General features: G+C 41.7%; 4 protein-coding genes and 1 long non-coding RNA gene across 11 annotated transcripts in view; 4 read left to right on the top strand and 1 right to left on the bottom strand.

The window, feature by feature from the left end:
- The first annotated feature begins 21,133 nt into the window (after positions 1-21,133).
- On the top strand, positions 21,134-24,052 carry LOC133930417 (uncharacterized). Its single transcript, XM_062377060.1, has 2 exons — positions 21,134-23,060; positions 23,686-24,052. The coding sequence occupies exons 1-2, from the start codon at positions 21,240-21,242 to the stop codon at positions 23,782-23,784; spliced, it is 1,920 nt and encodes a 639-aa protein (XP_062233044.1). The 5' UTR covers positions 21,134-21,239; the 3' UTR covers positions 23,785-24,052.
- Positions 24,053-26,856: 2,804 nt separating this feature from the next.
- LOC133930414 (C2 and GRAM domain-containing protein At1g03370-like) lies at positions 26,857-33,832 on the top strand. Its single transcript, XM_062377056.1, has 9 exons — positions 26,857-27,858; positions 28,640-29,911; positions 30,304-30,483; positions 30,715-30,998; positions 31,080-31,196; positions 31,477-31,739; positions 31,907-32,075; positions 32,183-32,455; positions 33,297-33,832. Exons 1-9 carry the CDS (start codon positions 27,513-27,515, stop codon positions 33,495-33,497), a joined length of 3,105 nt encoding a protein of 1,034 aa, XP_062233040.1. The 5' UTR covers positions 26,857-27,512; the 3' UTR covers positions 33,498-33,832.
- Positions 33,833-34,592: 760 nt separating this feature from the next.
- LOC133930415 (zinc finger protein CONSTANS-LIKE 9-like) lies at positions 34,593-40,808 on the bottom strand. 3 transcript variants are annotated; one of them, XM_062377059.1, is made up of 5 exons: positions 40,519-40,808; positions 38,089-38,780; positions 36,872-37,075; positions 35,779-36,080; positions 34,593-35,242 (listed from the first exon to the last, which is right to left on the bottom strand). In XM_062377059.1, the coding sequence occupies exons 2-5, from the start codon at positions 38,677-38,679 to the stop codon at positions 35,113-35,115; spliced, it is 1,227 nt and encodes a 408-aa protein (XP_062233043.1). In that variant the 5' UTR covers positions 38,680-38,780; positions 40,519-40,808; the 3' UTR covers positions 34,593-35,112. The 3 variants fall into 3 exon arrangements, with proteins under 3 accessions (XP_062233043.1, XP_062233041.1, XP_062233042.1); XM_062377057.1 differs by having other exon boundaries at positions 35,779-36,083; positions 40,519-40,807; XM_062377058.1 differs by lacking the exon at positions 40,519-40,808 and adding an exon at positions 40,321-40,473 and having other exon boundaries at positions 35,779-36,083.
- An 8,592-nt stretch (positions 40,809-49,400) lies between these two features.
- On the top strand, positions 49,401-50,903 carry LOC133931442 (uncharacterized). The gene is made up of 2 exons (XR_009911908.1): positions 49,401-49,698; positions 50,632-50,903. It is a non-coding gene; the product is annotated as an uncharacterized LOC133931442 (long non-coding RNA).
- Positions 50,904-65,038: 14,135 nt separating this feature from the next.
- LOC133930412 (uncharacterized) overlaps positions 65,039-71,657 on the top strand; it is a 7,524-nt gene continuing 905 nt past the window's right edge. The window contains exons 1-9 of one of the 5 annotated variants that reach the window (XR_009911759.1): positions 65,039-65,334; positions 67,007-67,087; positions 67,582-67,703; positions 68,073-68,707; positions 68,803-69,995; positions 70,098-70,177; positions 70,562-70,606; positions 70,688-70,783; positions 70,869-70,888. Coding sequence is in view for 4 of the 5 variants with exons in the window: in XM_062377051.1 (XP_062233035.1) it covers positions 65,247-65,334; positions 67,007-67,087; positions 67,582-67,703; positions 68,073-68,707; positions 68,803-69,995; positions 70,098-70,177; positions 70,688-70,783; positions 70,869-70,942 (2,369 nt within the window). In the remaining variant the exon portion in view is untranslated. Of the gene's footprint in view, positions 65,335-67,006; positions 67,364-67,581; positions 67,756-68,072; positions 68,708-68,802; positions 69,996-70,097; positions 70,178-70,561; positions 70,607-70,687; positions 70,784-70,868; positions 70,943-71,657 lie in introns of those variants that run through there. The other 4 variants (XM_062377052.1, XM_062377051.1, XM_062377054.1 and 1 more) reach the window with 4 other exon arrangements.

The raw sequence follows: 71,657 nt of genomic DNA, 5'->3' as shown, positions 1-71,657 counted from the left end.
AGAGGGGGTGCAGCGAGATAAACTGATCTGGGGACCAGGAGCAGCAACAAACACTGGGATTTACCACACATGAGAAATGCAATGAACATTAGATAGCAAGTGGACTTAAGCATTCCAGTTGCTTGTCCTGTGGACCGGCCCACATAACTTAACGAGTTGATTATGTGAGAATGTTTTATTCGTTAAATATGGCTCATGTAATTTATCGGATAATTCTAATATTTAACGTTCTAGTGTGATGGTTGCTACACTAAAAGATTTGGAATTATTGGGTTTAAATACCCTCTTCTATCCCTTTATTCTAAAGCTTATCTACTAAATGATGTATATGTGTACAAAAGGTTGTACGGATATAATGCACAATGGTGCAGTTGCAACCGGACATGGTATTTATTAAGTGATAAAGCACATGGCCAAAAAAAATTAGTAACTGGCAAGCAGTTAATGAGTGTAGAACCGGTGGTTACCATTGCTGAAAGGACGTGTTCATTCCTGAATGGATGCAATGCTTGAACCCAACCCTTAATCAAGCATAAATGGAACCGGCATTAGCATCTCCAAAAGCATGCAAGAAGGTTACTGTCAAATGCAATGCACACACACATACTAGAGTCTTGATCGATGCACAACTCAACTGCATCAGGGCACCGTCAAGAGTGCTGCCCATTAAAAGCATAATATCGGCTTGCACACTTACATGAGAGCAGAACCGATCATGACATCAAGTGCATGATGTGCATGCACGTAAGAGTGTGTGTGTCAATGAGATTAGTTCATGTGTTGCACATATTAGAGTACTCGTTCTCTAATCATCGAGAGAACAATTAAAGATGAAGGAAGAGAAGAGAGAAAACACTCCACAAAGGGTGCACTATGATGCGTATTTCGTGAAGATCAAGATGGATCAAGGTATGTATATCAATGTATTCAAGGGTTGAATCAAATCTGTGCTTAAACGATCCTGTCTAAAAGTTTCCGCATAAAGATTTTTCTTACAGATTACACATTATGTCTGACGGAATCTGGAGAAGATGTTTTGCTGGTACATTCCCACATTGGGTATTAACACGGAACTCCTCCGCCGGAAAACACGCACACAACCAGCCAATCTCAATGTATGGTAACTGTAAAAGGAAGGGCTAAAGCTAATCTCCGCGCCGTAATACCCAGATAGCAGAGGGAGGGAGAGGGCATTAAGAACAATATAATTCACGATGTCGCTCACACCGTGAAGCAACGGCCAAAATGAAGCAGTTCATGCCCTCCCTTCCTCACACGCACCATGCCACTAGCGAAGCTCTCAAAGCTGGGATCTTTATGACTAAGAGAAAGAGGAGTAGGTGAAACAAGAAACCACATCGGCACACTATCGCGGTATCGCCAAGAGCCCAAGAACCATCTACTTTGCATCAATACACGCCATAGGTGCTCCCTTACAACAGACACGAGAGCAAGAAGTGTGGGTTGGGGGTGGGGGATGCGGGGTGTCCTGAGCCCTGACCTAGTGACCTGCCTCGCCGGCGTCCCTGTCCTTGCGCTTGATGAAGCGCCAGCGGCCGCCGCGCAGGATAGAATCCCACACGCCCATTGCCGCCGCCGCATCAGCCGGATCCCCACACTCGCCGTTTCTTCCGCCGCCTCCGGTGGAGCATGGGGCGGTCCTTGGGCCGGGGTTCTTCGAGCTCGAGCTCGAGCTCCTTGAAGATAGATGGGCAGAGCAGACTGCAGAGTAGCAGATGGCGAGGGTTGAGGAGATGGATATCGCGGTTTTGCGAGGGGCTCTCTCTGTTGATTACTTTGCACAATAGCCCCTGTTTTATTAGGATATTCACGCTTAGCCCCTACATCGTTTCTTGTAAGACCAAACAACTAGAATGTTTTTTAGACCAAATTTTTTTCTCGAGGGTATGCACCTGCTTACAAAAAGGAGAACTAGAGATATTTAGGGGCTAGAAGCATAATTATGTACAATTCAATTTTCGATTTTAAAGCCTTGTCATAAAGTAGATCGGCAATTTTGTGATGTGGGGTACAAAAGTTATCGGACAGTAAAATAAAAGCTTCAAATGGGCAATTCTTTGTAGTTTAAATCATAATATGATAATTCGCATAATAATATATGCATTTTTCTCATGCATTGTTATGGACAACACAAATCATATTGCTTTGCCCAACATGTCAAACCACCATCACCAGGCTCAATGAAAAAGCGTCCGCTCCAACTCATAGTATGGTTGAGATATGCATACTATATGCATCATGCATAAGTATGTATCAAACTACCCTACCCTCCCCATTGGCGCAACTTTGCCAATATTTATTATGCGTCGCTTAGCAGCCAATTTGACCACACTAACAAAATCGAAAGGATGGGGAGGAATTTATCAAAATGTTTCTCACAAGTGGTGATGTTTTGTTTAGGGAGGCAAAAGGATTGTGCGAGAATTTATGGAGATCATCTGATAAAGTGGTGATTTTTGTCCAGGGAGGCGAAAGGATTGTGTTTGAGTACCAGGGATTGAGAGGAAAAAGTTATGACACAACACCACCTTTTTGGGCCTGCATTGGAAGGGAAAAATGGAGGATTTTCATAGAATTCAAATCCAAAAGAGAAGTTACAATCAAAGTTGTTTGGGTTGAATGATTGGCTCAAAGGAATTTTGTAGGAAACTTTCATATCCTACACATTTGGAGGAAAACAAATAATGAGCTCTAAACTCATGTTCAAATCCTATTCAGTTGTTCAATGCAAGTCTCTCTCTTTCTCACTCTCCCTTCTTAGCTCTTGTACCTTGTCAAAATTCATGTGTTTTTCCTATGGTACATCCAAACGAAACACCTTTAGGATTCAAAATTGTAGGATACTTTCAATTATGTGTTTTTCCTATTCCTATTTTGAGAATTCTATGTTTCAAAAGGATCTTTGTCAGTATTAACTCGTTGCCTAGCTTTGAGCTCGCTGTACACGAACGACCTAATCTATGCACACTCTCACCAAAACCATTGTGTCACCCCTAAAATACACCACCTTGCCTTGATCTTGCCATGAGAAAGGATGAACCGGTGGGGAAGGAGGGAAATTGAGCTATGTATGTCCAATTCAAGATTGAGAAAAGAGGAAAAGTATTAAAAGCAGAATGATCAAATCGTGACACCAATCAAGAAGCCACTCAAATAGATTTAATCATAGCTACTCAAATAGATGAAGCAGAAGTTGTGCTGAAGGGAGCCACACAGCTTTGATGTCAAAGGTTTGAGCTTCTGCCCCAAAACAAGCCCAAAGTTCACCAAACCCACTTTTGTCGGTGCTTATAAGATGTACTCTATCATGCATACAGGATGTATATCTTTGTTTCGGTTCATGTTCGCCTACAAGCATCCAAAATCGGGGGCATGTTTTCAACAAAGGTGGCTAGGGGCTAGCTTTCTGGACAAAGCTCCAAAAGGTTAGTAGTACAAAAGATTCAAAATTATGCAATAAAGAAAAGTCTGGAGATCGCTCCCAGTGCCAAACTGCGAAACAATGTCTAAGGGATGCCATGTCACATAGACATTGGACTAGAAATAATACATCCTAATGCACGTTTTCTATCACTCTATCCCACCACACTACGTCAGGACAGGGACAGGGATGTAGTATATGTTACTATATATATCAATAAATATGTTATAGAGTTTTGTAGTAATATATTTGATATATGTTCTTATTGTCTATGTTACTACGGTAGAGTTTATTGTCGCACATAATAGTTGTTTCTATATATAATAAAAGATATTACAACTAAACTATACTAACATATATGATATATGTTACTATAGTTTACTATAGGCAGTAGTAACATATTTTTTATGTAGCATATATTTTTGAGAGGAAAAAAGCAACTTGTGAGAATCGATCCAGGATACCTCCCTAGCAAGCAAAGTGTACTACCACTGCACTATTATGTCTTATCATTAATAGTTTTTTCTATTTTTTTCATATAGCTTTCCTGCATATTATGTGTTCCTATAGAAATTCTATTGTAACATCTTTTATACAGTTTTCCTACATATTATGTATTTCTATAACGTTTTTTTAACACATTTTCTATAGTTTCCCTACATATTATGTGTTTCTATAGCGCTTCTTTTTGTAACACCTTTTTTATAGCTTTCCTGCATATTATGTATTCCTATAACGCTTCTTTTTGTAACACCTTTTTATGTATTTCCTGCATATTATATGTTCCTATAGTGCTTCTTTTTGTAACACCTTTTCTATAGTTTTTCTGCATATTATGTGTTGTTATAGCGCTTTTTTTAACACATTTTCTATGTTTTCCTATACCCCTTTCATTGCAACACCTTTTTGAATCTCATGATGCATGTGTTACAGCCTACCTTTGTAACATGATGTGTTGCTACAATATTCTTTTGTAACACATTTTTTAATGTGTTGCAGGAATGTGTTGCCAAAGCTATGTTTTCTAGTAGTGCCAAATTCTTTTCCCTTCCATAGGTTGTCTCCTTTCCCCTCTCCGACGCTATCTCCTCTCCCTCCCATGCAGGATTCATCAGTGCCTTTCTCTTTTATCTGTGTTGTTGAGCCTGTGGTGGCGCACAACAACGGTGACCTTGATGAGAGGGCGGCAGGAGGAAGGGGTTGGCAGTGCGGCTTGAGTATGAGGCACGCGGTGGGAGTGAACTCACGAACATCAGCAGGAGACCGAGGCAAGCTAAGCAGGTCAGCACGTGACCAACCCACAGTGGAGCATTAGGACCGGAGGGTCGGTTTGGTTAGACCGATGCTTTTGGCTTTTGAACTAAAAAGTTGGCTTCTGGTTTTTGGCTTCTGGCTAATGGCTTTTTGTTATTAGCTTTTGTAATAAATTTTTAGCTTCTCAGCACATCAAAAACCAGAAAAGCTCATCTCAGCTTGCTTCTCAACTTTTAGTTTATTCCCTCAGAAACCAGCTTTTTAGCTTTTCAAAAACTACCTCAACAGCTAGCTGTTTGGTTGGGCTTCTGGCTTCTAACAAGCAAAAGCCAGCAGAAGCCTAACCAAACATAGCCTTAGGTCTCGTTTGAATACGTTTTTTTTGGCCTTTTTTATGAGCGTTTGCCCGATCTTCTGAAAGGTAATATGATAAGTCGATTGGTGGAGCTTCGACGTTGATGATCCAAAGGCTCCGAACAGAACAGATCAAAAACCCTCGCAACCACTACACCACTACTCTGTGGTTATCAACCGTGCCAAGACGCGGTTGACCTCGCCAACAAGGCTTTTCCTGCAAGCGAATCGAGAACACAAGCAAGAATAGGTAGATGCAATCTGAATATTGCTAATTACTAATGAAGTACTCGAGTTTGGGGTTCAACAAACCGATAAACGGTGAAACTGTCTAAAATAAAATAATCTAAGCTAAACCCGAGCCTAAACTATGACGACTACCGTATATTTATAGGGGGGGCATGAGGAGGACAACCTAGAGTTGTGCAGCCATGGAAAGAAGCGTACACAACCTGGACTCCGACTCCGACACGATTACAAGACCCAACTAGGTCCAAAACGGTGGTACAACACCTTATTCCTTCGACTTTGACTGCACCGTAAGGAATATTTGGTCGATCTTGTATCAATTGGAAATGGCTCGTTGTAAGCTTTTCAGAATATCCAAGATTGCCTAAAACGGACTTCGTATGAAAAAGTTATGCTGTTTTACTGATGTGTTGTCCTAGGACTCGACCACGACCACGACTAGAGCTCAGCCTCGAGTCCGAGTAGACTTGACCTTCGAGGAGTGACATCCGGGTAAGGTTATGCTGCTTCTCCCATGTTCTTAAGCAATAAAATATCATAAGAATTTAGTAGTAATCCATCCAAGGAAGTATGAACAGTAAAGGACGAGTTCACCTAGTGTTCTAATTGTCGTGTAAGTGCTTTTGTAATTGGACCTTGTATGATTTGAGGATTATTGACGATATTGATCATATCCGAAGGAGTCATGGGCTCATCATCCTCCCCCTCTTGAATTGGAGTCGTCTTGACTCAAGCTCATCTTCTTCTCCTAAATATGGCTTCAAATCTGAAATGTTAAACTTGGGACTAACCCCAAAATCTGCAGGTAGGTCTAATTTGTATGCATTGTCATTTATTTTCTCAATTATCTTAAATAGTCCATCAGCTCTAGACATCAACTTTGACTTTCTTAGTTCCGAAAACCTATCTTTCCTCAAATGCAACCAAACTAAATCACCCAATTCAAATTTTATTTCCTTCCTACCTTTACTTCCAGCAATCATATACTTTTTAGTCGTGCTCTCTATATTCTTTTTAGTTGTATGCAACTTAAAAATAAATTTAGCACGTTTCTTAGCATCTAAATCGAGTCTTTCAAAAGTAGACAAAGGTAGTAAATCAATAGGAGCACGGGGATTAAATTCATACACTACCTGGAACGGACTTACCTTGGTGGTAGAGTGTATCGACCTGTTGTAAGCAAATTCAGTATGTGGTAAACACTCTTCCCACATCCTCAAATTCTTCTTTAGAACTACCCGTAACATGGTCGATAATATGCGGTTGACGACCTCTGTTTGACCATCAATTTTTGGATGACGCGTAGTAGAAAACAGCAGCTTCGTCCCCAATTTATTCCAAAGTGATCTCTAAAAGTGACTCAAAAACTTTGTTTCATGACCCGAGACGATACTATAGGCACTCCATGTAGGCAAACAATTTCCCTGAAAAATAAATCAGCTATATTTGTAGCATCATTGCTCTTGTGATAAGGTATAAAATGCGCTATTTTAGATAATCTATCCACAACTACAAATATGCTATCCCTCCCTCTCATTGTCCTAGGCAGTCCTAAAACAAAATCCATAAAAATATCCTCCCATAGTGCACTAGGAACAGGAAGAGACGTATAAAGACCATGTGGATTTAAGCAAGATTTAGCTTTATTTCAAGTGGTACAACGTAAAATGTAGCGCTCGACGTCACGTCTCATCTTTGGTCAAAAGAAGTGGGCGGCCAGCACATCTTCAGTCTTCTTTGCTCCAAAATGTGCCATCAATCATCCTCCATGTGCCTCCTATAACAACAAAAGACAAACGGAGTTAGCTGGAATGCATAGCTTGTTAACACGATAGAACAATCCTTCATTCAATACATATTTATTCCATGTCTTCTTTATAATGTACAAGCACTTCTTTAAAGTTCAAATCAGCAGCATATAAGTCATTAATGGTCTCTAAACCAAAAATCTTATGATCAAGTTGAGATAACATGGTATAACGACTAGAAAGCGCATCAGCAATCACATTGTTCTTTCCTTTCTTATGTTTTATGATATATGGAAAAGACTCAATAAATTTTACCCATTTAGCATGTTGTTTATTCAGTTTAGCTCAAATATATTTTAGCGATTCATGATCAGAATGTATAACGAATTCTTTGTGCCATAGATAATGTTGCCAAGTTTTAAGCACACGAACTAAATCATACAATTCTTTATCATAAGTGGAATAATTCAAACTTAGCCTACTTAATTTCTCACTGAAATAAGCAACATATTTACCTTCTTGAATTAGCACACATCTAATTCCAATCCCACTAGCATCATATTCTAGTTCAAAGGTCTTACCAAAAATAAGTAGTTGGAGCAATGGAACATGGGTGAGCTTCTCTTTCAACAACTTGAATGCTTGTTCTTGTGCAGGTCCCCATTTGAAAACTACTCCTTTCTTTGTCAACTCATTTAATGGAGCAGCAATGGTGCTGAAATCTCGCACAAATCGCTGATAGAAACCCGCAAGACCATGAAAGCTTCTCACTTGAGTAAAAGTCTTAGGGGTTGGCCAGCTATTTATGGCTTCAATTTTTGCCTCATCCACCTCTATTCCCTGTGGAGTAACAACATAGCTAAGAAAAGAAACTCGATCCGTGTAAAAGATGCACTTTTCGAGGTTACCAAATAAACATGCATCTCTCAAAACGTTGAAAATAGCACGTAAGTAATCAAAGTGTAGTTCGTATGACTTGATATAAATCAAGATGTCATCAAAGTAAACCACCACAAATCTCCCAATGAAAGCACGTAAAACTTCGTTCATCAAACGCATAAAAGTACTATGTGCCTTAGTTAACCCAAAAGGCATTAATAACCACTCATACAAACCTGATTTAGTTTTAAATGCAGTCTTCCATTCATCTCTCAATTTCATCCTAATTTGGTGGTATCCACTTCGCAAGTTAATTTTAGTGAAAATTATAAAACCACTAAACTCATCAAGCATATCAACTAACCTAGGGATAGGGTGATAATATCTTATAGTAATATTATTGATGGCTCTACAATCAACACACATACGCCAACTGTGGTCTTTCTTAGGAACCAAAAGAACATGAACAACATAAGGACTAGGACTTTCTCGTACGTACCCGCAATCCAAAAGGTCTTGAACTTGTCGCTAAATTTCCTTAGTCTCTTCTGGGTTGGTCCTATATACAGCACGGTTTGGCAAAGTTGCTCCCGGAATCAAATTAATTTGATATTCTATCCCTCGAATAGATAGTAATCCCAGGGGAACATCAGCTGGAAATACATCCAAAAACTCCTACAAAAGGTTAGCAACAACAGGAGGAAAAGAGCTAGATATATTCTTGAGTGAAACTAGAGCATCTTTGTATATCAAAGCGTAGCATGGAACCTTATTATCACAAATTTCAGTAAGATCAGATTTAGTAGCAAGCATAACACACCTTTTTATTCTAATTCCATCGGACTTAGAAGTTGTTGTTACTTTCTCCTTTTTGGATGGAAATTTTTTTTCTGCTACTTGCTGATTTTCAGATTCATTCTCAAACTCTTTTCTCTTATTTTCAGCTATCTCTTATTCATATTTCACAATTTCAGTAGGGGTTAAAGGCAGAAAAGTTATATTCTTTCCTTTATGCATAAGGGTGTACTTATTACTTCTACCATGATGTGTTGCATCAGTATCAAACTCTCATGGTCGTCCTAACAAAAGAGAGCATACTTGCATAGGAACTACATTGAAATCAGCACAATCATGATATGAACCAATAGAAAAATGTACCTTAGCTGTTTGTATTACCTTCAACTTACCACTATTGTTAAACCATTGAATATGATATGGGTGAGGATGGTTTCTTCTCGGCAAGGCAAGCTTCTTGATCATATCTAAACTTACCAAGTTGTTGGAGCTTCCTCTATCAATAATGACTCGAACACGATAATCCTTGACTATGAGGAACATCTAAAACAAATTGTGACGTTATAGCTGTTCTTCTTGCTCCATTTGAGTGCTTAACACTTGCAACACAACGAGGTTCCGATAATCCTCCATGGCAGTGGCATCAAACAATTCCTCATGGTCGATATCCGTCTCACGTCCATCCTCGTCACCTACATAGTTAGCTGCAGGAGTATATTCATCCTCAACATCACTAGCACTTACATATCCACCATCTTTTGTTACAATGTACGCTCGCTGACTTGGGTAATCCTTCATGATATGGCCCATTCCCTTACATCAGTGGCAAATAATCCCAATTTGCTTACCTCAGAAGCGTGCGACGGTGTCGAAGGTACTGTTGAATGCGCCCTACTCGAGAAGGGGGTAGCAGACCATGTAGCCGAACGTGGGACTGTTTTGACTTGTTCTGGTGTTGATTTGAAAGTAGTCGTGCTTCCAAAATTGCTCATTGGCCTCTGTTGTCGTTCCTGCAATTCTTGTTCTGCCAAACACGCAAGTTGGAACAATCTAAGAATACTATCATATTATTTGTAATCAACTATGTCCTGAATTTCACGCCTTAACCCTCCATAAAAGCGTGCCATTACAGCCTCTTCATCCTCAATAATATCACAACGCAACATACTAATTTGAAGCTCCTGATCATATTCTTCTACGGATCTATCACCTTGATTTAAGCGCTGTAATTTCTTACGCAAATCACGTTTCAAAAAGAGTGGAACAAATCTATTATGCATAGCAACCTTTAAAGCATTCCAAGTAGTAGGAGCTAATCCGTCGATGCATACCCTATTCCACCAAATGATTGCAAAAATTTTAAATTCACTAGTGGCTTACCTAACTCTATGCACTTCAGGAACTAAATGAGCATTAAACTTCTATTCTACCGTCATCTCCCAATCTAAATATCTTTCAGCATCATAAGCACCCTCAAAAGATGGCATAGTAAACTTAACCTTAGCAAATGGATCATCATTAATACGTAGATTATGTTGCTGAAAATTATTATCTCTCATAACTTGACGGTTGAAGTTCAATCAGTTCCTTTGTCATTCATCAAAGGTGTCACGTTCTTATCTCAAAATTTCATCATCCGCGACAGACTCCTCTTGTTCATAGGCTGCACCATGAGGATCCACTCAACCATTATTCGGTGGCGGATTAACCAATCGATCAAAGCGTGTATTGAGCATTGCAATGCTTTCATTGAGTCGCTGTAATGCGGTATTGATTCCCGCAAGCTTCTTGTCAATGTCGTCATTAATAGTTTGTCGATGATCATCCAACAATATTGTGAGTTCTTCCCTCAAAACACACTCTTTCGCATCCGATGCTTCTCCTGCCATAGTTAGTCAAAGATAGAAAACAACAAAAGATAAATTGTCCCTATTGATTACTAGGTGGTGGAGGTGGAGTCACACACGCTCAAGCGTTTCCACGCTCTTGGAAGTGTTCTTACCAATCACTGTAGTTGGTACAACTGGTGGCTGGTTCGTGATACCTTATCGGGTGTGAGTGAGGTAGTTGCAAGGGAGGCAACCGTTCTGATCGAGAAAAGGTGTAGCTTGGACAGGCAATATTTAGTAGCAAGGAATGATAATAATTAAAATCAGATTAGCAAAGCTGAATAAAAGTCCATAATATTCGTCACAGTTGCTGGCCCGATCACATTCCTAGAACTAGCTCAAGTAAGCCGAAGACTATATCAGACACAAGCACAATGAAACAAAATTTGCAAAGCAAACTGATTCTCTCTTTTTTTTCAATTCTCTCTTTTTTCTCTCTTTTTGCACGCTTTGCTTTCTTTTTTTTGTGAATGTGACACAAACTCAAAACTCTTCTACTGACTTTTCTAAGTCGAAAGAGGTATATGGGTCACAAACTTTTTTTGGAGAGCAGGGGTATAAAGGTAATAAAAAGATACTCTCTCTCTCTCTCTCTCTCTCTGAACTTTGTCTACCTCTGTTTCGGCTATGGTGGTCGGATCCGAGAAGGTGGGCGAATCCGACTAGGTGGTCGGACCCGAGTGGGTGGTCAGAGTACCTAGTCGGACCTCGAGTGTGTGGTCGGAATGACTAATGGTCGAACCCGAGTAGATGGTCGACTCGACTAGTGGTCGAACCAGAGTAGATTGTCGAATTCGAGTAGGTGATCGAACACAACTAGTGGTCGAACACGACTAGTGATCGAAGCGGAGTAGGTGGTCGAACACAACTAGTAGTTGAACGCGAATTGATGGTTGAACTTGACTAGTGGTCGACATGGCCTATGACATAATCTCAACTAAAGCAGACAAGGGAAAATCGAGATACACGATGACTAAGACAGCAAAGACTCAACACTAGAAACTAAGCACGATGACTCGACCGGCAACAAAGACACCGACGATGGACTCAAACTCAACAACGCGAAAACTGAAAACAAAATTGTAAAAAGCTCAAAGTGGTTTGGACAGCGGAAAAACTATGATCTAAATATTTTCGTGGGGCAATTTTTTCTGAACTCTAGGTAATGAAACAAAACTAAACAAAGGGGATAACTGAGATTACCTAACCGGCAACCGAGGCTCGATACCACTTGATGCACGTTTGCCCAATCTTCCAAAAGGTAATATGATAAGTCGATTGGTGAAGCTTCGACGTTGATGATCCAAAGGCTCCGAACAGAACAGATTGAGAACCCTCACAACCACTACACCACTACTCCGTGGTTATCAACCGTGCCAAGATGCAGTTGACCTCGCCAAGAAGGCTTTTCCAACAAGCAAATCGAGAACACAATCAAGAACAGGTAGATGCAATCTGAATATTACTAATTACTAATGAAGTACTCGAGTTTGGGGTTCAACAAACCGATAAACGGCGAAACTGTCTAAAACGGAATAATCTAAGCTAAACATGAGTCTAAACTATGACGGCTATGTATATTTATAGGGGGACATGAAGAGGACAACCTAAGGTTGTGCAGCCATGGAAAGAGGCGTACACAACCTGGACTCCGACTCCGACACGATTACAAGACCCAACTAGGTCCAAAATGGTGTCATGGCACCTTATTCCTTCGACTCTGACTACACTATAAGGAATATTTGTCGATCTCATATCCATTGGAAAGGGCTCGTCGTAAGTTTTACAGAATGTCAAAGATTGCCTAAAACGAACTTCGTGTGAGAGAGTTATGCTCGTTTTACTGACATGTTGTCCTGAGACTCGACCACAACCTCAACCACGACCACGACTAGAGCTTAGCCTCGAGTCCGAGTAGATTTGGCCTTCGAGGGATGACGTCCGGGTAAGGTTCTGCTGCTTCTCCCACGTTCCTAAGCAATAAAACATCATAAGAATTTAGTAGTAATCCATCCAAGGATGCATGAACAGCAAGGGACGAGTTCACCTGGTGGTCTAATTGTCGTGCACGTGCTCTTGTAATAGAAACTTGTATGATTTGAGGATTATTGATGGTATTGATCATATCCAAAGGAGCCATGGGCTCATCATTTTTCCTCAAAAAAGCTGTAAGCCTATCCAAACATGTGGCTTCTCAAACATAATTCTCCAAATGCAGCCGGCTTTTTTTCATGTAACGGAGAAGCCACCCGAAACCTGTTTCCTGAGCTTCTACCGATTGCGTTTACCAAAATGCCCTCAAAGTTGCATGGTATTTATCCACCCTTTGCCATCATATAAATGCGCTTCCCCCATCCTCCCATTCGGCTTCATCCTCATTTCTCCCCAACTCGCCTGACTGCTCTAACTCACCTGGCTCACCTGCAACACCATCGCTCGCCCCGTCTGCCCTCACTATCGTCTTCCCCACTGGCCCCATTGCAGCATCCTAACTGCTCGCCACCCCGTCGCTCCTGCTCACCCGGCGCACCACTTGGGCCGGCCCATCGCCCTTCCTCGGTTAGATTTGGCAGCATGACCAATCATCTGTCATCGTACTGCACCGACATGAGTTGTCTCCGTACCGTCGGTCTACCACCCCGTCAACCTACAACAGTCGCCACCCGACGTGCTTAGCAGGTGGAGCCAGCCTTGCCGCCCTCGCCACCCGACACGCCTGAGGTACGAATAGTGCGCTTGAGTCTTATCTGCTACTGGATTCGATCTGATTTGCTGGCATTGTGTTATCTGCAGCAGTGAGGGAGCATGTGTGTTGCTGCCGGTGGGGGTGGGTGGCCACGTCGGGTGCAACGTGTGCTCTATACAGCTTTTCATTCGAACTTGTATTGTATCTACAGGTGCGCTGAACTCTGATTTCATATGCAGGGTAAGGTGGATTTGCATAGCACGTGGCCTACAAGTCCGGGCAGTAACACAGCAAGATTTTAACACACATTTCTTCACTGCGCTTTAAGTGGTTAGCGATGCTTCAGAATCCATACACAACCAACAATTCAATTGGTCATTGCTCTGAGAGGAACCAAAGCAATCAACTCATTAGATTTGATTTTAGTAACTTCAGTTCGTACTTTATTAGGACTAGTGTAGTTTTTTCCACTTAGGACGTATTGATCTTAGATATGAGTTGGAAGCAGGGAGGAGTATGGAAGCTGCAATATTCTAAAACAAAGGGATGTTTAAGTATAGCTTGGGTTTGGTTGTGTTAAAGTTTGCTTCTTTCTAGCATAAACCTTGCGTTATGACAGAATGAGTATGTGATAATATTTTTAGAGCAAGTAACTTGATTGTGTGAATGTTTGTGTGCTCTTGATTCCTTTTTCCATATTGGTGTGTATTTTGAGTAGACAGGAGTACTTGAACACCGGCCATGGTAATTATTAGGAACATTAATTCAGTATAAATAAGCTTGATTTTATTATATTAGGGTATGGATGGATTAGAGATGCATGCACTGATCGATGGGATGCAGTTGCAACCTGAGTATTCTGTGAGGAGTGCAAGGTTGAGGTGCTAGCCGAAATAAACCATTGGGAGCACTAAGCAAGCATGGATATGCAAACTTGGGGCAGAAGTTCCTCATCAGAACAAGTTAGCATTATACACAGAAGCAATTTAAGAATAAGTGGGACTCCTTGAAAAAAGAGTATGGGTATTGGTTGGCGCTGAAGCACGCAACTACTGGTCTTGGGTGGGATGACAACAAGGAAATGGTCATTGCTGACGATGAATGGTGGATTCTATACATATAGGTAAATGCTTCTGTGTGGATGACATTGTTTCCTTACAATATTGCAGTACTATTATGTGATGATTACACAATCTTGTTTCCATTACATGCCCATCCAGAAGCAGCAAAGTTTAGGTATGGTCATCCTGCCCATCTAGAGGACATGGACGTGATGTTCAGCAAGGCCCATGTCACAAGTGTATCCTCTGCAATACCTAGGCAGCATGTACAGGAGCATGGGATTGATGCAATTGGTGACGAGGAGTCCTCCATAGATAAGGATGTGGTGAAGAGCCCGAAGAAAGGGAAGAGGCAGGCATCCTCTAGTGGTCCTACTAAAGTGAAGAAGCACAAGGACAAGAGTCCTATGGTCAGGGAATTTGCGAAGAAGGTATCCATGTTGAGCAATGCCACATCTAATCGATTGACCAACACCTCACCAGTTGCAGCTCCTCCCGCCATCAAAGATTCTTTGAGGTTGGTTGTTAGATGTGATTCGAATGAAGGGATTGATCTACACTTCACAACTATAAAGATTCTTATGCAGACGGACTACAGAGAGTTGTTTGATTCTTTCGAGATAGATCCATGGCGACTTGATTGGCTTTAAAGGATGCACAATGAGTTGAGTAAGAAGTGATGATTTGTACCATCTATTGTACCACTGTTTGAACAATTACCATTTGTGTCAAACTAGTATTTATTGCTATGTTACTTGGACTTTGTTGTAATAATTGAGTTGTGTTGAACTTATGTGTTGTTCAATTAGATGCTAAATTAAGATGTTGTCGTGTGTAGATGGATTATTCGCATGAAGTTTCATAGCCTAACTTCGAAGGTCATGTGGATGACTCTCAAACTATGTTTAACTTATCTTGGGAGGAATTTGAAGTTGAAGAGGAAAATGAGGAAGAGGTTGTGGATCTAACAAGACAGTATCTTCCATATGTCATAATGGATGGTTTTGTAGGTAACTCTTACTAGAAACATATGAGAACAAAAGATCATATAGGACACCACAACAAATTAGTTATGAGTGGATAATGGAACAACTAGTTGATGATAGGGATTGTTACTCAATGTTCAGGATGGCTTCGGAAGTATTTTATGCATTGCATGACTCTTTAGTTGCAAACTATAACCTTAAATCAAGTAGGTTATGTACCTCAGTTGAGAGTTTGGCTATATTCTTATGGATGGTAGGAGTAGAAGAATCAATTAGTCAAACAAAGAATAAGTTAAGAGGTCTGATGAAACAATTTATAGAAAATTTCTATATGTCTTGTGTTCTGTCAATGCCTTAGCTGCACAAAATATTAGACCTAGAGATCCAAACTTTACCATCATGCATTCCAGACTGTAAGATGGTAGGTTTTTTCCTCATTTTAATGGATGCATTGGTGCTATAGATGGCACATATATGCGTGTCATTGTACCTTATGATGATATTGTTGTGAGGAACGGTGACGTTCTAAGAGTGGATGGGTGAATTATCTAGTGTGTCTACTCTACCGCTCAAGAGGATTGCAACATACTCTAGCAAGGTAAATTACAAGTATGTAAATACGGAAATATAAATAAGGTAGAGAGATCAACTTGGCACAAGAGATTTTTATCCCGTGGTATCGATGGCATGAATATCAACCCTAATCCACGTTGGAGCTCCACCAAGAATATGCTCTCAATCGGCACCTGGTCATGACTCTTGAGCCACAAAGGCAATGCCTCAAACCAGATGAGCCACCAAGGCAAGGTCTCACCACTAGCCTCTCTTTTAGTCACTTGCCGCTGTGATCACTTTAGAGCTTGAGCCACCAAGGTAAGAGTCTTCGCGTCCCCGTACACGCTTCTTGTAGCAACTCCACACCAAGTCGGGGGGTCAAAAAGCTTGAGCCACCAAGGCCTAAGATACCGGCGAGTCATCAAGACTCCAAGGAACCGACGTACCACTCGGTACAAGCTATGATCACTCATTGGTCCCTTCTTCAAGCTGTAGCACCTAGCTACAGTTCACACTAGTCCTATAAGGACTAAACACTCTCTAATCTTATGCTTAGTTGCCTTGGATAACCACTTTAAATACTTTGGTGGCTTGGATGTCTTCTCAAGTATATATGAGTTTTCTCTAGACTCCAGCAGCATGCCGCACCTTCAAATGACTAAGTGGAGGGGTATTTATAGCCTTAAACCCGCCAACTAGCCATTTTTCCAACGGCTCAAAAAAGTTATTAACACCGGATGATCTGGTGAGAACAATAGTACTAACACCGGATCATCCGATGATTACAAACTCAAAAACTAGACGTTGGAACTCCATTCAATGCATCTATGAACACAGGACACTCTAATGTATCTTCAAATCTATCACCGAACCTTACAGTGAGTTATCTTGAGTCATCCGAGCCTTTATAGCCTCTCTGTGTAAAATGCTCCGTTGCATTCATTCGGTGTCCATTACATTCACACCAGATTATCTAGTGAGTTAAATCTTCTCTTCTTTTCCCTAGAAATGCTCTGGTGCAACTATCTTTGTGATCACCGGACTATCCAGTAAGTTGATCTTCATTCTTCATACTTGTAGTCACCTCTGCAAGAAATACTCCGGTGTTACTCAGTGCAGATTACCGGACTATCTGGTGAGGTCCTCAGCCTTTTCCTCTTTTGTCAGAAATACTCCGGTGAGTTCATATCCTGTTCATCGGACTAAACGGTGAGGCTATTAGCCTCTGAACCCAATGCTCCGGTGAGTGCAAACTCCACTACTGTCGGTGACACAGAAACCAGGGGTTCCCGAGTCCCGAGGCCAGATCAGCAGTTTGCCACGTGGCGCCCTCCCACGGGGATCATCTCCCCGAGGTGCGAGAAGACTAAGTCCCAGGAGAGGGTGCTCAGGGTCATGAACAGTGGTCCCCGAGTACCCGAGTTCCCCAATGACCCGAGAAGATCAAGTGCCGGGAAGAGAGTGTTCGGGGCTGCGAACAGTGGCCCCCGAGCACTCAAGTCCCCCGACGACGAGACAAGCCGAGTACCGGGGAGAGGGAGCTCGGGGCCGCGAATAGTGGCCCCCGAGCACCCAAGTACCCCGAGGACCCAAGGGAAGGCAGTTCCGGGAGAGAGTGCTTGGGGCCGTGAACAGTGGCCCCTGAGCACTCGGTTCCCCGAGGACCCGAATAGCTAATTCCGGGAGAGAGTGCTCGGGGCCGTGAACAGTGACCCCCGAGCACTCGGTTCCCCGAGGACCAAGAAAGGGCACATCCAGGACAGAGTGCTCGGGACGGCGAACAGTGGCCCCCGAGCACTCGATTCCTCGAGGGCCCAAGAAGTCCTTCGCCGGTGGCCCCCACAGAGGTCCAGCGGTGAGGTGTCAACCAGTGAAAGACCTGATGCTGCATTTAAGAGGGCGCATGGCCTGTCACTTCCAACTGCTCCCCCCACGCTTTCTGTCAGTCCCTGCCACGGCCTGGCAGGGAGGCGTGGGGACATTTAATGCACGGGTCCCATCGTGGGACATCCGGCGCGTCTCGGGATAACATCGCGAAGCCCAAAGCGCCCCGCCTGCCGCCCTGCTGTGTCAGATTTGCTCTGACCGGGCGGGCACACCGGGCTGCTTGGTGGCTGCCCGGTGGGCCCTCCCCGCGGTGCCCGTTGAAGAACGGCATGATGACCTATAAGACCGGACGGGGGCGCGTTTTCAACCCTCCCCGTCACCTCGCGCAGCAGCCCATGATGGTCGCTTTCCATTTATGGCGCCTTGGAACTCGCGTCCTCTCTTTTTGGGCATGCTACCACCCCGGTGGGTATTTAAGGCGAGGAGGGCTCCCCGGAGAAGACAAGTTAGTTGGGGTTGAGATAGGGAACAGTAGCCAGGACAAGTCAAAGACAACAACAAAGACAAGCACAGAAGCTCAGATCATCGAAGAACAAGGAGCCCGAAGCTCTAAACTAGACAAATATTCTTGTAACCCAGCAAACACTCAGAGAGACATTCTGAGAGCATTTATAGCATACACACAGGAGTAGGGTGTTACGCTCAGTGCTGCTCGAACCTGTCTAAAAACCTCCTGAGCATTTACTACTTCTGCATCCGATCATTCCATTCCACCTACATCGCATTTACACCCATTTATTTCATCCGCAAAATAGATTCAGAATCATCCCCCGGCCAAATCTCAAAGGGGTCCCTCCGGGTCCCTGCTTGAGGAGTTCACCCTCCGACAACTACACCAGACTTTCTGGTGGGGCAAATCTTTCTGAGATTTTTTCAATTCAATAAAACTTTGTTCTAGTTGCGGTGACTTTTCGATGTATTATATTTGTAAGACCTACTAACATATATTCTTAACAAATATGTTAGTCCTAATGATTATATTATCATTAATTACCAAAATCACAATTATAGCTTAATAGCGTCATTTTCGCTACAATTGTCAATCACACTGATCGACATGGCTATCCAACTCAAAATGTGATGGTTGTTTGTGTTTTTGATATGAGATTTTCCTTTGTGGTGGTCAGATGGCCGAGGTCGGTGTATGATACTCGTATATTCAACGACTCATTAGTGAAATATACGGCAAATTTCTCTCACCCATCTGTTGGTAACAATTTTCACTAAACGAATTATTGTTCACTTTTTTGTGTACTCACCGTTGATATGTGATCTTGTATGTAGGTATGTACTATTTATCTAATTAATTTGGAAATCTTAAAGTCATTTTTTCAAAATTAGTACTTAAATACTCTTCGAAGACAGTAACTTCCTACCAGAACTCGTGCGACTAAATCAACCACTAATATGTTTAAAATTATAACTATTGAGATTTGCTACATGTGAAAATTTATATTTATAAATTTGCCTTTGTAATGCTTTAATAAAAATACAATTATATTAGTATATATTGCTATAAAGTTACAGAAAATAATGGTGAAAGTTAAGTTTCGAAGATCGTAAAAAATCAATAAGGATAAATACAATGAACTGATGTAGTAGTTTCGATTTAAACCGAATTGGCACGCTTACTTCGAGAAATCAAATAACTTCTACTAAATCGGTTCTAGGCTTCAAGCGCATGCCAATCATGTTGAGAAAAGGACTGCAGCAATTCATCGATCCCATATGTGGCGATCCTGCGCACCATACCAGCTGCTGTTGTCGGGCAGCCAGGCGAGAAACATCTGGGAGAAAATGACTTGCCATCCAACCTAACGATGCTAACAGAAATATATAGAACAAAGCGTCATTGGCTAAGTTCAAATGATGTTTGCCAGTGTCCTGAAATCCGCATTACGTGCTCCCTCCATTTCTTTTTATACGACACACTCATTTCATAATTCAAACTTGGTGATCTTTCACCGGTGATTAGCCTGGTAAAATATAAAAGTAAAAATGGGTACATTAGATTTATATTTGAAAGCACCTTCTTCTAATCATGGTTTTGTTGTTGAGAACACTCAACTATAGTACAGATTGTTGGTCAACTCAAAACCGCCTCTTATATTTGGAAAACGGACGGAGTGCATTATTCTCAAGAATTTTGCCACGAACGTTAATTGGTCAGCTCCATGTAATTATCCATGCCAATACCAAACGTGGAGTATCATATGTTGTGTGTGTGGCTAGTCGTGCAGTTGTGAAGTCGAAGATGTTGTGTTATGAGGACCGTGATATAGTTTGGCGACGATGATGTTGTGCATAGCTACACCACCGGCCCCACACGGTGGAGTTGTGGTTGTAGGCTTGGCGGTATTAACATACAACATATTCGGTCAATTATAGTGTCTAAATAGCGACTGTGTGTCCTTATGGCTTGTTACATTGTTAGTCGTATAGGGGATTTTTTTGCCTATCGCCTCTCTTATAAATTAAATTAATTTTTTTTTATTAAAAAACTTGACAATACTTTTATCCCCCTTTTGAAAAAAAGGGCCAGTTCGGCCAAACGCGCATAGGATGAGGCCACCATGCTACAGCATTTGTAAACCTCATTTTTTGAAAACTCGGTTTTTCAACCGTGAGACCTGAGATGCCTCAGTCGAAACATACCATAATATTTTACAGTATTTCTAAAAACCTCAATGTGTTTGGCATTTGCAGGCTAACAATATTTTTTTGTTACGAACAATTTTACCATGCTATCCAAACACGATCTTAGCAGTAGTTGGGCTAAACGTGGTTTAAGGAAATCAAGTTTTCTTAATAGGTAAGATCCAAACCACCCCTAGTGTATGAAAAAAACATGCTAAACTCTACCACGGAGAATGACACGACACACAACAACGGCAAGTTAACCTGCCAATCTACCGCAACTACAGGTGCAAATCGGTAAAGATTAAGGTACTCACCGAATCTATTTAATTTTTTTGCTACTTATCATTTAGTAAAATAGCAAATTTGTCACTAATCTTATTATTATAGACTCAAGATAACTCGTTTGTCATCTTCAATAAAAAATTGTGAGGCAGAAAAAGTTAAATAGCCCATACTAGCTGTCAGTGTCAAACAGTCGCTCATTCTGGCCAGTCTGGCTCGCACAGGAGGGAGGAACGGAAGGTGCACCCTCGAACAGCCACGTGTCGCCACGCCATTATCGGGCCCCACATGGCGGTGGCTGAGCGCGTCCCCGATTAGCACCGGTTAACCCAATCCCCCCCCCCCCCCCCCGCCCCGCCCCGCCCCGCGACGCGACGTCCTTTTCTCCCCTGTGATTAATCGCCACCATGGCTGCCCCACCCGCACTAATCACCCCCCAAATCCACCTCTCCCTCCCCCACCCCGATCCCACGACCCCCGACGAGGCGACGCGAGGAGCCTGACGCCGCCGCCGCGGCATTCCGCTGGGCACATGGCGCTCGTGCCCAACGGCGGCGCGCTCGGCAAGGTCGACCCCACGGCGCACGGCCTGCCCTGGTCCGAGATGTTCCGGTCCGCGTCGCTCCGGCGGCCCAAGCAGGAGGACGACGCGCCGCCCAAGAAGCCGGCTTCGGCGAAGGCCAAGGCGACGGCGGGGGCGGACATCGCGGGGCTGTCGCTGGAGCCCGACGCGCGGCTGGCGCTGTACATCGCCATGGCGCACGCGGGGCTGGCCACGGCGCTGCTTGTGCTGTACGGCCTCTACATGCTGCTCGCCGACTTCCTCCGCCCACTGCAGTGGGCGCTGCTCTGCTCCGTCCCGCTCCGCGAGACGCAGCGCACGCTCGTCGCCTTCTGGGAGCCGCCGCTCCGCGCGGGCCTGGGCGCCGCGGTCCTCGCTCTCCCGCTCGCCGCGCTGCGGTCCTCTGCCGCCACGCTCGCCGACGCGCGCGCCGCTCTCCTGCGCCGCCCGCTCCCGCCCTCGCCTGCCTTCCCGCGGCTCCTCCGCTGGCTTGTGTCCTTCTTCTTCTTCCTCGTCCTCTTCGAGCGCCTCGGCGCCGCAGCCGCGCTGCTCCTCCTCGCCCTCGCACTCGCCTTCTTCGCGGCATCCCCCAAGCTCTCCCGCGCTGCGTCCTCCCGCATCTCCGGTCGGCGCCCCTCCTCGCGCGGGCTCCTCTTCACTGGCGGCATCCTGCGCCACCTCAAGACGCTCGTCGCCGTCGGCCTCATGCTTGGTATGATCGCTGGATTCTTAGCCGGCAGCATTTTCTTCTCCTACAAGATCGGGCTCGAGGGCAAGGACGCAGTCATGTCCCTCAAGTCCCATGTCGAGAAGGGCAACTACTCTGAGAAGATTGGCCTCAAGAAGTGGCTTGACGACAATGACATCCCCGGCTTGGTCGATCAGTACTCCGCCAAGCTCTATGACACCGTCTGGGAGCAGGTAGACCATCTGGCAGTGCAGTACAACCTTACCGATTTCACTAGCGGGTTCCGGCATTTCTTGATCACCCAATCAGTTGGTCCAAAGGGCAAGGCGCTCATCAGTTCAGGACCGCACCCGTACTCGATGAAGCTGCAGGCGATAGCTGTGCGCGTGAGGAACAGGGAGTGGGTGGAGATTTACAAGGAGCTGGACTCGTTCTTTAGGGAGCTGTTGATCACAAGGGAGGATTTGGTTGTGAAGGCCAAAGAGCTGGCTTTGCAGGGCACAGAGATCGCAAAGAGGCTGCTGTCGAGCAGCACGTCTGTGCTTGGTGGTAGTGCCAATTTGATGTTATCCATTGCTCTTCGCGTCATCTCAGGTGCGGCTGAGGTGGTGAATTTTGTATCACAGTTGATGGTCTTCTTGTGGGTGCTGTATTACCTCATTACGGTGGAGGGAGGTGGTGCGACGGAGCAGGTCATTGACCTTTTGCCAGTGTCAAAACAGGTGAAGGACCGCTGTGTTGAGGTCATCGACCATGCCATTAGTAGTGTCTTGTTAGCCACTGCCAAGATTGCCATTTTCCAAGGAGGCCTGACATGGCTGTTGTTCAAGTTCTTCAAGGTGCATTTTGTGTACACATCAACTGTGCTTGGATTCATCAGCGCACTTGTGCCAATACTTCCAGCATGGCTGTCCTCAATATTTGCCGCAGGGCAGCTGCTCATGGAAGGGAGATATTTGCTTGCACTGGTGGTAACTGTGATACACTTAATGCTCATGGATTATGGCACCACTACCATTCTGGAGGACATACCTGGGTACAATGGGTATCTCACCGGACTCAGCATAATTGGTGGCATGACACTGTTCCCTAATGCTCTGGAGGTACTCACTTCTTTCTTACTGGTACCTGCATTTCACCATTTAAAGTGCTGTTACGAAATTAAACTTTTGTATGGTTTTGCATGCATATAGCGTATGTTTATAATTAGAAGCTACTTTTTTTTTCCAAGATGCAACTGGAAGAACTTTTTTGCTGTGAGCTACAATACCTTATGCATTTGCTTTGTCTTCTCCCCTGACATACTAGAAATATTCTTTTGTGCTCTAGATAGCTGTGCCCTTTCTCCCTTCTTTTTGTGGGTAACTCCACATGTTTTTCTGCTTCATGCAGTAGTTACTTTATGTGCATTTCTATATATTTTGAGCTGCATTCAACTTTAAGTATTCTTCTAGGCTGCTAAAAAAATGGACAGCAGTACTCTCACTCCGATTAATTTTACATAGCTTATGTGTTCGTGAAAGTCAGAATATGCAGCAGCTGTTTATAAGTAGGAAGAAGAAGAAGAATCTTCTTCCTTTTTTAGTTTTGTTTTTGTGGGTCGTAGTCCACTAAATTGCTTCGAACCATCCTAATTCTTGGGAGCTGGAGCATAGTAATAATTTCCCATAGTGTTATTGAGCTTTTCTTTGCCTCGAATGTGACTGATTGTTTGTTGTTGTTCTGCAGGGTGCAATATTAGGTCCCCTTATAATGACAGTTGTGATAGCATTGAAGAACTTGTACGCAGAATTTGTGCTTGCTGACACAGAGGATGCCAGCAGCTAGCATCAGATGCAAGGCCAAAATAGTTGTGTTTTGAGAGAAATACATGTTTAGGATTTTTACCCTCTATGTTTGCATGATGGTCTTGCTCTTGTACCATACCTGAGTATGCACAGGTATTGCAGCAGTTGTGATCCTTTCCTTCTTGCAGCTTGCCCTCTGTGTAGTCGTATTTAATATCTATTGGATCTTTCCATAGATTTGGTTTTGATATCCACCAAATTACCTCTGTTCGACTGAAACCAAAGTTGTACAGTTTTTCTTTTTCCAAGATTGATGTTTTGTTTAATCTAGATTAAGTTAAATTAGTGAATAGTTGATGCTATATATGTCTAGGACTCTAGTGCATATACGTCTTAGATACCTGCATCAAACTTCCGTAATTTTCAGTACAATTAATACAAACAATACAAGTTGTTTGTTAGGCAGTTCTCTTTTGCTGTCGTTCACAAATTTGTTGTACTTCCTGAGAGGATCCGATAGCAAATGGTTTGGAAGATACTGCGAGTTGTTCATCTATACAAGAGGCTCAGGTACTTGTACTGCAAGAGGTAACTAACTGTCTGGAATCTATCAGGAAGCTTCCAGGATTCCAGACAGTTATAGAGGCACTGCATTCCCTCTGTAATGTAACCTGTGTTTGAAATAAAATCTGTGTTTTAAAAAAAAAAAAACTGTCTGGAATCCAGGCAGCTAAACCAGCTCAGAATGACACTCTTGTCTGTGCATGACTGCACCTAGCCCTAGCTTTTCCCCTTCAGTTCTTTGTGTGGCACTACAATTCTGTTCTGAATCCTGAATAATTCCTGGGAATAGTTGTGAACAACTTATGATGAATATTGATTAATCTATCATATGTTATGTACTTTTGTTAGCTTGTGAACAAAAAAGGTTTCAGCTTTACTTATAACCTGAACTTGGCCTTGACCTTGAGTGACCTGGAGTGAATTTCATTTCCAGTTATGAACAACTTTTAGGTGGGGAAAGTTGCCTTTCCTTTGAAAGGAAAAGCTGGGAAACTACTTCACAGTTCTATGTCTTTTGAACTTTATGTGGATTCCTACCTGGTCATTTTCTGGACCCTATCTGCATCTGAAAAGGTAACCATTCGCTTGCACATGAGAAGTCGATTCTCTAGAGGCCATACTGTATTATCCAAGAAAATAAAAGATCTTTGCCTTTTTAACTGGTCTCCATTTCTTCTTGATGTTATGGGTCTAGACCCTAGAGCTAGCATCTTTTAAGTGTTGCCGTGTTTGTTAAACTGTTCATCCATCGACGTTGACACCTGCACTCCAGTCAAACCTTACCAGCTGGAAATATAAACTAGTATTAGTTGATAAGCTGTCTCTTGTTTACCCAGTCAGTCATACCCAAGCAGCCATGTAACAATTTTCTTCTCAGAAGACTACAAAAAGTTCAGCTTGTGTGTAATAAATAATGAAGGTACTTTGCAACCATGGTGTGCCTCTAGTACGGATAATTATTGTGTCGCCGAGATTATTCGTGGTGCTAGGTTACGCTTTTCTGTGATATCTTGCAGTGCTGAACTCTGATGGCAGCAGGAGGCGCCTGAATATTGCCTGATCAATATTTTTATTTTGAGCCCACAGGTACTTTGGAGGGAATCAAATATATAGTGTTGATTGTTTTTCTTTTAATATATAGTGTTGATTGTTTTTCTTTTAAAAAAACATAAATCGCGTTTAACTTTGATGACAGCAGGAGGGGCCTCGATGCTGCCTGATTTGTCGTGCTAGCATGTTTTAAGGAGCCCACAGGTACTTTGGAGGGAATAGATCAATAGAATGTGTAGTTGTTATTTCCTACTTGAAAAAAAAACATATTTTAGTTTAAAAAAAAGACAAAGCGATTTTGGGGAACCATTCAATTAAATATATTTTAGTTGTATTTATTAGAACCCATATCAAAGAGAATGCAAGTTAGGAACCCAAGTCAGTCAACTTATTGGATGAGCTTAAGGTATCCTTGTAAACGTCAAATAATTTTATTTATTTCCAGAGAAGACAAAGACTTTGGGATTTCGGAAAAGATAATGAAAATGTCAATACACAATCCTACCATTTCCACAAAGAAAAGGCAAATTGTCAAGCACAGACTATCCTACATTAATCCAAAAATATAAGCTATAAGCACGATCAAACATTTTCACTTGTCGTCAAACCACTTATTGAGGCCAATCTAGGAGACGGTAAGTGCCCACCTATAAGTCGAACACAAAGAGTGATAAGCTATAAGTTCGATCCAAAAAAAAATACTATACTCATTGTGTATCTTGGAGATGGAGAGTTTCATTGACAGATGGGTCCAAATAACATGTTTGTCACCTCATCTGCAAGTGTGTCGTTGTTGATGTTAAAACATGATGTTTTATGTTATATGGGTCATGTACATGTTGTTATATGAAAGAGAGAAAAAAACAGTGTTTTATGTTACTCTTACCTCTAATCCTGGTGTTAGTGAAATTTGCTCATCTTTTGTATCGAAGAAAAAACTCATTTTACTCTCCTCAATAATCCCGTTTGTCCAAACAAACCCCGAACAAAAACTTGTGTCCATTTACCAAGCTACTCATATGTGGTCAATTTACCCCTAGTGAAATTTTTTTTACATGTCTCACATGTAGCTTTCTGGTCACTTGCGCATCCATGGCATGGAAGCATCCAGCGTGAATCTAGAAGAAAAGAACCGTACATGTCATTAGACCACCTTTAAGGGAGTCCTCCTACGGACGAAAAATCTTTTACGAAAGGATTTTCGTTTCCTTTAATATTTCAACGGCTTCCCTTCACGATTTCCGTCACGAAGGAATTCCCAATGCCGTTTCTTTTAAAACGGGATTCTCTCTCTTCTCTTTACAAATCCTTTCGAAAAAAAAAAGTTAAAAATGAGAGAAAATAAAAGGGATAAGAACAGATGGAGGAATAAAAAAAAACAAAATAAATAATATAGTTAGAAATGATCTTAGGATTCTTAGTTGCCTGTTTCTTTATATTTCCCTGGAGGTGGAGAGGCTGCAGTCATGCTCGGAAAGTAGCCACGGCCGGCAGTGCAGCAGAGCACCAACGGTTTGGGGTTTGTTTGAAAGTCAGCAGAGACGACGCGACGCGGGGCGGGGGAAGACTGGAAGTCTGGCTGGAGCCCCAGACCTCTCCGTGTGTCCGTCCCTCTCCTCTCCCAATCCTAGCCTTCAATGCCCGAAGCCAACCTCCCATCCACCGCCTCCTCGAGCTCATCCTCAAGCTCATCGCGTCGCCGCCGCGGGTCCGGACCCCCTTTCTCCGTTGTTTCTTTCTCTTCCCTGATTTCTCTGGAGGTCTTTCTTCTTTCTTTCCCTGGACTGTTGCTTCGTTCTGAAGCCTTCTTGCTCCCGTGAGCGCCCATCCTTCTCCCGGATTCGTGGCGCGTTCATCTGGACTGGATTAGATATTTGGATTGGTTGGGAGCTGCTTCAGCTTCTCCTTCCTGCGTTTCTTGGACCGAACCAACAAACAGGATATTTCTTCTGAGTTCTGACGGAAATTCCCAATCCGAACTACTGATCAGCGTTCATTCGATTCAATCCCAACGACTGTTCTCAATCTGATTTAGACGCTGCCACAGAAGAGAGAATGGCGGCTTCTTAGCTTTCTCTTATTCCACTTGATTGGAAACGTACGGACGCCCAAATCGAGTTTCTTGGAAACAAAAAGGCGTCCCATTTCCAAGAAATGAGGCTGGTGGTGCGCGTGATCGAGGCCCGGGGCCTCCCCGCGATGGACGCCGACGGGCTTAGGGACCTGTACTCCAAGGCACAGCTGGGGAAGCAGCGGGCCAAGACCAAGGTGGTGCGGAAGTCGCTGAGCCCCGCCTGGGACGAGGAGTTCGCCTTCCGGGTCGGGGACCTCAAGGACGACCTCCTCGTCTGCGTGCTCGACGAGGACCGCTACTTCGACGACGTCCTGGGGCAGGTCAAGGTGCCCCTCTCGGCCGTGCTCGACGCTGAGAACCGTACGCTCGGGACGCAGTGGTACCAGCTGCAGCCCAAGAGCAAGAAGTCCAAGATCAAGGATTGCGGTAATGATACGTCATAAATTATATTGTTTGGCAGTTCACTCGGTTCATCTTTGTTTCAATTAGTTGTCCCATGATGATATAGCTGTCCTTTACATTTGAAATGGGCATGCTATGGTTCCTAGCAATGCAGCTCTGGATAAGTAGAGTGTGTTAGTTTTGCACTACTCTTTTTCCATCCTATTCTTGGCAATAGTTTATGGCACTATCTGTAATTGTATCATTTACCCAGATATTTTTTTTATTCTGTCAAACTGTCTGTCACTTCCACCATTTTCAGTAGAACAGATAATTTCATCCCTATCCTACTATCTGACCTGCCCTCCTTTTCTCATTATATTTTGCTTGTCAATAACCCCACATTTTTTTATGAGTTGAATTTTTTATCCATGGAATATGAGCCTACGAGGATTTTTTTTTTTTTACTAGTGACGTTAATGTTACCATTTTGAGGAACCTTTTCTTTTCCCTAAAATGGTTTAAATAATTGTTGAACAAGATAACTGTGGTTTCTTTCTGTTCTCACTAGAGCATGCGGTACTCAGTTGTAAATTTCCAATAGTTTGCTTCCAATTAAAGTTATGGTTGTCTTACACTCTTACTATCTATCTGTATTTGCTTTCATCCGGCTGGCTAATGGCTCCATTTTTCCCCCTTGCTTTGATTATTACTATCTACTGTCACTCCTAAGTTCTTTTTCCATATGTATCCTTTTTGGTTCTATTGTCTGTAGTGGAACTTTTAAAGTGGGCATGTATTTATTTGCTGCTAATGGCTTTTGTAGGAGAAATTCGTCTCAACATATCTCTAGCTCAAAATTACTCTGAAGAGACAACGACACCTGCGCATTGTGCTTCAGATGACCTTGCATCAAATTCAGACAAATCAACTGAACTAAAGAAAGGATCTTCTTTGCTGAATATTCCTATAGAAGTATCCACAGCAGTATCAGAGAGCAATGAGATAGAAATTGCCAAGGAGGATAAATCAAATGGTGCTCCATCTATTGTCAATAAGCTATATCAATTTTTTTCAGCGAAACCAAAAGACGCAGAAGCTCCTGCTCCACCTCTCTCCAAGCAGGACAATAGTTCAAATATTCTTGAAGAAACGCTATCAACTAGCTCACAACTTCCTGAGAAGCAGGATTGTGAAGCTAGTGCAACTATGACCTTTGATGAGCTACTAAAGGCCTTAGGGTCTAGGCATGAAGGGAAAGAAATGCCTGAAAATTTGTCAGGTGGAGTAGTTCTTGATCAAGTTTATGCTGTTGCACCCAGTGACTTGAACACACTTCTTTTCTCTCCGAATTCCGACTTTCTGCAATCACTAGCGAAGATTCAAGGAACTACTGGTCTTGAAATTCAACAATGGAGACTTGAAAATGACTGTGAAATCTTGAAGAGGGTAGTCAGCTACACAAAGGCTCCTACTAAACTAGTTAAAGCTGTGAGAGCAACGGAAGACATGATATATATGAAGGCTGATGGAGAGATGTTTGCAGTTTTGGCTGATGTCAGTACTCCTGAAGTTCCTTTTGGCAATACTTTTAGAGTGGAGGTTTTAACCTGTATAATGCCAGGGCCTGAACTACCAGAAGATGAAAAGTCTTCACGTCTTGTAGTCTCTTGGCGCTTAAATTTTCTCCAAAGTACCATGATGAAGAGCATGATTGAAAATGGGGCAAAACAGGGTTTGAAAGATAACTATTCTCAGTTCTCTGAGCTCCTGGCTCAAAATGTCAGGCCAGTTGATGCAAAAGATACAACAGCGAATAATGAAGTCTTGTCTTCAGTGCAAACAGAGCAAGAATCTGATTGGAAGCTAGCAATTCGAATATTTGGAAATTTTACTGTTATATCCTCTATTTTTGCGTTTGTTTATGTTTCTGCACATATCATTCTTGCAAGTCCTAGTATAATTCAAGGTCTCGAGTTCCCAGGCTTGGACTTGCCAGATTCTGCTGGTGAAGTTGTAGTTTGTGGAGTTCTTGTTCTACAAGGACAGCGTGTCCTAAATATGATTGCCCGATTCATCCAGGCAAAGAGGCAGAGAGGTAGCACATGTCTCCTTTTTTTCTGTTGTTGCTTTCCGTGGTGGGAGTAGAATATGTGCTCTCAAGTGTTATTCATCAGATATTGAGAATTACTGATAGTAATGAAATTTTCAGCAGATAAATCCTGCAGATATTGAGAATTACTGATAGTAATGAAATTTTCAGCAGATAAATCCTGCCGTACATGACACTCAACATTAACAAGTTAGCATGTAATTTAGCCTCCATACAAGTTCTTGCTTAGACCTTTCCTGATAGGAAGAAAGGGATACTGTTACTTGTTTTTTGTTCAACATATCCTTCTGGCTTCAATTACTGTTCTGGATTATTACTCTCATAATCTGCTCATATCAACTGAACCTGCTTACATGGTATTTTGGAATATATATTAGGTGATCATGGAGTCAAAGCACAAGGGCATGGCTGGTTGCTTACTGTTGCTCTGATCGACGGAACCAACTTGTCAGCAACCAAAACATCTGGTTACTCTGATCCATATGTTGTATTTACTTGCAATGGAAAGACAAAGACAAGTTCGATTAAGTTTCACACCCTGGAGCCTCAGTGGAATGGTAAAACTACACTTAATTAGTTAATTTACTACTTACTAGCCATTGCAAAATTCATTCATTAGACATTCATTGCGAAGCAGCTTCTCTTATCTATTTTAATTTTACCAGCATTTTTAGTTTACTAGCTCCATAACTTCAGAACTTCTGTCCGACTCTTAATTATTCTTTATTTTGTAATCTATTGATAGATTGATTTGCATTGTTATATGTTAATATTTTCAAAATTTGCAGAAATATTTGAATTTGACGCCATGGAAGATCCTCCATCGGTGATGGAAATAAATGTGTATGATTTTGATGGACCATTTGATGAGGTTGCATCCCTTGGTCATGCTGAAGTAAATTTCTTGAAATCTAATATATCCGAGCTTGCCGACATTTGGATTCCTCTGAAAGGGAAGCTAGCTCAAGCATGTCAGTCAAAATTGCATTTAAGAATCTTCTTGAACAATACAAGGGGTACTGAAGTCATGAAAAATTACCTTGACAAAATGGAGAAAGAGGTTGGCAAGAAGGTGAGGGTTTCACCTCCTATTGAGTGTGTCAAATCTCATACCATCTTGGCCGTATTTTGACATGCAACATTCATTCTGCAGATTGCTGTGAGGTCTCCTCATACAAACTCAGCATTCCAGAAAATCTTTTCTTTACCACCGGAAGAATTTCTTATCAATGATTTTACTTGTCACTTAAAGAGGAAAATGCTGACGCAGGTAAATGTTCTTTGGATACGCTTATTTACCTTTTTGTGCTGCCTTCCTATCATTCTGTGGGCCTTCGTTCATTTCATAATACTTCAGTAACCTGTGCTAACAAGGTGGGAGGGTTTAGTATCCTAAAATCAAACAATTAGCTTTAGTTTGACTAGACTTCGAGATTATGAGTAGTTCGTATTTCACATTGCTGTGGTACTGTAACTCTACGACACAACTAAGCATGACCTCCATTCTTGTGATGTGATCATGCCTGAGATCTGAGCTGTATCTGTTGCAGGGTCGCCTTTTTTTGTCTCCAAGAATTACTGGGTTTTACACGAATCTCTTCGGCCACAAAACAAAATTCTTCTTTCTTTGGGAAGATATTGAAGACATCATAGTGGTCCCTGCAACCCTATCTTCAATGGGAAGTCCATCACTTTTTATTATTCTCCGCAACGGCAGAGGACTGGATGCAAAGCATGGAGCGAAGCAAGTGGACAATGAAGGGAGACTCAAGTTTCATTTCCAATCCTTTGTGTCATTCAATGTGGCGCATAAGTAAGTACATTTTCTTCAGTGCTAAACATGAACTCAAATTGTTATCTGTGACTGGCTATCACAAGCTAACTGCTTAAAAATGGTGTCTTCTTTTTTGTCTATTTACTCAACTATTTGATTCTCATTCTTTATGAGACTGTTTAAATTTGCAATTGCCTGCTTTGCAGAACAATAATGGCACTGTGGAAGGCAAGGTCCTTGACCCCTGAACAAAAAGTACAGCTTGTCGAAGAGGAATCAGAAATGAAAGACTTCCAAAATGAGGACAGTGGATCTTTCTTAGGGATAGAAGATGCCAAAATATCCGAGGTGTTCTCATCTACAAAACATATTGATGTAAGATTACTTATTCCATCAAAACATAATGTACATCCACTATGTACCATACAAAGAGTAAAGAGTTACAGATTTTTACATTGCATTCAACTTCTATGTTTTATTAGGTATCAAAACTCATGGGCATATTTGAGGGTGGTCCTTTGGAGTGTCAGGTAATGGAAAATGTTGGTTGTATGGAGTACTCTGTTACAGCATGGGAACCAGTCAGAGCTGATGTTTACCAGAGGCAAGTTCATTACAAGTTTGACAAGAAATCAGCAAGGCATGGGGGAGAAGCAATGAGCACCCAACAGAAGTCTCCTTTGCCTGATAAGAATGGATGGCTTGTGGAAGAAGTGATGACACTCGAAGGCATCCCAGTTGGTGAATATTTCAATGTAAGAGCCACTTCCTGGCATATATTATATAATGATTTGTACATTTCAATCTAAGTTACTCGCTCCAATCACAAATACATGTCATTTTGGACATGACAGTCTCCAAAACACAACTTTGACCACTAATAAATATTGTAATATAATCATAAAAACCCAATAAATTATAATATTATGAAATACTTTCAAGCCAAATCTAGGCACATGATTTTCATGTTTTCAATATTGATATGTAAGAAGATAATTCTCCAAAGTTTGGCTGCATCTATGTCCAAAATGACAAGTATTTGTGACCAGAGGTAGTGTATTTATTATTTTAGTTTTGCAGATCATAGTAGTTTGTGTATTTATCTTGCAATATGACCTGGTGATATTATTTTACAGATCATGTCTTTCTTTTTTTTATGGTTAGGATCATTGTAGTCAAGCAGTTCACTTTTTATTAGCTTGGTAATCTTTAAGCTTTCATTTTTCTCCACATTTCTTCTCTTTTGGTTTTCAGTTAGAGGGGTTCACTTCAGCCTGTAACGCTCCACACATATAACTAGTGGAGTATATATTGACCATTTGTGGCCTCTTCAATAAATAACTATGGTGACTATGATAAAGGCCCATCCTTATTGTGGAAAACACATGCATTGCCGCTGCATGAGCATGACACAAAAGCATAACTCATCTGAAACGCAAATGCATTACACCTTCAAAAGGAAAAAAAAGACAAACGGCCTCATTTATCTTAGGCAACAAACATCTATCTTTGTATCACTGTCGCAACTGAAAATGTTATACTTTTTTTACTTCTTACCGGATTGTGCTGCGCCCTTAACGCTTATCTTTCTCACAGCTCCATATTCGATATCATCTGGAGAACACTGCGTCCAAGCAGAAGACTTGCGCTGTCCAAGTATCTATTGGCATAGCATGGTTAAAGAGCTGCAAGAACCGAAAGAAGATCACGCAGGACATAGAATCCAGTGCATCTTCTCGCCTCAAGAAGATATTCAGCCAACTCGAGAAGGAATCTATACGACTGCCAGCTAAGTAGGAACCTTTTTTTCCACGTCCTACTTTTGCATGATGCACTCGTGGATCACTGGGAAACAGTTCCTGGTGACATGTTCTTGACGGCACCTTGCTCCTCCTGCTGAGCAAGGATCAGTACATAATGAGGATGTCTCAACACAAGGAATATTATGCCATGCCCGAAACATGGGCCTCCGCGCAAGATTTTAGATTGAAGAATTTACTGTAAAGCCTAGAATGACCATGAATACAGGATGTTCAAATACTGTTCTGACTTGTACAAACGGTGAGAGGATTCGAGTCTTGCATACACCCTTAGATTAGAAGCTCAGGTCAGTGTCCATGAGTAACAGAAAACCATGCGGCTTCCATCACCATTCTATTTCTATACTTCTACTCCTGCGGTTGCATATGAAGGAGAACGAATACCAAACCATTTTTTTGTTATTCTGATGGACTGCATCATACTAGTTTTCTTACCCTCAAGGATTAGATTGGGGCGGAGTTCTCCGTCGAACCCTGAATGATCCGCCGACGGGAATCCCTTTCGCTTTCTTTTTCCTCCAGCTACTAAGATGTTTCAGTTCGCCAGTAATCTGATCATTACAGGGCTCATTCGTTGTCATAGCTGCTTGATTCACGCATCCTGTTTTCTTCGGGTAAAAGCAATATATTGCTTCCACACTAGCTCTTTGGTGTCATTTCCATCACCTTTTATTGATGCAAACATGTTCGTTTCATCAGCCATCATTGGCTTTGCTTGACTCCGAAGTTTGACTGAAAGATGACATTTCCAAATTGCCACGGCAGAACATACCGGCCGTGCCACATGCAGTGATAATGCAATTAAATTACTCAACTTACCAAACGTAGAAGTTAAGTACTGTCTCAGCTCTGTAAGCTTCTGGACTAAAATATAAGGACTAAAATATAAGGTGGCATTTCTTTAAAGCTGGTGCAACACCAAGACTCTTGACAAAGATGTAAATGGCCAAAATGACCACCTAAAGTATCTTGGTTTGTTACGGAAGAGCACATATTTGAGCACATGCTCAGTACAAATAACATTGAGTTGGTTTGTTACGGAAGGTTTGGGCAGAGCGAGCACAGAAGAAAGTTGGTCAAACTAATCACCAGTTTGTCTCCGACCTGGTATTTACACATTCATAATAGCAGAAACACTCATGATTCCAGCAATTTTTACATAATAATAAATACAGCAGGAAATTTCACTGGCCACTCTACAGCCATCTTTATCTAATCTGGAAGAACAGCGCCAAAAATACCACAGCAAGCGTAGGTGGACGCTACATAGTCCGTAGATAGGAGATCAAAATGCAAGTCTGCTTAGTCGTATTGGACTAATTCACAAAAGGTGGAGTGACTCAAATCGCTCCAACAAAGCAACGGAAGATGCGAGTTCCATCCACTGTACACAAGGAAAAGGAGGAACGGCATCGAAAACTTGTGAAACATTCAAATCTTTTTGTCCTTTTTGTCTCACTGATTGCTTCTGTTTTTTTTTCGTTTGAAGGTGCAGTCTTACCCAATAGCTTGGAGAGTTGGTGCTTTTTTGCCGACTACAACGAGCCTTGGTTTAAGTTTGCTAATCTAACACTGGACAAAGGTCATATCCTTCAGTAACTCCTTGTTTGGGAGAGCGGATCATAGTCGTATGCTTCACCAGCCTTAACAAACCGTCCCTTGACCCTCTTTCTCACATCTGCCCTAGCCTTGCGAGAAGCATACCTGATCTTCTTGTCGAATCTGTCAGATCAACCAATTTGTGAAACATATTCAGTGAGCTAACACAAAGAAAAGCAGAAGATATGGGCACTTAAGCCATCAATTGTGAGTTATATATAGCTTATAGGCCAGTATCATGCCAGAAACATTAACATGTTAGCATTGGTGGTCTGACAGAAGCGACGGTTAGGAATATATCTAGCTCAGAGCTTAACCACATAAAACCAAGATAACCAAAAAACACAAAATTTTGAGTTTCGCAAAACTAGTAAATATTGTCTGATAACTAAACCAGCTTAGCAAAACAATGTTGTCACAAAACACTATCCTATGTCCGAATAACACTTAAAACTGTGTTTCAAAACTTACCCAGCTACATGTTTTTGCTAAATCAATTAAGAAACCCCAGTGATCCAAATGACAACTTAGGGTGCCACCAAGTGTTTAAAATATTGAATGTGACAAAAGTTTCTGCAACTAAATTTCTTTGCTATGGTACAAATCAGTACAATGTTACAGTTAAAAGTGCAGCAAAGATTTATAAGAAATGTACTTACTTTCTTCTCTTCTTCTTCTCCTTGTATCGTGAGATAGCACTGTCTCTGCTAGCTCCGGCAAATGAGCCCTCAGGACCAGGAGGATGCCAAGGAGGCTCACCCATAAGGAGCAATGATGATACCACACAATCTTGATGATCTCCAGCGCTGCTCTCACCAGTCAAACCAGAAAAGGAAAGAGAGAGACTGGACCTAGCATGCCTCGCAGGGATACAAACACTGGAATCACCTTTCACTCCTGGGTTCGACATCCCAGAGTCAGCAGATACTGCATTGCTAGTTGCAGGCTGCTTCGGCTTGGGCTGCTGAAAATCAAGAGACATGAACCCTATAATAACCATATGATGAAACACGAACACTGAAAGTCTAATTTACTCCAAACACAACTAAGTCTGTAATAACTTCCAAACAAATGCACTATGGAATCGGCTGGCAACATTTGAATGTTTATTGATTATAATCTATGATACTAGTTGCAAATACTTCTTGAGCACAAAACCACATACACTAGTTATTAAAATGGCAACAGTCTGAAATGACTCAGGCTCAAGAAGTTTATTCAACTGAATCAACACAGGCTCATCACCCAAGACCCGAGCAGAAAGACGACAAAATTGTCCCACCTTTTTACACTTCAGAACATGTGCCTGTTTTCAACAGTTTTTCAACAATAAATATTAAATAGAAAAGAAAACCTGGGCCATGTATGACATTTTTCAGGACTGCTAACTCTAGTTAAAATTACAGCTTCAATCATATAAAAGGTCAACCTGAAAGATGAGTTCCGATGACAAATAACCTACCAGTCTTTTCATTTAATATCTTGAGGAAAAAAATAAATTGCAGCTTTTCTCAAATAAGGGTTATAATTGCGAATGGAAAACCATATTGCTCGACTCAAGTTTGCATTAGGGCCTTGAATTGAACTTTGATGTGGTAACATGAAATTGAACATATTAAGGGAGGAATAAGGAGGTGACTCAGGGTAAATTGATTGGCCAAAAAGAGACCAGTGGAGTTATGAGAACGTCTGCACATGAATGTGAGAAACTGTAAAGGATTAAGAAAAACTTATTGATAGCAAACTACAAACCTCATCAGCATTCCCAGCCCATGCTTCCCTCATTTCAAAGTAGCTGTCAATTCCAGCATCGTCAAAAAGCTGCTCTGTTTGAATATGAGAGGTGCCAAATAGTTCTTCATAATTTTCAAAAGCCAGATCAACATCATCCACACAAAAATCTTCATATATGCTATCCTTGCTGAACATATCTTTGTCTGGCGTATAGGGCACCACCTGCACAAGGAAACCAGAAGAACACATTAGCGACAGATTGGTATTTGAAAAGGCCTGGTGGTGCTAACAAAATACATGGTCCAGAGAAAAAGGGCCTACAGGTTTTGCATATGCCGTACAGAGAAAGAACCATATGAAATAATCAAATAAGTCCTCTCTATGTACAGCATTTGTGAATTTCCCTGTCAATTCTCACTGCCAAAAGAAGCCAAAGGGCATAGATAATATACAAATGGCCCAGTATAGGAATTACTAAGGTGTATTCAGGTAACATAAATTAGCATTTGAGCTAAGATTCATTTGTGGATACTACATAATGAAAGTAGTAAGAAGATAGATGTTGTGCCCAATTTTTCAAAAACGAATCATACCCCCAAAAAAAGAATGGCACTAGATTTTACTTGGTGCAAGGATAATCATATGAATTATTTAAATCTGCATGATGTTACAGAACACTTTGTACACGAGCATTGACATTAGAGCTTAAGTAGCAGAGTTCTTCTTTAGCCTCTTCTCAGTGAGAATATCATCCCCGCAAGGTCATGACTAAATTGTGCGATACACACATTTTTCCTATCATCCATTAATTTTACATCTATTCAAATATGATTAGAGTACATCTGGATTTTATCATCTAAGACAGATAGGGATATGCAATTTTTATGTGTTTTCAGCAACATCCACTTCCCTTTTTATTGTATTTTTATGCACTGTACAGTGCATTCATGATGCTTATTGGCACCTGTTGTTCATAATTTATTGTTTGATCTTACTGTTAAGTACATTCAGATGAAATACACATACAGACATCATATCATACAAAAAGGAATAAAATTATGACATATAGTTGTTCAAGGCTTCAAGCAAATGATTATCTTACATCATATCATACAAAAAGGAAAGTTGTTGGTTATCTTACATCCACGGAAAATGGAAGTAGAATATGCAGCAGCAGAAATGAATAACTAATTCTATGTATGAGGGATCAGGGATATGTGAAAGCCTTAAAGCACCTTAGGTGTTGTTGAATACATGGATCCAGCTGTCTGATCAGTAGCAAGCGGAAGAAGGTTCACACCAGCTCCTGAAGATGAGCCTACCAGAGACTTAAGCCTGTCACAGGTATCAAGATCACTCATAAGCGTTGCACTAGCTATATCTAACAAACTATTGTCCCCTGCAGCATTGTCTTGATTACTGACACCACTGTCACTGATGCTCATCATGCTTATTCCTTCCTCACAGTTTGGCTCAGGAGCTACATTAGGAATATCTGAAACGAAAGACCAGATTCTTGAAAGTTCTGCAGATGACGGGCACCCTGAATAGCAATTTATAGTCTGCCTTTTGTGTCCAGCAGCTGAGGATCCAGCACTATGGCCATTCCAATCACAATTTTGGCAAAGTGAGGCATTCTCTACTAGACAGTGGACCATGGCAGGCTGTGAAGCACACCGATCACAAAGAAGGGTCCTTGTATGGCGCCGAGAAAGAGCATTAGCTGAATGCACATTACGATCACATGATAAGCACAAGGATGCTGCATCTGATCGGCAGTAAACCATGGACCTCTGCTCCCCGCAGAAATCACAGAGAGCACCCATGATCTTTTCTATTGGCAAACTTCAACCAGCTTTAGAAGCAGTTATGCTGCCAACAAACCTTTCCTCACCGTGTTTCCAGACAAATTAAGTTTACAAGGAACCTGTGCAATATTCATTAAAAATTATCAAAAGGATTGCCACTACATTCATAATCATTCCGACTCTTTACAATAGGAATATTGTTGGAAGCACTTTTATTTCATGAACTAGTACCCATATATTTAATTGTGTGTACATGATAGTATGACACTGGCGTGATGACATAAATTTTGCTACTTGCGGTTAATATGACAAAGGCACCCGCCCGCACAGCAGGTCGCTTTTTCAATGCAATCCAAGAGAAATGCTCAAAACAAGAAGCAACAAGCAAGTTCCACACATCAACGTCTTATATCAACTACAGTATTATAAAATCATGGATAATATAGATTTACTTCCTAATTAGAACATATTACCGCCATCTATATTAAGACAATTCTAGGTTTGGGTGGGCTCATCAATCCGTGAACTCTGCCCCAATTTGCCAACCAACGCATAAAGAATTACAAATCCCACTACAAAAGTACAGGCGACTAGTCTTGGAATCTTCTGCTCTTGGTACATATTATAATTCCAGCACACCACTCGCTGCTCGCAAGAATGCAAGTATATATTCCGCGAGATCACTAGGCACTGCGATTCCTAGACGAGATAATGTGCATGAAATGGAAGCCAACCATCACAAGACACCAAAATAACTACATTTAGAGTCAACCGACACATTGGAAAAAAGTATTCTATGATATCTCAACTTTTCCGAACAACAAAGGCAAGTACGCACAAAACTATAATAGGGAGGAAAATAATTTGAAACAGGAATGATTGGACTAATGTAATAAGCAAACAAAGACCACCTAACGCTGTTTTTTTTTTTTAAGGAGAACTATTCTGAATCAGCACAAGGTTACTTTTCTGACGGAAAAAATAATATAAAATGGTTGCTTTGTAGCATCGGACAGCCCAGATGGGAAAGAGAAAAGGAAAAAACGATGAAAAAATGCCAGTCATGCACTATGTGTGCAAACCAAGTTGTAAAGGAGCTTACTTTATTTGGAATCTCTGTTTTAATGATAAAATCAAATATTTTGATGAAGCGACTCATATGGATGCATAAAACAAATATAGGTATGAACCTTTTTAATGTGTTATCTTCCTTTCTTTTACCTAAGCACGCTATTGGTGGATAGAGCTTTAAAAATACTAGAGGTTTCGATAACTCATAGAAGCAAGACAACATATTTTACTAAAAACCGTAAATTTTAAGGTGCTAAAAACGATCTTGTATTGAACATTGAAGAATCAACCGAAGCCGGAAGCAGAAACATAATAACAAGTTTAGTTTAGATTAAACAAAAGCAAAAAAAAAAAACCTGCTTCCTTACAGTATTCATGCTTTTTCATCTACTGAACTGAAACAAGAACGCGGTGCTGACAGGTATTCAACACAAATCATTTTACACATGTCACTCAAGAAAACGGAGGATTTGGGGGAACATGCAGAAAATCATAAGAACAGCCATTTAACACCCTTTCATCCGTGGAAATGTATTAAAACCCCAAAAAGAAGCTCAAACAAAAGCATGAAAAGGCGAACGTGATTACCAGACCCAAACGAGAGAAAACAAATTCCAATTCCCCGCCAAAAACCGAATCAGAGACCAAATCAACCACTCCCAGCCGCCGAATCCAGACGAAGAGGCCTCCAATGTCCAAACTCGATCTATATCCAAAACCACAAAGAGGCAGCGCGCGCTCCACACGGAAACAAGAGCGGCGTGGAAAGGGGGACGAATCACTCACCGGACGCAAGCGACCGCGGTGGCTCCTCAGATCCGCCGGCTCGGCGACCCCCGAACCCTATGCAGGGGACGGCGCGGCGCCAGAAACCCAGTAACTTCCAGAAAGGGGTCACCAGAACCCTCGTAAAAGATCAACTATTTTAGAGAGAAAGAGCGAAAGGTGCGAGGAAGGAGAGAGAGAGAGGAGCAAGAACAAGAGAGTTGACAAGCGGAGGAGGGGAAGGCAGCTGGTGCTCTAGTGGTAGCGTAGAGCAAGCGCGAGCGAGGCGAAGCAGGGGATGAGGTGGCGGGGCCCACAAGGGAAAAAGGACATCCGTCGCGGCTCGCTTTTCTGCGCTTTTTCGGGGGCAGGGCCGTCATTTCGCGACAGGATAAGGCGGGAGAGCGCGCGAGGGGAGGAGGCCGGGCCCGCGCCCCGGAGGCGCCACGTGTGCGGCCCAGGCCTGCCATATGACTTGTCCGTATAGTTGGCCTGGGCTGGGTGAGGCACTGCCATGTGGGCCCCGAGTGTACCGACGAACAGTGACATCCTACGCCCTGCCTGTTTTGGTGTGCCGTTGAATTAGCTGATGCCATCTCCAGCGAGGATCGGACATCTGTACTTTTTTTTCACTGCTATAGCAATTTTGCCGACTGTAGCTCAAGACTATGTATTACTGTTTATAGGTATATACGTGGGTCCGAGAGAAGTAGTAGAGTAATGGAAGAAAGGAAATAAGGTAGTTGTTAGAGATGAAAAAAATAAGGGATACTGTAATAGTGTTAGGAGATACTGTAATAGTGTTATAAGGGATGAATTTTTAAAGTATCTGCTAGAAATGATTTGAGTTTGGTTGGCTCAGCCTCACCGGTGGGATAAAGCACAAGGTGTTTGGACGTTTGGTTATCTATATACTAGTATCATTTTAAGTTTGGCTCTCCTGGTGTAAAACAAAGTCTAGTAGCTCTAACCAAATTACTATTTGCCTTCTTACTCTATTATTTAGCAGAGAAACATAAAAAATCGTCTCCAAAGGATTCCCTACTTTTATCGCTACTTCTGCACTCGTCGTCTCGCTATTGTCTTGTGCCACATCTAGCGAAGGTCTCCCTCTCACCATCGACCAACGATCGCTAGGAAGTTGGCCCTTCCTGCCACCGCAAGTGTGTTTCATCCTCCTCTTCCAAGTCAATTTGAGATTATAGGTGCTCGAGTTAGCCAGATCTATGAGAGAGAGAGTTACCGGAGAGGGAGGTCATTGTAGCTCGGTGGCGTCGTGATCCACCTTGAGCTCGCGTGTGCTACTCTGCCGTCATCGCTCGCCCGATAGATCTGCTTGGCGCTGCCCTGCCGCCATTGCTCGCCTGCAGTTGCGTGGTTGTCGCCCTCGCCCGCTTGTTGTGTGCCCTTCCCCTAGCTCGCCGCCTACCGTGCCCCCTCGCCTGCCTGGTCACCCTTGCCATCCTACCACGTGAGGAGCTAGCGCCACAATAGGAGATGAGAGGCAGGGGCGGGAGCAGTACGAGGTGATGATCGGTTTGGGGTGAGGAGCCATGGATTCGGGGATGGATTCGGGGAGGTGGTTGTTGCTGCTTGCGGAGGGAAGGCCGGTAGAGAGAGATTGCTTTGGTGTTGTGCTTGGGCTTTGTTTATGTGATGCTTCATGTGATGCTCATATGCTTCATGTGATGCTTGGGTATAGAGGCTAGGTGGCGTTGTTGCTTGTGCTTTATCTCTGTGTGGTTGTGCTCTCATTTTTTTTTCTCGATTGCATGAGTATTGATCAATGATATATGATTTTGTAATGCATGAATGGATAGCTATATGCACTTGTTGAGTGATCAAAATATTGGTGGCAACCAATTTTAGGATGATAGCTAATTTGCAAGTCCATCCTAGGAACAAGGAGATGAGGAAGTGAAAGTTGTGGAAGCTGCGCCACCTGTAAAACCAAGCAAGAAGAGAAAAAAAATCAGTGAAAAGAAGGACGTTCTTTTGGTGTTGGTATGGCTAGAAATCGGTATGGATGCGGTTCACGGCAATGAACAGTCTCGCAGTACATATTGGGAAAAAATTCGTGAGTACTTTCATGAGCGTTAGGACTTTAAATCAAATATTTTTTCCAATTCTATCATGCATCGTTGGTCCACCATACTAGAGAGTGTTAACAGATTTTGTGGATGGTATGCTCAGATTCAAGATAAAGGTATAAATAATTCTTATTTAGTTTGATTGTAACCGTATGTGTTGCTAGTATGTTTGACAACATATATTCATTTGTACATGTACTTCAAGCATGTGAATTGTATAAGGCCAAAGACAAGTATGGCAGATCATTCCATTTGTTGTATTGTTGAAATATTTTGTAGCACGAGCAAAAATGGAAGGATAGATACTCACAAAAGAGACAAAAGATATCCGCCAATGCAAGTCCAAGATCGTCTATTCTTGAAAACAATGAAAATCGTCATAATGAAGAAGATGAGGGTCTTACTTTAGAGCTCGATGATGAAAGACCAAATGGTAAGAAGAAAGAGAAAGAACGACAACGTCCACTTCTATCTCTTTTTTCACAAAATATTCATCATGTTACTTGATAGCTTAAAAAATGCGAAAAAATAGACCCATTCTAAACCTGAGCGAAGAAAGAACAATGAATAAACATGCATGAAGAAAGAGTATGAGTTAACAAAGAAGACATCAAAAAATAGATTAAATGCAAACTTACACCGAAAAAAGTTGGACCGTAGGTAGGAGCATATGAAAAAATAGTCGTTGTATAACCTCCAATGTCCTGCTTCTCTGCCACGGTGAATAGTATTGACGTCCAGGCACAGAACTGCCAGGTCGTAGAGCATTCATAAGGTGATATTGTACGTGCGCTTGATGAAATATAGCAAGAATGAGTTTGCCGTTATCATCGTCTGACGACGACGACGAATCTAAGAGAGGTCGATGACTCATTTAAGGGTGACAAGGAAGAAAGAATAAGGCCAATGATTTGGTGTAGCAACCAGGTGAATAGACATGTATATATAGAGATAAAAAACCAGCCATTGGAATATAATTGTTGAAAAAATAATCGTTGCAAAACTAACCGTTCAAAATATAGTCATTCGAAGTAACGCTATTTAAAATAAACGGTTACTAGTTAGTTATAAGATAATAATAAAATAAAGCTGATTGGCATATAACGAGACAAATTTATGGTGTCGGTTGGAGCACGAGTTAAATAATAGGGAGAGGAATATGAGTAAGGAGCTCTCTACTTAGAGATATAGGGAGGCAGAAATACCAACTTGGTTGAAATTACTCTTAGCTATCACTGTAAAAACATAGATTTTGAGCTTTTCTATAAAGTTAGGTTGGCTGATGCAAGCCGATGCTAAACTACAATGTCATTAATATATGATTAGCGTATATTAAATGGTATTAACATATTTTGATGAATATTAAGGCTTAATAGAATATATTAAGTAATATAAGTGTATAGTTACACAAATAAATATCATAATAATACTTGTTTATCAACTTTTATCTCATGCAGTATGTCTTTATATGGACAACCAACCAATACCTTTTTTTAGCCAAGTTGAACACAAGTTGAACAGATATATACCACCAAACCAAATAATATTATATGTAAATAGCCTAATTGAGATGAACCTAACTAAACTATACAAGTCAGACTAAAGCATGCTAAGAACTAAACATCTCCTTAGCACTCTGACGGCTGGTTTTATTGACTCCGGTCGGAGCTAGCACTATATAGGCTGGAAATGGGATATTTCGAGATGTGGCGGATCTAGTCTAGCGGATCCAGACAAGGTAATGATGCGCAAGAGGGGGCACGATTGAGGGACCAAGGTGGGGCTCGATTCGGACAGAGGGGAACTTGATCCGGGGGCCGTGGGCTTCGATTCTGACAGAGGATAGGCACGAGCGTCATTATGAGAAGAAAAATTTATAAGATCTTTCACCGAAAGATCCTACGAGACTCTAATCTATATCGTCCTTCCCTGATACAACGGCTGTCACATGCAACTGAGAAGAAGAAATGGACATGTGATATACATAAGAGAGGATCTTTCTATAAAATCGGATCTTGCAGAATTTCCTTTCATTATTGTGGGGGAGAGGATCGGAAGGAGAGGTGTAGCTGTATGCCTAGAACAAGAGGAGCGGAGGGAGGGTTATAAATTTTTTTTATTGTTGTCTGGGACCTACCTTAAGACCATGTTGTGGCAATATACAACGTGGCATATGCCGGAATTATGCATGACTTTTACTATGGAAAAACTGGTTTCATACCGAGAGTCTTTTATAAAGCTCGAAACGTAGTATACCCAGTTTATTACCTACCGGATAATTGTTCTAGCTAGTTGTAAAAAAAATACCATTCAACGATCACCGGAAAACTACTTCTACTATCAGAGTACCTGTTCAAGCTTTTGATAGGAAAGAGTAGATAAAAGTGATACGAGTTTCCGAGTTTTTATGTCGGAGAGTCTTCCAGAGTTTTTATATGTTTTACCTTTCTTTTTTTCTATTAAGATGGCAAAAAGCAAGGATTTTACTAGCATATTGTCTATTGCTAGTTTGCAAGACGCACGGCGCGATCTTATCTATTCGAAATTCGCCCCCTTAGTGTGCACTATAGTAAAAAATAATAATTCGACGGCACATGCTAGGTGGGGAAATAGCATGTTTATCCGCCCACAGGGGAAACTGAGATATCACCAGCTGTGCCTGTGTAGCGTGAGCAGATAAGAAGCAAGTAGCGTCGATCTAGTATCATGGATCGATCGTGTCCTGAGCTGTCTGTACGGAGCCGAGCCCCTTTCCAAGAGCAAAAGGCCATCGTTGCAGACGTGGACATGAAAAAAGGAGCCATTGCTGGTTCTTTTCCTTTAAGTAATTGCTTTATTTAAGCAAGCTAGCTAAGCTCGCATTATAGTATGGTATCTTTGAAAAAGAATTAGGACACGATTTTAAATGACTTTTGGGAGCTCTTGCACGCGCCAATTCGTACTTGCCAGGTGTGCCTACCTTTTATTGATGCAACTCGGTGGACAAGTAAACCGGCAACAGTGCACGCCAATTCATACTGCGGTGATAATTCAAGTCGTTTTCAGAAGAAAAAAAGGAGTCACTCACTCACTCTTGGAACCTTGACTAGACGAAACATCTTGATCGGTTAAATAATGCAATACCTTGTAAAAAGTTGTCTTTTTGAGAGGGTGAAAAAGTAAGTAAAGGCACATTTATTTTCTGATTTTAGAAAAAACATGCTTCATAACATAGAATTTGTGCTTTAGTATGCACACATCAAAATTACTGCTCCACTCAGTTCAAAATAAAATATCGTTTCAGATGGTATATAGTCAATTATTTTAAACTTTAGTTACAAATTATTTTTTATATTAAATTGTAATACTAAAAATAATATGAGTAAATTTATTTAAAATATATTTTATAATAATATACTTTTACCGTTTTGTAGCCACTTGAGCCCGCACACTCCAGACCCGACCAACCTGGTGCGCTAGGACGCTCGCTGATTGGCTCGCTTCCTGACTCTTCCTACTATACTGGCGGGCCCAGCCGAGCTCATGCTGCTCATTGATCGTTCATCTGCTGAATTTCCTCCACACATTCTCACCGCGGGAGAAATTATCTCGAAATTGCTCTCTTCAGAATGATGGTTTAGGACGATACTTTCATCCGATCTCAAATATAACTATATTTAGATTTATTTTAAGTCAGATATTTTTAGTTTATATTATCAATAGCTAATAAAATCATATATATTGATGATAAAAGCTTGATATTACTGGGTTCCTCGTAAAAAGCAATTTCATAATTTATTACTCTCTCTATTCGAAATAATATATTTCTATAGGCATTATTAATTAAAATGACATATTGAAGATCGTGTTGATGTGTTAATAAACTTATATTTGGAATTAGAGGGAATACATCTTTTGTTTTTCTTATGAAATATTCCCTCCATCCAAGATTACAAAACATGTTTTATTATGGTCCGGTCTTCAAATTTAGACACTTAGCATAGTTTTGTTAAAAAAATATATTATTTATAGCTTAGTGTGAAAGTATCTTGAAATATGAATATAGTTTTATGATTTTTATATACTAGACATACTTCTAATTTGACTAATTGTTAATCAAAGTATATAAATTTATCTTTTTTAAAAATAAAATACGTACTGTATTCTTAGAAGGAGGGAGTAGTTTAACATGTCTTCAGGCTAAAAAGGGGTTGCCGTACCTTGCAAATTAGATCAAAACACGTGGTAACGGTCTATTAGGAAGATTTTGTAAATGTGAAATTATTGTTTAAAATATATAGAGAAAATTTATTGTGGCTCATAGGCTCTAAAGGGGACGATTCTAGAAGTCGTGGTTTATAGTGGAGCCTAACTCTAAATGAGAATTCTGCAGATGTTTATAGTGGGGTTTATGATGTAAATTTAAACATATATTTTGAAGTTGGAGGTACCAAAACAATGAGATGATGTGGCGTTTTCTTTGTGCTTCATTTTGAATTCAGCTTTATATATAGATTAAGATTTGAACCAAAGTTTGAATTGTTGCAACTGATGTGTGGGCCTGGACATTTCAATTTATCCAGATCTAAGATATTCTCCGATTCCAGCTCTTTCTTATTTGGTCTGTACCCTTTTTGACATTAATAGTATTCAGGTAAGACACTAAAAGTTTTTTTCTTCGCAAAGCAATACCATTTTCAAGTGAAAATGTTAATATTTTTAATTAATGCAAGATTTTACAACGTTACGTACATAATATGTTCAGAATTAAGTGATCTTTTTATATATTGAGTGATCAAATTTTCGCAAAATTTTAAAAGTAATGCTAGGAACTTTTGGTCTTCACTTAAGAAGGAGATGTGCGGCCTTGTTCGAGACCAGATTTTATTATTTGTTTTTTGGGGTTGCTCGAGAACCCTCTCTACTAACTGAGTGAGCTCCCGGTCCCAAGGAAATAATGTTTGGGAGTGCGTATGTCCCCCACAAAATCGATGTGTTACGTGCAAACTAAAGTTCAGGCTGCATGCCTATCCCAACAGATGGCGCCAACACGAAGAAGGCTCTTTATATTGAGGAAATTCCTTATTTACCATTAAAAAATAGAGTAATTTTTTACCTGCCATCAAGTGAATTGATCTTCCTTCTAAGCCACTGCTTGAAATTTTTTTCCTTCCGTGACACTTCCATGATAAAGCAGTTAAGTTGAGCATAAAAAGACATTTTTGCCCTTTGTCTCACAGAGTCACACGCCATCCTCTCTCTCCTTTCATTTCTCTCTCATCCACCAGCCCCATCATTTATGGAAGGAAATTCTCTGAGATCTTGTCTCGTAGAAAAACCTCCTCTTATACATGCCATATGTCCCTCTCTTTCCTCTCAGTTACATGTACCAATTGTTGGATCAGAAAAAGATGACATAGATTAAGATCTCGTATGGATCTTTCAATGAAGGATTTCGTAGAATTTTCTTCCACCATTCATCCTCTTCCCCTCCACCTTCCCTTCTCTGCTCCACTCGATGACAATTGGCTGGCTGGCCGCCACCGTCAAATCGAGCGATGTCCCGCGCCCGCTCAACGTTGGAATGGAAAGCCCGCTTTAGGTTGCAGCCCTCCCTTTCTTCCTGCTCACCCAACCTCGGCACAAAGCGACAATGCAATCACCCTTGTATTGTATATGGAGGCTAGCGGTCTGTGCAGAGGGATGGTGGTCGAGGAGCGGCGACAATGGATGGAAGGAAGCGGGAGGCCGAAGCGGTGGTAGCCACGAGTTGCGACCGTGCGCTCCAGCAGCCCCAAAAGCACCCTCGCAATGAGGTGGAACAGCGGGAGGTGCAGCCAAGCTCACGCCAACGAGCATGGGAAGCTCACTGGGTTGTACTGCCCTAAATTGTGTTGCTTGCTATTGAGATTAATTTATTTTGTTTGTACAATTTCTAGCCAAAAGCGATGAAGGCAGCAGCGGGCACAAACAACCCGACTCCTTGTTGAGAGCCATGGCGCACGGTCCGGCTCCTTAGTCGCCGAGACCCATGGAAGCACATCTATGAGATGTGTTGCATTTTTCTTTCCCAATTTCATTGTGTTGTGAATTTGTGAATGTCTCACACAGAGAGAATGTCGTTCTGGAGAACTTGTGAGATTTGGGATAACGGTTTTAGCATAATCGAGCTCAACGAAAACGGAGTGACTGCTTGGAGGGATTATATTAAGAAACAACACTATAATAACTTTTTTATATCTGTCATTATTTTTTAATAATATAAGTAACAACACTATAATAGTACAACATTAGAATAACACTATAATAGTGTTGTTATAATAACACTATAATAGCACAACAATGTAAATGGAGTGATTGCTCGCAGGGGCTATATTAAGAAACAACACTATAATAATACTATAATAGTATAAATTTGATCAAGTGAATTTATCATGGTTCTTACCGAATTTTTACAAGTTTTCACGGTAACCACATATTTTTGGTTCATTTTACTGCATGCATTATTAGAGCTGCAGGGTGAATACAGCCCTGCCTGAAATCTAGCCGCGCAATTACCTGGGCTAGTCGATCTGCTGGTTCGCTGGTAGCAAGTAGCCTACGGGTGGAGTTTGAACAAATGGCAAAGCTTACGGTACTGCCAACCGTAATCATGTTCATGGTTTGGTTTTCAATCTGGGTTGCCTTTGGATGGGTGGAGATGGGTTGATCCTGCTAATGGGCTGGGTGCACAAATAAAATGGTTTGGTATTTTCGGGTCCAAAACAGTTTTAACTCACGGGTGCAAATGAGTTCCAGCCAACTTCAAGTGAATAATGGTTTGGTTTATCTCCAGAAAGGCGGAAACCATCTCAACTCCAGAGACGTTCCCGGCGTCGCCCGACGGCCAGAGGTCTCGCTCCGGTCCGCCGGCCTGAGGTCTCGCCGCGGTCCTCTCCTCCCCAGCATCTTGTTACCAAACTGACGTCGTGTTGTCCGTAATCTTCTCCAGTTCGTGGCGCTGCTCAGCGGACACGGACCTCCTCCCACCAAAGCCTTCTCTTTTCCTCCTCATCTTCCCCGCCATCTGTTGGTGCTGCGCTGGCATGGCTTGCAGATCCATCTCGATTTGGATTTGTTTCTTCTCCTGTTAGTAAGCAACTCTAGCTTGTTTCTCTTGTTGGATTGCTGCATGTTTGCTGCTAGGGATTAGGGCAAAACTTGGTTTCTTGTCTAACTTTGGTGTCAAGAGGGTCACACGACGTGCTAGGAGCGTGGATTGATGTGTTTGATCAGATTTAGGGGTGAAGCACTAGACCTTTGTGAATTTGAACACAAGGGGAGGCATGTCTCTCGTACCGTTAACTGAAATTTTATTCTTTGGAGGGAAATTCGAGCAAGAAATTTGGGGATTTTATCATAACAATTATAATGCTCTAATTGACATCAATAGAAGTTGCCAATTGATGGTGAGGCAAGGTTAGGAGGGTTGGAATTTTCCTTTTGCGTGGACATGATCCAGATTGTGCTTAGGCTACATTAACTAGTATAGGGTTTTTAGATGCTATTGACTAACAAATCCTTCATGAGGTGTCTTCCTCTGAATGGAGCTGAAGCTATGTATTCTTATTTCTGAAATCTACATGCTCACTAAATAACCTCCTTGTTCACTCTATTGATTTACTAGAGTGACTGAAATTAAGTTCTTTAATTTGATATCTCATTGTTGCCGTTAACACTGGTTACATTCTTCACTATTGACACTCTGTACTACTATTAGTTTTGGTGGTTAGCTCTCTGTTTCGCCACTCCATTGAATTGTTAGTTCATATTTTCTGTTTTTCCCCTAATCGTTGAGTAGGTGACGAATTGTGCACTGTCATGAAGCATATGTCTCCCTTTTTATGTTGCATTTTGTACTACTGATTTCTTAATAGATTAGTGGAATATGTTTTGAAGAATATTGGAGTACACTACCAGGCTGATGACAGCTATTCTCTTGAGTGGGGCATTTTCCTCCCTCCTTTCTAGCGAACACAATGTTGTTTAGCATGTTTTCATATTTCTTCTGTAACTGTTTTCACAGGTTGTGCCGTTGGTGGAGGCTTTTTGAGTCCATCAAATTTGATCTGGTGAGAAAATTGTCTGAATTTGTAATTTAGGGTTTGTTTGGCACAGCTCAACTCTAGGTTTTTCAGTTCCATTTCAAAAATCTATAGTGATCATGGAGCTGAAGCTGATAGTGTTTGCCTAACAGGGTGGCTCTACATCCAGAAATAAGAGGTTTTTTTGGAATTGTCAATTGTACCCTTGAGGTGTTGCATGTACACTGTTTTTAACATGTACATATTTGTGATTGTTTGGTTGTATTAATAATAGTACATATAATTTTTACAAGTATTTTCAACATAGGAAAAATAATTTTTTTGCGAACTTCTTGCTATGATCGGATATTGAAAGGATCGAATGACTTAAAAGGAGGTGAATTGGGTTCTAATTAAAAACTAATTCTATTAAATTATACAACAAATAGTAACATTAATTTAGATTGAAAGAAATGCAACTATACGAACAAGCAAGTAATCAAGCAAGGTAGAACACAAAGTAAATGCGGAATTAAAAGTTTGCAAGAATGTAAATACTCAAAGTAAATGCGGAAAATGAAAGAGATGGACAAGAAGACACCGATTTTTTCCCGAGGTATCGAGGAGTTGACACTCCCTTCTAGTCCTCGTTAAAGCATCCACTAAGAATATTGCTCCCATTTGAGCCATTAAAACTCAAGTGTTCTCTCATGATTGTCACTTCTCCATCTCCGGATTAGCAGGCATTAAATAAAGGGTTAATTAGATTGGTGCCATTATAATTTTCATGGTTTAGAAATATGCCATCAAACTTCACTAAATCGTCCTGATGCCATTATTGTTTTGCATACGTCCACATCTTACCATGTTGTACGCCTCCGGGCTCCTTGGGCCCACCTGCAGGCGGGCGTACTTCGGTATGTCCCAAAATGTCCTGCCGCCGGGCCCTAAAACGGCCACCTGGTCCACTCGAGCTGCTCCTGCACCACTCCTTCACTCACTCATCGTCACCAGCGACGACGACGATGACCAACACGGAGACGGCGACCAACACGGCTGTAAGGATCGGTGACGTCCTAAGAGGGGGGGGGGGGGGTGAATTAGGACACTTAGAACTAAACTGGCTCAAAAAATAACACAAGATAAACCTATATCAATTTCTATCTAAATTTGCTCTAGGTTTATCTAGCGTGTCTACTCTACCGATTAAGGAAACTTGCAACCTATCTAGTAAGGTAAATTGCAAGAATGTAAATGCGGAAGTGTAAAGAGGGTAGAGAGAACAAACTCGGCACAAGGATTTTTATCCCGTGGTTTCGATGGCATGAAAGCCACCCTTAGTCCACGTTGGAGCTCCACAAAGGATATGCTCCCGGTCGGCACCCGGTCACGACCTTTGAGCCACCAAGTCACAAAGACAAGGCCTCTACCCGGATGAGCCACCAAACCACCAAGGCAAGGTCTCACCACTAGCCTCTCTTCCGGTTCCTCACCGCCGTGATCACTTCGGAGCTTGAGCCACAAAGGCAAGGGTCTCCGCGTCCCCGCACAAATACCTTGCCGCCTCTCCACACCAAGTCGGAGGGTCAACAAGCTTACCGGCGAGTCACCAAGACTCCAAGGTGCCGGCGTACCACTTGGTACAAGTTAGGATCACTCCTTGATCCACTCTCTATGCAGCTATCAACTAGCTACACTCTCTCTAGACCTACAAGCACTAATCACTCTCTAATGGTGTGCTTAATCGTTTTGGATTTGATCACTTAAGCACTTTGGTGGCTTGGATGTCTTCTCAAGTGTACATGAACTTCTCTGGACTCCAGCACCTTCAAATGACTGAGTGGAGGAGTATTTATAGCCTCAAACCCGCCAACTAGCCGTTGCCCCAACAGCTCAGAAAATTGTGAGCACCGGATAATCCTGTGATGATAGTAGTACAAGCACCGGATTATCCTGTGAGTACATCAGAGAAACTAGCCGTTGGAACCCACTCAAACTCAACTGTGAGCACCGGATTATCCTGTGATGAGTTAGTTAACACCGGACAAAAGCACCGGATTATCCTATGCCCATAAGTTCATTTTGGAGCTCTCTGCAAAAATTAGTCCGGTGAGTTCATTTTGTGAGCACCGGATTATCCTGTGATGAGTTAGTTAACACCGGACAAAAGCACCGGATTATCCTATGCCCATAAGTTCATTTTGGAGCTCTCTGCAAAAATTAGTCCGGTGAGTTCATTTTGTGAGCACCGGATTATCCTGTGAGGCACCGGACTTATGTTGATTTGAGCACCGGAGTTATGTTGATTTGAGCACCGGATATTCCTCTGAAGCACCGGAGTTATGTTGATTTTGATCACCGGATTATCCTGTGAGGCAAATTTCAGCACAACTGTATTTTGGGCATAACTTTTCGCTCCGAACTCCGATTTTGATGATCTTGGGCTCTATTGAAAGCTTGTGAATAGATCTACAAGATTATACAAAAATCCATCCCATTTGATCACATCAAAATTCATTGTGAGCACCGGATAATCCGGTGAGGCAAATTTCAGCACAACTGCGTTTTGTATTTTGGGCATAACTTTTCGCTCCGAACTCCGATTTTGATGATCTTGGGCTCTATTGAAAGCTTGTGAAGAACTCTACAAAATTATACAGAAATCCAACCTATTTTATCACATCAAAATTCATAGAACAAGTCCAATTCATTCCTTTCTTTATTCCGGCTTCGGTGACTTCTCTTTTGTTGCATCCATGAGACCTACTAAAACATATCTTTGACAAACATGTTAGTCTTATTGACTATATTGTCATTAATCACCAAAATCACATACATGCCCTTATGTAATTTAGACAATCAACCTAAGGGCATGTTTCCTATAATCTCCCCCTTTTTGGTGATTGATGACAACACAACCAAAACAAGTGGCAAATAATAAAAGATAATAAATGTAAACCAATTGTAAAAGGCAAAATGCCTTACCACATTGCTTGGATGCATATACTTATCATTAAGTCCCCCTTTGTTGTGGCTCCCCCTTTTTCCATCGCCACTATCTCCCTTGGATGGCCCATGCAAGAGCTTCTTTCCTTTGTCAACCTAGATGCCTCAAGTTGTTTCTTGTTCCTTCTTCTCCCCCTTTGTCAACACTTGCAACTTGAACTTGATTTGTCTCTTGCTTTGGTCACCATAATTCTCCCCCTTTGTCAACAATCTCCCAAAAAGGCTATATGCACATGTTGAACTCAAGGGAAAACATTAGAATACATGGGAGAGAGTTTCACAAATCATGATCCAATAAAAGAAAATGATACCAATTGAAGGAAATCAAATCAAGGAGATGGTACCAATTCAATGCAAAGAAAGTATATGGATCACAATTCATGAAACTCACGTAATATGATTTAAACTCTCCCTATATGTGTGCATACATATGATAAGAGAAAGACATATGCAAAACTAGACAATATAGAAGATGGAAAGTTTAAACCATATTATGTATGGAGGTAGCTTAAATGAACAACCGGATTGGCAATGATACCAAATGAAAAGTATGTGCATAACATACCTTCGGGGACTTATTGACTTCTCCATGAGACTACAAAAGATACAACTTGCAACACATGTTAGTCTCAAAATCACAACCCATAGGATATACTCCCCCTAAATGTGTGTATACAAGTGTTGAATACTTGTGAGGGATATATGCACTTGTTATTGATAACAATGAGGATTTATCCTATAGATTGGACTTATGGCACATAAAAAGATATCAAATGAAAACTAGTGCCATTGATTAAACCTACAACTAATAAACTATGTAGGTTGCTCATAGATTAAAGATAAACACAAGCAACCTACCATATGAAAACTTACACTAGGCATTGCAACAAATTGAATTAAGCACATGCAATCCTAGACAAGGCAAAGGTACAAATTGAAAGAAATTAACATATGGTACCTTCCACCTTTGGATGGGGATTTGGGTATATGATGATTATGATCTTCATCAATGCGCCCATCTTGTACACTTGGCTTCATTGCTTGAGCTTCATCTTCATCTTGTGAGCCAAGTCTCCAAATCCCCGTAGCCGCTTCGGACTTCAAGTCTTCTTTGGAACCCAAACCGATTGGGGCCCCTTCATGTTGGTGATGACTTCTTTGGGTACCCAAATGGATTGGTTCCTCCCCCAATCTCTTCTCCCAACCTTGTGTGCAACCACCTTACCATTTTCCTTCTTCTTAAGCTTGTAGTGGTTGTTCTTAGACTTGAGCTTGTAGTTGGGCTTGGTGTAGAAGTTGGAGGCTTTGTTTAAGAGGTTAGCCATCTTCTTCTTCTCCTTGGTCTCCTTCTTCACTTGCTTGCATTTGAAGGACTTGTGGCCTTCCAAATGGCATTTGAAGCATGTCACGGTTGACCCCTCCGCAAGCTTCTTCACCATGAATGCATGGTTATCTTGAGGAGGTTGGACATGTCCTTTGCCCTTCAATCTTGCCAAGTCTTCCTTGAGCTTTTCCACTTCTTGCTTGAGCTTAACATTTTCTTTTGCAATGAGGTTGTTAGATGATTCTACAACAAAATTCTCAACATACATCTCATTGCAAAGGGGTGAGCATGATAAAGCAATTAAATCATTACAAGAAGTGAAAGCATCTACCTTAAGATTGTAATTAAAGAGAGAGGTAGATTGCTTCAAAGAGGTCTTAGTTTGAGATTCAATGCACTTAGCCTTAAGCTCTTCATGCTCCTTGTTTAGCAAATTGAATTTGCACAATAATTGATCATAATTAGAAACAAATGTAGCATGGATGTCATTAAGTGCATTGAATTTCTTAAGCTCTTTTGATTGTTTCTTAATGGCCCTTTGTTGCTCATTTATCAATTGGAGGAGTTCATCATAGGAGGGGGAATCCTCATCGGATTCATCATCACTTACATTGCTATCCATACTTTTGGCCATGAGGCACTTATGTGAAGACTTGCGTGATGATGACTTTGAGGAAGAGCTTATCTTGGGGTAGAGGATGGTGAGGCTCTCATCATTTGAACTTGAATCTTCATCTTCACTCACCCATCTTCCCATGGTTGCAAAAGCTTTGGCTCTACTCCTTGTCTCCCTCTTCTTGATCTTCTTCTCTTTCTCTTTCTTGATATGATCCATTGTTTTGATCATGTCTTGAATGGAGATTGGATGATCAATCTTGGCGTTGATCCTTTTCATGTTCTTCTCTATTTGCGAGAAGAGCTTAGCCATCTTGGGATCCAATTCTTCATCACTTGATGTGCTTTGATCATCCTCTTCTTCGCTCTCTTCATCTTGATCACCATCATCTTCGCTTGAGCTTGACTCTTGCTCTTGCCTCCTCATCCTTGCCTTCATGTGTTGACATTGAGCTTGCTTGCTTGTGAGAGCAAGATTCTTGGTGTTGGATGAGGTAGGGGCTTCCACCTCCATGTTCATGGTCATCTCATGGACGGTGATCTTGCCTAGCACTTGACTTGGAGTCATCCTCTTAATGTCATTGTTGTCATAGATGATGGAGACTATCAACTTGTACTTTGGAAGAAGAGCTTGAAGTATTCTTCTCACCACTTGATCGTCTTCAATTGGCGTCAAACCTAACCCATTGATCTCATTCACAAGAATATTCAAACGAGAATACATATCATTAGCACTTTCATAGGATAGTTGCTTGAGGCCATTGAGCTTAGTAACAAGCACATGATATTTCTCATTGCGCACATCCTTTGTGCCCTCATGTATTTCATTGAGACTAGTCCAAATATCATGCGCATTGGTGAGAGAATAAACACGATTAAATGCATCGGTGCATAAAGATGATAAAAGGATACTCTTCGCCAATGCATTTAATTGTCTCTCCTTGTTGGTGATGCGTTGCCTCATCCCTTCCTCAGTGACTCTCCAAATATCTAATCCCCGGGCTTGCAAATAACAAGACATTAGAACCTTCCAACGGGGAAAATTTGTGCCATCGAAAAGTGGAGCGCTATGGAAATCCATCCCAACCCCGGACGTCACAACTCTAGGCGGTTAAGCCCAATTTAAGAGCACGAGGCTCTGATACCACTTGTAAGGATCGGTGACGTCCTAAGAGGGGGGGGGGTGAATTAGGACACTTAGAACTAAACTGGCTCAAAAAATAACACAAGATAAACCTATATCAATTTCTATCTAAATTTGCTCTAGGTTTATCTAGCGTGTCTACTCTACCGATTAAGGAAACTTGCAACCTATCTAGTAAGGTAAATTGCAAGAATGTAAATGCGGAAGTGTAAAGAGGGTAGAGAGAACAAACTCGGCACAAGGATTTTTATCCCGTGGTTTCGATGACATGAAAGCCACCCCTAGTCCACGTTGGAGCTCCACAAAGGATATGCTCCCGGTCGGCACCCGGTCACGACCTTTGAGCCACCAAGTCATAAAGACAAGGCCTCTACCCGGATGAGCCACCAAACCACCAAGGCAAGGTCTCACCACTAGCCTCTCTTCCGGTTCCTCACCGCCGTGATCACTTCGGAGCTTGAGCCACAAAGGCAAGGGTCTCCGCGTCCCCGCACAAATACCTTGCCGCCTCTCCACACCAAGTCGGAGGGTCAACAAGCTTACCGGCGAGTCACCAAGACTCCAAGGTGCCGGCGTACCACTTGGTACAAGTTAGGATCACTCCTTGATCCACTCTCTATGCAGCTATCAACTAGCTACACTCTCTCTAGACCTACAAGCACTAATCACTCTCTAATGGTGTGCTTAATCGTCTTGGATTTGATCACTTAAGCACTTTGGTGGCTTGGATGTCTTCTCAAGTGTACATGAACTTCTCTGGACTCCAGCACCTTCAAATGACTGAGTGGAGGAGTATTTATAGCCTCAAACCCGCCAACTAGCCGTTGCCCCAACGGCTCAGAAAATTGTGAGCACCGGATAATCCTGTGATGATAGTAGTACAAGCACCGGATTATCCTGTGAGTACATCAGAGAAACTAGCCGTTGGAACCCACTCAAACTCAACTGTGAGCACCGGATTATCCTGTGATGAGTTAGTTAACACCGGACAAAAGCACCGGATTATCCTATGCCCATAAGTTCATTTTGGAGCTCTCTGCAAAAATTAGTCCGGTGAGTTCATTTTGTGAGCACCGGATTATCCTGTGATGAGTTAGTTAACACCGGACAAAAGCACCGGATTATCCTATGCCCATAAGTTCATTTTGGAGCTCTCTGCAAAAATTAGTCCGGTGAGTTCATTTTGTGAGCACCGGATTATCCTGTGAGGCACCGGACTTATGTTGATTTGAGCACCGGAGTTATGTTGATTTGAGCACCGGATATTCCTCTGAAGCACCGGAGTTATGTTGATTTTGATCACCGGATTATCCTGTGAGGCAAATTTCAGCACAACTGTATTTTGGGCATAACTTTTCGCTCCGAACTCCGATTTTGATGATCTTGGGCTCTATTGAAAGCTTGTGAATAGATCTACAAGATTATACAAAAATCCATCCCATTTGATCACATCAAAATTCATTGTGAGCACCGGATAATCCGGTGAGGCAAATTTCAGCACAACTGCGTTTTGTATTTTGGGCATAACTTTTCGCTCCGAACTCCGATTTTGATGATCTTGGGCTCTATTGAAAGCTTGTGAAGAACTCTACAAAATTATACAGAAATCCAACCTATTTTATCACATCAAAATTCATAGAACAAGTCCAATTCATTCCTTTCTTTATTCCGGCTTCGGTGACTTCTCTTTTGTTGCATCCATGAGACCTACTAAAGCATATCTTTGACAAACATGTTAGTCTTATTGACTATATTGTCATTAATCACCAAAATCACATACATGCCCTTATGTAATTTAGACAATCAACCTAATGGCATGTTTCCTACAACGGCAACGACGACCAACCGTGAGTAACCCTAGACTTTCCAGATCCCCCTGATTGGGACAGCCCCAAGCAAGGTTTGGAGAAGCCCGATGAAGGCGGCGTTGGGGTCAAGCTCAACCGGCAGTGATGTGGAGGAGCTCCCCCTTGTTGATTGCCCAGATTGTAGGAAACATGTGATTAAGCTACGAAGCAAGCAAGCGGCGACATATGGCAGAGTTTTCTACAAGTGTGAGGAGAATGTGAAGGTGAGCTGGATCAAATCGATGTTAGGTTTTCGGTGTTCTTGGCCATGGTTTTGTTTGATTTCGTTGACATTGGTAGGATGATCCATTGACTCGTGGATTCTACAAATGGGAGAACGAGTACATGTCGTGGTTGCGGTGTAAACGTTTGCTGGAAGATGTTGCCGTGCCCTGCTCTTCTGACGACAAGTTCCACAGTGGTCGCAATGGAGAAGTGAAGCAACAAATTTTGGAATTGAAGCATGAGATTGCCCATCTGACAAATGAAATCAGGGAGTTGAAGCAGCAAATTGTGTCGTTGAGGACAATGTTGTGCATAGGGAAGAAAGGAGTTGTTGTTGACAATATGTGTTGCTTTAGTTGGTTGTTTGCTAGGTATTGTGGTTGCAGTTCTGTGCAAGTAGTGAAGGACTGTGTAATTACTTTGTTAAGTGAATGAAATGTTGTTTGCTAGGTATTATGATTGCTCCAAGTACAATATTGCTACATTGGGTTAAGTATAATCTAACACATCATTCTGTATGAAATGAGAGAGAACAGAACAAGCTTAACACATCATGCCTAGAACACTAAATTGCACAGTATCAGGTCCATAACAATGTTAACATAAGCATCAGGTCCAGAGCTAGCATAACAACAACTACATATTACATGCATCATGTCCAGAACTAGCTTAACACATCATGTCCAGAAGTAGCTTAACACCTCATGTCCAAAACTAGCAACTACATATTACATGTCCAGAACTACATGCATCAGGTCTTCAACCACTCCAAGAGCTTTTTGACAACACTGGCAGTTGGTGCACTTGGTTTAGCCTTTTTCTTTTTTGGTGTTTTCCTCTTCTTCTTGGGTGTCCTCTTCTGCTTCTTGGGCGTCTGGTTCTCACCCTCCCCAGTGGAAGCCTTTTTTTTTCCTGCTTACAGAATCACATTGTCAGGCATACTTCACAAATATGAAATAAAAAATAAAAATAGTACAGTTTGGGGTTACCTCTTCCTTGGTGTTGATTGACTTGGGCCTACATGCTCCTCATTGCTCTCCACACCAGATGCCTCAGCTAGCTTGCATGTCTTCTCAAAGTGTCCAAAGTCTCCACATCTCCTACACTTAACAGTTCTTCTTTCTGGTTCAAGAACACCTCTTATTCTCTGAACTCTAGGCCTCCCTACACCTCTCTTCTACTTTGGTGGAAACACTTTGTAACCAAGGTCCACAATAGGCCACTGGGACCTATCTGTCATTGGGGGTATCATGGCAGCATATGTTGCCTTGAATCTCTGCATAGAGTAGTAACCATGGACATAATCTTCTATTTTACCTCTATTGGCACAGATCCAAGCCAAAGCATGGTTGCAAGGTTTGCCTGTGATTTGTCACTGCCTGCATGAGCATCTGTGGTTTTGCAGGTCCACTGTATGCCTCCTGGTGATATTGTCAGCATGAACAAGTGTGACTTCTGCAAAGTCATCATCACCTCTAGCAATCTTGACAACTCTTAGGCTATTGCTTACTTTATTCAAGTCCTTGATCACATTTGGCAAGATCCTATCCTCCATTAGTCTTCCTAGGGCCATCTTCTCCATTATCAACTTCCTCAGTCCATCTACTAGCTCATGAAGAAGTAGAGCCTTCATTGGCTTGATCTGCTTATTAAAACTCTTAGAAACATTGTTTGTCAGGTAGTCACATTTGCTTTCTTCTGAGAACCCACACCTGTACCATATTCTTCCATGATGTTTCTCAAGCCAGCCTATAGCATCTAGGCTTGTGTCAACTATTTACTGCATGTGCCACCTGAATCCATCTTCAGTGTAAGACCTTGCAGCTGGATATAAGTGTTGAGTAAAAATAGGTCCTCGATATTTCTTCATGAAATTGCCATAGAGGTGCCTCATGCAATCTCTATGCTCAGCTTCAGGGAAGGCAGCATCAACAGCACTTTCCAATCCTTTACAAGCATCAGTTGAAATGACTAAACCTGGACGATTGCCTATAGCTCTATGCAATAGTTGCATGAACCAAGTCCAGTTGTCTTCTGTTTCAGAATCAAATATAGCAAAAGCTACATAGAATAACCAGTTGTGACCATCTACAGAGGTGGCAGAGGCCAATTGTCCAGTGTATTTACCAGTGAGCATAGTTGAATCTACTCCTATATAAGGTCTACACCCTTCTAAAAATCCATGAACACAAGGTTGCAAAGCAACAAAAATTCTCTTGAAGCACATTTTTTTACTTACTTTCTGCACTTCAATTTCAATAAGAGAACATGGGGAGACCCTCTCCATCTCTGCTGCCCAGTTAAATAATAATTGGAAGCTCTCCTCATAAGTACCATGAATATTTTCAAGTGCCAGCTTCATTCCAGCCCAAACTTTTGAATACTTCAACTTGATATCATACTGTTCTTCAAGCTTCTCTTTTGCATCCTTTGCACCCTTCTATGTGTTCTTCTTTAACCAGTCCTCCAACCTATCTGCAACCCACCCTTGAGTAGTCATCCTCCCTTCCTTCAGCTTAGTTGTGGGACAATTGTGCTCAAATGGAAGAACCTTTATCTGCCATTGGAAAAAATAGATGTGACAAACACATTTATAGACGAACATTGACATGAAAATGAACACTAACATGTAAATGAACATTGACTCACCTGTATTGTTGTGTTATCTTGCAGCCTTGAAGCATGTATACACCAAGGGCAGCCCTTATGTGAACAACTGGCAATAAACCTAGTTCTATCTGTCTTCAAACCACTAAACTCAAAACCTCTCTTAATAGCATAATGCCTAATTGCTTTTCTGAAGCTAATGATGTCAGGAAATAATGCATGCAATCTAATAATTGGGTTGTCAAGATCATGCAGCACATGGAGTTCTTGAGGGTCAGCATCATTTATTTCTACCTGAGGAGGCTCTTGTTGTGCAGTGTCAGCACCAACAGCAGGTAGATCAGGCTGCCCTGGTTGTGCAGTGTCAGCACCAGCAGCAGGTGCTGATGGATGACCATACATACCTTCATCATCTACACCAACATACTCCTCACCATTGTCAAAGATATCAGGCTCAGCTTCATCTGCTTCTTCACCAGCAGGTTCTTCACAACTTGCTACTTTAGATTCAAATGCTGTCTGGCCTTCTTGAGCAGGAGGTGGGAAACATTCACTGGGAATGGTACTTGGTTTTGGTGGCACAACACACAAAGGTTCTATGACTAAGGCATCGTACTGATCACATGTGTCTTTGTCAAACACTACTACCAGGAGCTTTAAGTGTTTCTCTCGTTTGTACATGTCAAGCATGTCTAATATTTGACTCTCATCAACTAATTGAATATCCTCACCCATTCTCTTGTCAAAGACCCACACCACTGGCTTTTGGTTCGTGCCCCATTTGACCTCGACACTTAATCTTCTCATAAGGAAATCCAATGAAAAGCTGTCTGAATCCACTACCCAATCATGAGTTAAACCTTTTGTATACGATTTCCTACCATTTGAGTCAACCGTGACAAAACCTTCAATCTTAACCTCTACTGTGTACCAAATCCTAGCGAGAAAAGAGAGGAAACCTAATCAAATCGTGAGCTATTTCCTCCCAAGAACTGAATTAAACCACGAATCCAAGCTATTTCGTACCGAGAACCGATGCATTGTGCAGGAATTAGGGGGATCTGGGAAGTCTAGGGTTACTCACGGTTTCTGCGATCCGGGCGCAGTGGGAAGTGCGTCGTCCATCCTAGGTGTGGGCGCAGTCGTCCTCAGCCGAGCTCCGCCCCCATCGCTGGTGACAATGTCGCTTTCCCAGTCGCCTCCGCCGTCTCCGTGTTGGTCGCCGTCGTCACTGGTGACGATGAGTGAGTGAGGGAGTGGTGCGGGAGCAGCTCGAGTGGACCAGGCCCGGCGGCAAGGTATTTTGGGACATACCGAAGTACGCCCGCCTGCAGGTGGGCCTAAGGAGCTTGGAGGCGTACAACATGGCAAGATGCGGATGTATGCAAAACAATAATGGCATCAGGCCGATTTAGTGAAGTTTGATGGCATATTTCTAAACCATGAAAATTATAATAGCACCAATCTAATTAACCCTTAAATAAAATACATCGCTTTTCAGCCAAGAGTAACAAGTTAATAGCTTCACTTGACTAAAATCCGTCTAAACTATAGCTAGATGCACATTTGCTACTCTCTCTTCACTAATGATGTCTTTAATCTTCAATTATGAACTTTGCAAATCACTTTAGTGCGATCTCTTGCTTCTTAATGATACACACAATGTATAGCTCCTCTGGGTTCTCTAGAGTACTTAGTGAGACGAAATGAAGGGGTATGTATAATCTAGAGGTCCAAATCTAGCTATTGCCTAACCACTCATGTTTTCTATAAACACCGGATGATTCAGTGTACACCATCTCTCTCACACACCAGATCATTCGGTGTGCACAATTTTCAAAGTTCACACTGTGCAAGCTATCATTAGCTATTACTGCTGAGAAATGCTCTGGCGCTCCTGTTATCTATACATCGGATATCTGGTGAGTATCATCTCTACTGTGTAGAACGCAATTGTCATGAAAAATACTCCGATATTGCATCCCATTAGCGGTGTATTTAACTCCATCTTCTATGAATTTGCGCAAGTCTGCGAAATAGCATTACCCATACTCGCATGTTTCAGGGCAGTACCCCTTTTTTTTTTGGTACCTTTTATGTGCTGTGCGTTGCAGCAAAGATGCCATTTTTTCACAAAGTAATACTAGGGAATTTAAGAATATTATTTTCTTTAAGATTTAAGAACGATGCCTGATGAAACAACCGTCCTTGTACAGAGGAAAAGGTCAAACTATTAAGAATCGAAGGTGTTATGTTTTGCTTCGAAGAAGAAGAAGAACCTACTTTTGGGGGGGTTTCGTTTTCGGGCTATGCCAAGCAGAAGCAGATCGATCGCCGCCGTTTCTGTGTTGCTTTATTCGATCCAATTTTCCATACTGATATGGAAATCAATAACCATAAAGGTAACGAAATATGACTGAAAAGATCAAGATATTATACACACATCAGGCTAGATATCGACATAAACAATCAATGCTTTCCCACGGGAAAAAACTCAACTTAAATGGAATTATGAATTTATGAAGTTCAACCAATTGTTTGTTAATTTGCCAGCTTCACTTCGATTGTGCCTATTAATATTAGTCCAACTTCACAAGAAATTTAGCCTCCCCTTCACTTTGGTTCGAGTGTTAGTGTAGCCTAGTGCGCATCTTATTCTTTGTACTAGGGGTCAACCTTATCTTCAAAAAAGAGATTAAAACTATATGCCATAAGACAAAAAGTACCTACCATAAGAAAATTAAAATTATAAAGTGTATCAATCATCACCACATTAATTCTACACTAGTTAATTTGACTGACGTTGTACAAAAGGCAATTCAATTCCCGCCATTGTTCAAGATTCAAAGCACATTCATTACCCACGTCTTGGCATCAAACTCAGCTCATTAGTCAGTTAAAAATGGCAGACGTGGTATCAATAGGTCATGAAAGAGCAATGCAATTCTTTAGCTTGAAGAACTGAAGTTCAGGTGTTGAGTATGAATGATTCAGTCTCGTAGACTATTTCCCTGTATCCGGTGCTTTTCCTGGTCTGTGCCTATGTCGAGTTTGGAGTTATACCCTGAAATACAGTGATTACTCAAATAGGGAATTAAGCAAAGAAGATTATTAATTTTGAATGGAGAAGAAAAAAGATTAGATGGAGCACAAGCACTCAACCTTAAAAGTCTCAATCAGGGTAAATATTATCATGATAAACCCAGTTTACCAGGTCTACCGGTGGACCCGATAAAAAAATATGCCATATATTACCGATATCTTCATTGAATTTTGTTTAAATTTGTTGAATTTTATTTGGTATATCCGATATTTCAGATAACCGTGTTTACGGATTACATGAGGTAATTTTTTAAAGTATAACAAGAATATACATTATATATACACTCTACACTCACATTACACACATACATACGCATCTATACACACGCTAGATGCGCATGTACCTAACCTAATACAGGTTAATCCGGAACGCTACAACTACTAAGAGAAAAACCTCATGATCACCTGCATCGAGCTCGGACGCACTCCGGCGCTCAGTCTCAACACGAGGTAAATTTTATTTACCGGTAATGTTTCTCAGAAACCGGACGAATTCCATCCGGAACAGCTAAATGGGCTTTATGGGCTGTTATGAATACCTTGCCGCGGCAGGACCGAAGAAGGATCCCATCACAAGCGTCCACCTTCGCTCGCGCACGCCGCCGCCGGCTCCTCTTCCCTTCCTCCGCCTAACCGCCTCCTCGCCTTTCGCGGTAGCGAGACCCTTCGCCCACCTCGACCTCCAAACCCTAACCCTACTTCCCTCGCCCTCCCGACGCATCGGAAACCCTCGGTGCCGAACCATCGATGGGGAGGAGGAAGGAGCGCCGCCTGGCGGCCATGACCGCCGCGGGCCGCAGGGTGAAGCTCGACCTCTTCCTCGATCCCTCCCCCGGTAAGTCCCGTACCCGCCCGGTTTGGTTCGATTTGGTGACGTTAGATCGCGATAACGCTCTAGTTTGTCCTGAACGAGCGGGTGCAGCTCGAATCACGACCTCATTAGGTTAAGTTGTTTGATTCACAGTATAGCGGGTTCGGACACGCTGATAGGTCGTTTGGTTGGTTTTATCAGTCGAAGCTGGATGCGACGAACATGAACATGAAGGTAAAATACGCAAGAAAAAAAGACAACATGGCTGACATACAGTTCTGTTATTCACTGGGCATGGTGGCCTTGACACGTGACACTTTTACCTTTTCGTTATTGGAGCATGCACCAAGCTAGTTACCGTTTCAGAGATATAGCAAGGAGCAGAGCAGAAAGCTACCAAATTATTAAACCTGAAGAACAAAATCACTTCTAGTATTTATACCTCTTCGATGCACCAATAACTAATTGCTAACCTTCTTTTGAGACATAAGAGCATCTCTAAGGGATTCCCTTCGCGGACGAGAACCCCTAAGTCCGAAATTTCAATCGCATTTAGAACTGTCCAGGTATCGGGAAAAAGAGAATGAAGAATCATGGGAAATGGGAAGAGATACAGACTAGAGCACATAACAACTGGAGTACTAGGCATATTACACTTTGAAGTACTCTTGCTCTCATCTGTCACAATATATTGAAACATTGAGACTATATGCCGCCTTACCATGACAAGATTTAATGCAAGAAGGGAATTGTCTTAGACAAGAAAAGATAGCTTAGTTTGTCACTCATGGGACTAGGATGATGGATGTGATCAAACATGCATGCTGAGGCATCCCTCACCTTTCCTGAATGTTAGATTAGAAGAGGGCCATGGTTCTGTTCAGAATGAGGGCATGGATCCTTGTAGGATCATTGCACCACAACACAACATTGACGGATGGATGAAGCTTGAGATGTTGAGAATGTCGGTGTATAATGTGGGATAGTGGGTAAGTGGGATTAGTGGTGAGGGAGGTGACCTAGGGGGATTAGGGGCCAGGAAGCAGGTGTTGGGGCGGCAGAGGTTAGGGCAACAAATGGGCTTTGAGAGCAGGTAGATCTAGGGCCTGTTTGGGAGAGCTCCAACTCCTGGATTCTTGCAGAATATGGAGTTTGTAGGCTAAAATAAAGTGGTTTAAGCATATGTTTTTAGTCTAAAATGGGAACAAGATGGCTGACCCAAACACCCCTAGTCTATCCCCAACACCAGCTCCAAGAATTCTTGGAGATAGGAATACCCAGCTACAAGGATTCTTGGAGCTGGAGCTCTCCCAAACAGGCCCCTAAAGATGCACAATATGCTATTGATTAGGTGCCTCAATCAACAAAAAGAATAAAAAGGGAAGCAAATTAATCCCATATACTAGTTAGGGTAACAAAAAACCGCGGTTGGAATTTGTTAAAGGATGGCCAATGTAATTATTTGCACCCGATATTTATAATAGTAGAGATCTAATGGTTGGATGTATTTTCTTGTGAGTAATTACATGGGTGACAAGAATCGTAACGCATTGTTGTAATAATATAGATATCGAATATTGGTAAGATCCGCTAAATAAGGCAGACCACCTGGCATAGACCTGTTACTCTGTTAGCATTCCAATAGATTGTGTTATATCTTTACACATAAGCTTACTCCCGTTACCTTAACTTGCAGGGGAGGCATTACTGAAAGAGGGAATAGGAGGTGAAAACCGTGACCAACAGACTGTGGTTTCCACTTCACCATCTTCTTCAGGTTGGTTTCATCAATTTCCTTCCAAGGGATATGTAAAGAAGACATGCCTATGGAACATTAATATGGTGGGAATTTGGATTTGTTGTACAAGCATGTATACGCTCTGCATATCTGGTTCGGAGGTACATGTAGGGTTGCCTGCCTGCAAGGAACATTGAGTAAATTCTTCAGACCAAGCTGTCACTGTCAAAATTGAGTGAATGCCTACGGGTAATTTCTCATTTGGCAGCATCTAAGCGTGGGGATTTCAGGATGTGATTGTTGCCTCCTTGGTTCGTATGTCTCTTTCTTCATATGTAGCTCCTAACCTGGTCTTTTTATTTACGGCCAGGCTTCTATACTTCACATTAATGATTGTAACCAACTTCCAGAACCCGTTTTAAATTTGCACTACTGTTAATGTCATCATGTATACTTCAGAAAAGAGTTCAAATGTATATTGCCACAAAAAACCTTTTTATTTTCTAATTTACACATGCATTTGTATTTTTCAGATAAGATGGAGAATCCTCTAGCATTGCTTGGGCAATATAGTGACGATGAAGAAGAGGATGCGGAAGCAGCAGATCAACCCACTGGTGAAACTAAGGGGAGTCCAAGAGATGCAAGTGTTCATGTAATTTACCTTCCCATTCTGTCCTGTCTCTACCCTTTTCGTGAAGCTGAAGGTAGGTTGAACAGGTTGAACCTTTTTGAGTTTAACAGATAAGCCTAGTCTACGTTTGTACCATAGGTCCCAAATAATCTGAAGCCAGTGAAAAAGGCTTGTAGGCTGAAGCCTCTAATAAGCTGTCCTTATATGCCCTGAACTTATTGTTGCTAATTTATTTTCTTTCGATTTCAATTGTGCCTTCATGCCATGCTTTTTGTTCAGCTTTTTGATCAAACTGCTTCTCTCTTTTCTTACTGTGGAGATTGTCGCAGCTAAGGAGTATAAACTCACTTGTTTGCTGATCTTGTAGCAATACATGTTTGCTTGTTTCAGGTAACTCACGAGTGTGGTAACACAGCCAGTGATAAAGGCGAGGCACATACTGAACCGTCAGTTTCTGTTGGTGATCAACAAGAAGCACCTCAAGCTGGTGAAGTTAAGAACTACACTCAAAATGTTGCTGAAGAAAACACTGATGCTCCTGAGCCAACTCTAGAAAACGAGAGTGCGGCAGCAGGTGAAGCTATTCCTGGTTCATCCGGCATGCAAATTGTTGGTGACATTGGTGGGAATTGGAAAGCAGTAATGCATGAACAGAGTAATCAGTGTTATTACTGGAACACGGTTACCGGAGAAACTTCTTGGGAGATACCTAATGGATTAACTTCAGGAGTCGCATCTGATGGAGTCGCATCTGCATCTGTTCCTACTCATATGGACTATTCTATAGAAGCTCAAGCGCATGTCCTTCACCAGAACACTCTAGAAGCATACCCAAGTGATTCGTCTGTTGTGAATGGCACAGCAACTTATGCAAGTTTTGGAATGGAATGTGGAAGTGCACATATTACTCAAGATGCTTATGCTTATACAGCACCTGTCGCGAGTCATGAGTCTATGGACATTGATCCCTTGCATCTTGCTAAATATGGTGAGGATTTGCTGCAAAGATTGAAGCTGCTGGAAAGGTGCTTGTTTATTATCTTTTTTCATATCTTTTGTTCCCTTGCTAGCATTCTTGTTCCTATAGTCTAGATAACTAATTAAGTTACTATCATTGTAGGCTCCATGGTTCCAATGAAGGTCTTGAATTGATAAGAAGAGAAATTGGTATACGAATCTCAGACTGCAATGCACTCTCATCATATGGATCTTCTTTGCTCCCATTGTGGTTACATGCTGAGGTGCACCTTAAGCAACTAGACTCTTCCATTTCCGAGTTGGAAACTAGCTATTGCACAGATACAGAACCTAGACATTCGAAGACAGAGGTTGCTGAACACAAGGCACCTAATGGAACTGACATGATGGCTCCCTCCAATGGTGAGGATTTGAAGTCTGAGGTTAGCACTGGGATTACTATTGATGAAAATGTTAAGATTGAGGATCCGGCTTCAGCATCATTTGATCAAAATTCACAAGATAGGGATGCTGCAGCAGTTCCTTCAAAAGTTGAATCTGACGATGATGAAGATATGGATGTGGAAATGGAAGTTGATGATGATAATGTTGCAGAGCAGGTGCATTCAAGTTTCGTACATAATAAGGAGCATCTTCCATCAGAACAAGTAAACTCACCAAATTTGCCATCGTTGGAAGGTCCTGCTGCTCCTCCTGAGGATAATGATGTTCCTCCGCCACCACCAGAAGAAGAATGGATTCCACCCCCACCACCTGATAACGAACCAGTTCCTCCACCTCCTCTAGAAGAGCCAGTTGCATCATATGTTCACACCGATACAATTCCTCAGCCATATATAGGTCAAGCAAATGTGAGCTATACACTTTCAGGAATGGACTACTATTCTGCTGGAAGTACGGAAGGTACAAATGCCAATTACTATATGCAAGTGAGTGAGCCTCATGCCCTTCAAGTGCAGCAGCATTCTTATTATGCACCAGTATCTGCAAGTGGCATATCTGTTCCTGTTGATGGCACATCTATTGCCCCACAATCTTACTATGCCTATCCTTCAGTCACTATAGCTGCCAGTGGACTAGCACCTGAACATTCTGGATACTATACTTCTTTAGCCTCCGCCATTTCTAGCAGTGCAGTAGATATCAAAACAAGCTCAGCCTCTCTTGTTTCTGCAAATAGCAATTCGGATCCCACAGGGTCTGTTAAAGTTATATCCAAGGATGCAAGTGTTTCGCCTTTAAGCCAAACTGCAGTAGCAACATCAGCTGCAGGAGCATCATCCGTGCTCGGAAGCTCTACACAGGCTTCTTCTAGTACCACAAAGCAGACTAAAGGTAATTCTATTTTGAATTTCTTTATTGCAACAGTTCATCTTGCTCAATTGGCTATGATTACTCCATAGCAAACATTGTTTGATCTTTTGCAATGTTTTGTAGTTATTCGTAGCAAGAAGCGAGCTGTTGCTGTTACATCATCCCTGAGGTCTAATAAGAAGGTTTCGACTCTGGTGGATAAGGTAGCTCTCTATGACAAACTGTCCAATCTGTTATCACACATGGGTGCAAATAATGATTATTTGTGCCCCTAACTTAACTACACTACCACTGCCGCTTGTACACAGACACGCACACATGCCTTCCCCAAATTTGGTGCCTGAAATTTATAACGAAATTTTAAATGCTCCTGTCTGTTCACGGAACCAGTAAGTGCCGCTTGCGAATGAGATAGATATGCTCTCAACTATCTCTTATAATCTATAAGTAGAGAGCATCTCTTAAACTAGTTTATTTCCTTGTTTGCAATATTTGCAATGTCAGGAAGAAAGAAACATTTCTTGAAAGCTGCATTTTAACTTTGTGTTTCCTTCTTTTTTTTTGGTTTTGTGGTTACCATTTTTTAGTCTAAAGGCAGACCAGTCTGCTTTCATGGTAAGGCTTAAACTGAGGTGAGTAGTGATGTATAGATAATTGTTGTTCTGGCAACTTTGCTTTGCTAAAGCAGCTTCTTCTGGTTTTTGTTATAACAGTGGAAAGCTGCAAAAGAGGAGCTTCGTGATGAAGAGGAAGAAGAACCTGAAAGTGCTTTGGAAGCACTAGAAAGGAAGCGTCAGAAGGAAATAGAGGTAACTGCCTCTTTCTCTTTGAAGCACACATGCACAAAATACCTCCAAAGTTTCCCCAATTTAAATTTTATCCCATCTGATGCAGGAATGGTGGAAACAACAGATAGCTAGCGGCGAAGCTCAACAAAATGCCAATTTTGTTCCGGTCCGTGGTGACTGGTACTGTTTCTTTACCATATGATTGTTATCTCCAATAACTTTATACTATTAATTTACCACATAGATATTCTGTCATTTGTCATGGTCATTTATTTATTTATTTTCCTGCTATCACCATTTTACTGTCTTTGATGCCCTATTTGTTTAAAATATACAATTCAATAATTATTTTGAGGACAATACAGTATTATACTTTCAGTGCCCAAAAGAACATCTTTAGAATCTTAGATCACCTTTCTGCATCAAAAACTGTGTTCAAAGAAAATGTACAAAGGATTCCTGTTTCCTACCTTTTTCTTCAATGTAGGTTGTTGGTCTGATCTTTTCCTAGTGCCTACCAATTTCTTGAATATTGTAGATACATACTTGTACGTCATACTCTCTTGTCGGTTTTCCCTTGGATTGAGTGATTTACATTTGTCTGAAAATACTGAAGCAACATCTTTGTTCCATTAGTCTAGTTCTCTGCCAGGTACTGGTGGTAATTGGTTTGAGTCCAGCCAAAGCACACTGGTGATAACTTTTAGGTTGCTGATACTGATAGAAACCACCTGAAAGGCTGATCAGTTTAGGCTCTGCCCGGTTCTTGAATCTTGGTGGAATATGTTAATCTAGAAGTTTCCTCTTATGGTGCACCCCTAAGAGCCTGTTTGGATTGTAGGTATTTTCATTTGAATTTTTGGCATTTAGTTCAAATTTAACTAGATCCAAGTAC

Source organism: Phragmites australis, chromosome 10 (assembly GCF_958298935.1).
Source record: "Phragmites australis chromosome 10, lpPhrAust1.1, whole genome shotgun sequence".
In the NCBI taxonomy this organism is placed as follows: Eukaryota; Viridiplantae; Streptophyta; class Magnoliopsida; order Poales; family Poaceae; genus Phragmites; species Phragmites australis.
This window is presented reverse-complemented; position numbering and strand designations above follow the sequence as displayed.

Coding starts and splice junctions, on each gene's coding strand:
- LOC133930414 (XM_062377056.1), top strand. CDS start 27,513: ATGAGGCTGGTGGTGCGCGTGATCGAGGCCCGGGGCCTCCCCGCGATG. Junction 30,999..31,079: donor AGAAAGAGGTTGGCAAGAAG/GTGAGGGTTTCA, acceptor TTCATTCTGCAG/ATTGCTGTGAGGTCTCCTCA. Junction 32,456..33,296: donor CAGTTGGTGAATATTTCAAT/GTAAGAGCCACT, acceptor TCTTTCTCACAG/CTCCATATTCGATATCATCT.
- LOC133930415 (XM_062377057.1), bottom strand. CDS start 38,679: ATGGGTGCTCTCTGTGATTTCTGCGGGGAGCAGAGGTCCATGGTTTAC. Junction 37,076..38,088: donor TGTATTCAACAACACCTAAG/GTGCTTTAAGGC, acceptor TTCCTTGTGCAG/GTGGTGCCCTATACGCCAGA. Junction 35,243..35,778: donor GAGAAGAAGAAGAGAAGAAA/GTAAGTACATTT, acceptor TTGATCTGACAG/ATTCGACAAGAAGATCAGGT.
- LOC133930417 (XM_062377060.1), top strand. CDS start 21,240: ATGGCGCTCGTGCCCAACGGCGGCGCGCTCGGCAAGGTCGACCCCACG. Junction 23,061..23,685: donor TGTTCCCTAATGCTCTGGAG/GTACTCACTTCT, acceptor GTTGTTCTGCAG/GGTGCAATATTAGGTCCCCT.